The sequence below is a fragment of the Silene latifolia genome, chromosome Y, assembly GCF_048544455.1.
Source record: "Silene latifolia isolate original U9 population chromosome Y, ASM4854445v1, whole genome shotgun sequence".
In the NCBI taxonomy this organism is placed as follows: domain Eukaryota; kingdom Viridiplantae; phylum Streptophyta; class Magnoliopsida; order Caryophyllales; family Caryophyllaceae; genus Silene; species Silene latifolia.
The window spans coordinates 58,259,979-58,332,067 of NC_133538.1; positions in this window are offsets into that span (position 1 = coordinate 58,259,979).

Genomic DNA, 72,089 nt, shown 5'->3' on the forward strand with positions numbered 1-72,089 from the left:
ACTCAGCAATATGAATGGCCATCTCCTCAATAAGATGCCACCCTTGATCATCCTCTACATTCTTCGGGAATCTCCCTTTAGCTGCATTATCAAGGGTAGCCCTCTGGTCCGGATACAACCCATTGTAAAATTGGGTACACAAGAACCAGCGCTTGAAACCATGATGAGGCACAGAATAGAGGAGCCTCATGAACCTAGTCCAAGCTCCGTTCAAGTCTTCAGTAGGTAGTTGCTCAAATGCAGTAATCTGAGCTCTCAACGCATTAGTGCATTGTGGTGGAAAATATCGCCTGTAAAAGGCCAAGGCAAGGGAATTCCAGTCGGTTACACCGACTGCTTCCTTGTCTAAATCCCTCTACCATTCGCGGGCATCATCAGCTAAAGAGAAGGGAAAGAGAACTCCCTTCACTCTGTCTTGTGTCACCCCAGAAGCAAGACGAATCGTGGAGCAATACTCTGTAAACAGCTCTATGTGCTTACACGGATCCTCTCCAGTTACCCCCCCTGAAGAGATTTCTCTCGACCAGGTATATGTAAGATGGGTGGATTCCAAAGGTTCCCGAGTCAGTGGTGGGTAATAGGAAGCCGTTTGGAAGGGAATCCACCGTAGGCTCTGAATGGCTGGCTATTTTCGGCATCCTGGCAGATAGAACTTATAGAATGGAGCAGGTATGACAATGTTCTCTTCTAGAACAGATATCCTGCAAACTAATCAAAAACTTGCAAAACTATGAGATCAGTCTCAAGGAATAAATTCCTTGAGACGATAGACAAACTTAAATAAAGCCACAAAATTGCGCCACCTCCCTGACAACGGCGCCAAAATTTGACAGGCTAGTCTTATACCTATCAAAAATAACCAACTAGCTCTAACTAATATAGCTAGGGAAGTCGGGTCGATCTCCACAGGGAGATGGGAAAATTTCAGCTTTAACTAAGTCCATCACGATAACCAATTTGGGGGTTTGAATTTGTTTGTTCTAAACTAAAGAGATTAAAGAAGAGAAGAAAGGCAAGAGAATAAGGATTAAGCAAATAAGGAGAAAATAGCTAAGACAGTCGGTTCACCATGATCATTCAGTCAAGCAATCTAGGTCTCATGTCAATGTAATTATGGTCTATGGGGCAGTGAATATCTCCTACCGGTCTCAATTCGCCCTAAAGCACAAATAGCTTAGCTTCCGCCCTCACTACGATGCCCTAATGTTCGCTACGAGTCTCACCCTTTCCAACCTTTCGGTCCAGGTCAAGGTTTACTACGATTAAATGACTAATTGCGTCGACTCAATTAGACAGAAACAAATAAATGTAGTGATTAACAACATAAACTACGCAAGCATTAAACCTAATATATAGATTACAATTCCTTCATAATCATGGATCCCCTAAGTCTTAGCAAAGGAAATTAGCTACGCATCATCATCGGATCAACAACAAGTATACATAGACTAGATGAATTAAACATGATAATAATAAGAGAGAGGGATTTGAATAAAGCAATTGCAAATAAAGAAAAGGAAGAAATAATAACAATCAAAGTATTAAGATTAAGAAAAGAGAGTATAATACCGATTACAAGGTTCGATCTAAGGCAAGCGTAAGAAAGATTAAGAGAGAAGAAGAGAAGAGGAAAGCAACGTAGTCTGTAGTGTGATTAAGTAGTCGAAAATCATACTACTTAACCTAACAACAAAGCCTAATTACAAAGCCCATACGAAATAAGGCATGAAACACGGGCACATAACAAAACCTCTCGATCGAGTAGAATTAAACCACTCGATCGAGAAACTAAGCAGCAATTCCACTCGATCGAATGGAAAAACCGTTCGATCGAGGACTTCTTATAATGGCCTTCTCGATCGAGTATGAAAACAACTCGATCGAGTGAAACTCCAAGATATAAAACATTTGATCGTCTGAAAAGAGGTCGATCGAGCTATATTAGCGCATAAGGCACTTTGACACCTTCCGAAATCAGCTCACGCGTCTTCAAAGTGATGGATTCCGAGCTCCGATTCCTTATTCTCCATAAATGTATGCAAATGGGACGAGTTTAGTCTCGATTTATCTTCTTTCCAGTCCGTACCTGCAATATACGCGAGACAAACCAAAGTAGACTATTCGGGGGTATTTGTAGCTAGATGCCACGTAAAATAAAATAGAAATGCGTGTAAAAATGAGGTAAAAACCCTATATAAAATACACGCATCAGTGGGTCTTTCGCAATAAGCTTGATGATTCCGGTGAAATCATAAGGAATAAAGCTAGACTAGTGGTGCAAGGTTACAATCAACAAGAAGGAATCTATTATGCTGAAACCTATGCACCGGTAGGTAAGCTTGAAGCCATACAATTGTTAATAGATTTTGCAGCTCACAAAGGCATTAAGGTTTTCCAAATGGATGTCAAAACCACTTTATTAAATGTATATTTGGAAGAGGATGTCTTTGTAGAGCAACCTCCAGGCTTTTTAAACAATGACTTTCCTAAACATGTTTTCAAATTAGACAAAGCTCTGTATGGCTTAACACAATCACCTAGGTGTTGGTATGATAGATTGTCTAAATTTCTCATTGAAAATAGTTTTAGGAGAGGTTTTGTAGATAAAACATTGTTTTTGAAGCAAAAGTCGGACGAACTGTTAGTTGTACAATTATATGTTGATGACATTATATTTTGAGCAACCAATGAGGTACTCTAAGCTTACTTTTCGGAACTAATGAAATCGGAGTTCGAAATGAGTATTGATGGGTGAGCTAGGATTTTTTCTTGGGCTCCAAATTAAGCAATCCAAAGACGGAATCATGATCCATCAACAAAAGTACATTATAGAGATACATAAGAAGTTTGGTGATACGTGCATTTTATATAGTCTTTTTAAGTCTCCTTATGCACATATTTCTATGTGATTCTCGTGGTTCTATGCTACGAAATGCCCTGAATATTCTACTTTGTTTTGTTTTGCTTTATTTGCAGGAATGGACCTAAAAGTAGCGGAATCGAGCCTTTTATTGTCCGTTTTTCTTGCATTTAGAGGACGAGTGGATTTGTAGCGGAAACGCTGCTATCTTGGGACGTGTAAAGTCATTTCGAAAGCTAAATAAACAAGTCAAGGCTGAAACTAACGACTAACGTTGCTGGCTGAGTCAAAGTCGCTCGATCGAAGCCGTTATTGGTCGATCGAGCACTTTTGGAGAGGAGAAGACCTCGATCGAATGCTTTATATGTTCGATCGAAATGTGTTATTTAGGGTTTCCTCGATCGAGTTGTTTGTTTATTCGATCGAGAGGTTTTTGCTGGTTTTTGTTTGATCAAGCAATTCTAAATGGCTCGATTCAGTAGTTAGTATTGGACACGGGTTTTTAGCTTAATAACGTGTTTTAGGTCAAATAACAAATCCTTCTCCTATAAATAGAAGAGGGGTAATTACGTTTAGGGGTTCGACTTCTACCTCCGGTTACTGCTGCTACTTTCTTCTGTTCTTTTCCCGAATCTCTTTATCTGTAATTCTTCCCTTACTCTTTCTCTTTCTTTATTCTCTCTTTAATTACAATGCTTATTATTTCTCTATTCTTTCGCTCTTGTTCTACCACTATTATGTCTAGCAAATTTAATTGCTAGGATTTAGGTGATTCGATGAACTGTTGTTAGTTGCTAATTAGGTTTACAGATCTTCTGTTGTTATTATTTCTATGTTGTTTATCACTGAAATAAACTGTAACTAGCTACATGAATCGATGAATTTAGCTTAATTAATCTTGGTAAGCCTTAACCTAGACCGGAAGGTTGGAAGGGGTGAGACCCGCAGTGAACAATAGGATGCTCTAGTGAGGGCGGAAGCTAAGCTAATAGTATTTTAGGGCAAATTGAGACCGGAAGGAGATGTTCGTTACCCATTTGACTGATACACGCGACCGATCTGTGACCTTAGCTGCAATTAACTGACGTTCATTGATGACCCGACAATCCTAGTTCTCTCTTCCTTCTATTAATTCCTCTTATTCTTTTCTCTCTACCTTTAATCTCATTTAGTTTTGTTTATTCAACTCAAACCCCCATTCTGTGATCTCAGACGGACTAAATTGACAAGTAGATAGTGACCGCCTCCCTGTGGAGATCGACCCTACTTAGCGCTGACTTCTGCTAGTAGTACTTAGGTATTTATTTTTAGTACCTGACGACGGTATCAAATTTTGGCGCCGTTGCCGGGGAGGCAAATATTTTATCTGCTTGTTTTATTTTTGTCTGCCTTTAGCCTCAAGGGATTTATTCCTTTAGGACGTTCTCATCTTTTTTCTTAGTGTTGTTTTGATAGGTCCTACAGGTCCTACCTAGACAGTTCTAGGTAAAAGATCGTCAAAGGGAAGGCTTGAGTACATTTGATCTTCCACTTATGTTCCATCATATGGCACAACAGGTGGGTTACTGTGAGATATGTGGTGCTACTGGGCACAATGCCGCTAATTTCTTGGCGGGGAACGATGAGGTCTATGCGTTTAAGCAGCATAGACAAGCTAGTCGTCCCACTACAATTATACCGCCACATTCACCTTATCAACAAGGCTATCAAAAGCCTCCACTTGTTTGGCCACCACAAAAATAAGCTACTCCTCCTCCTGATACACAGAAAGAAGAGATTGCTGAAATGAAATCTTTGGTGAAGGCGCTTGCACAAATTATATGTCTGGGAATACGATAGTCTGAAATAGCTCAAATTACGCTCAAATTAATGAGCTTGAGTCTGAAATAGATTTAATAGCTCAGTTACCTGCTGAGACGAACTTTAGGAACGCAGAGAGTGGCCTTTCCCATGAAGGACCCGAGCTGCGTATCGATACTGATGATTTATATGTCTGGGAATACGAAAGTCTATCTAAAAATGAAGCTTCATACGAGGATTTCTTCAATGAAAAGCAACAAATGCTCGATCGCACTCATTATAGTGATCGATCGAGTGATATATCTGAGGAAGTGTTCGATCGAACAGAAAATACCACTGGATCAAACAGCGGTTATGAGGAAGTTATTGATCGAGCAGTTACATGTGTTCGATCGAGTAATTTTCAGGAGGAGAGTTCTCGATCGAGTTCTGTCATTGCTCGATCGAGTACTTTGGCCACGGAAATCAATGAGATGTCACTTTGGTCCGTTTTGGATGACGATATAGACGAAGACAATGGTTATGGTGAATCCCCCATTTTCAAAGATGAGCTGGACGCGCTAGAGGCTACGTTATATGGGATAGAACCCACAGAGGAGGGTAATGAGAAAGCAGCTGAGTCAATAATTGCTCCTAGCACGGAAGAGGTAATATACCCTTTTGTCAATGATTCCGACGTTGAGAGAAACCAACCTGAGGTAGTTAACGATAATTTTATTATTGTTAGTATTAACAGTACGCTATCTCATATGACTCCTATTTTTTCTTTTGATGCTCTACCCCCTCCCGGTTGGACCAATAATTTAACAAATTTTCACCATATTTGTCGTCAGAAATTCATTAAGCTAAAACGACACCTTAGTTTATTTTTAAGTGCTCCTGAGCTCCTTTATTTTGTGGACAAATTTGGGAGCTGTCATAGAAAATTTGTTAGGCTTAAACGATTGTACATGTTATTTTCCTATGTTAATATTATATTATGGTGCTACTTACAGTTTTGTGTAGTGCATGCACAGCTATTTGATCAGTTGATGCGTGCATTGAGCTGTTTTGACCAGGCTAAATTAGAGTGGCTGGATGAAGAGAAGATGGTCGAGCTGGGACCTGTCTGAAACTAGCGCTATCTGGGAGGCAACCTGGAGTTTTTATTTTTAGTTGCTTTTCAAACATTTTAGCTGTGTGTGTAATAATTGGTTTTTAAACCAGAAGACTGGGGCAGTTAAGCGTGTTTTGTTAGTTTCGCGGGCTTTTCTTGCGTCTTTACAGGAGTCTATTGTGGATGGCTCGATCGAGTACTTTATATACTCAATCGAACTATTTTGCTGCTGATTTCACTTGATCGAACATATATTCTTCTCGATCGAGTGCTTGCAAAGGTGGATCTTTCGATCGAGAGACCTACCTCCTCGATCGAACTGTGTAGATGCCCGGGTCACTCGATCGATCATTTTGTCATTTCGATAGAGAGATTTTGCTTGGATTCGCTTCCTGTGATGCTGTTATGCAGCTACTGGAGACCTCCCATGTTGCTGGCTGGTTTGGGGAGGTCCCTACTTCGCGTATTCTTGTGTGTTTTCCACATCTCCACTCTCTCCTTTTTAGTTTGCATTTCCTTTCCTTATTTTTACGTACAATGCCGGCATTGTACGGTTCGGTTTGGGGAGGTTATGCATCCATATTTGTGTCTGCATTTATGTCTTTACTGGATTCTTGTCATCACGTTTAATTTCTGTATGCATTGTTGTTTATTTTTATAAAATTAAAAAATCTCATAAATATTAGAAAAATTTCAAAAATTCAAATTTCACGTTTATTTTACCATGTAGGTTGAGTCGGAACGGTGGATTTCATTGATGAAATTGCACTATAATTTGTCCTTTTGCTTAAGCCTTGCATAAATTAATATCTTTAGCTTTGTCTTCTGCATATCTACGAGTTAATGTTTAAATTTAGCTGAACAAATAGACTTGACCTGAAATTTTGACAACCTACTTATAAATTCTAAGATTTAGAGCCTTATAAACTGGTGTCATATATGACCAGTTTCATGTAGGATTGTGAGTAGTTACTCTTTGCATAACATATTCATTAATTTGCACGTATATGAAATTCAATTGCTTATTGCCTGCATACATTCGGGTTAGTGGTTGGTGTCACATGCAGGGAGGTGCTTACATTTCCTTTTCTTCCATTTCACCCATAAACTCCACTTTTAGCCAAATTTCCTTTTTGGCCCTTAACTACATCCAGATTTAGCCTGCCTTGTCAAGATAGTTTAGTGTATGTTTTTGCGGTATATAATTTATCGTGTCAAGTTTGGTTTGTATTATATTGATTTGGAGTTGGTAGAAAGGAAAGAAGCAGGGTGAGATAAAAAAAAGAATTGAAAAATGAAAAAAACAAACAAAAAAAAGAAAAGCTTAAAAAAAAGAAAAAGAAACCGAGAAAAAAGAAGGATGAAAAAAACGGGAAAATGTTTGTTGACGGTTTCACTCATATGCATTATTTCTATCTATTGAGGAGTATGTTCAGTTCGGTATGGTGAGTTTGAATGCCAAATAAGGGCATTGTGCTTAATTTTGATGGATTAGAAATGGATATGTTCCATTTGGTTCTGTTCAGGTACTAGCTTGGCCCCCTATACCCTCACATTTCCAAAAAATGTATTGCCTTTTCTTACCCATTACCTCACTTTACCAAATTTTTGTTAGCCCTTGGCTGTGACGGACCTTGATTGGTTGGAATGTATGTGTGGTGATTAGAATTGTCTATCATTTTAGTTGTATGCATATTTATGTGGGTCGTAGTTTAGGCGAGCAACTATTTTCTTTCTCTCTTACATTCATATGCTTACCCTTTGCTTCATGAGAGAAGAGTGACCCGTGAGAGTCCAATTTTAAAGGTCTTGCAAGGTCGAAGGTTCAGCTTTATCATAAACATCCTACAACTCGTTCGCACTTGACTGTTTTGCTATAAGTGTTAGTTTGCTTGCATTAAATCGGTTTTAAGTGGGCATTTGTAGCTAGCTCTGAGCTTTCTTTTCCATTCCTTTAGTTTTCATTTACTTTACTCGAGGACGAGTAAAGGTTTGGTTTGGGGAGATTTAATACGTGCATTTTATATAGTCTTTTTAAGCCTCCTTATGCACGTATTTCTATGCGATTCTCGTGGTTCTATGCTACGAAATGACCCAATATTCTACTTTGGTTTGTTTTGCTTTATTTGCAGGAATGGACCTGAAAGTAGCGGAATCGAGCCTTTTATCGTCCATTTTATTTGCATTTTGAGGATGAGTGGATTTAGAGCGGAAACGCTGCTGTCTTGGGACGTGTAAAGTCATTTCGGAAGCTAAATAAAGAAGTCAAGTCTGAAACTAACGACTAACGTTGCTGGCTGAGTCAAAGTCACTCGATCGAAGCCCTTATTGGTCGATCGAGCACTTTTGGAGAGGAGAAGACCTCGATCGAATGCTTTATATGTTCGATCGAAATGTGTTATTTAGGGTTTCCTCAATCGAGTTGTTTGTTTATTCGTTCGAGAGGTTTTTGCTGGTTTTTGTTCGATCGAGCAATTCTAAATGGCTCGATCGAGTAGTTGGTATTGGACACGGGCTTTTTAGCTTAATAACGTGTTTTAGGTCAAATAACAAATCCTTCTCCTATAAATAGGAGAGGGGTAATTAGGTTTAGGGGTTCGACTTCTACCTCCGGTTACTGCTGCTACTTTGTTCTGTTCTTTTCCCAAATCTATTTATCTGTAAATCTTCTCTTACTCTTTCTCTTTTTTTATTCTCTATTTAATTACAATGCTTATTATTTCTCTATTCTTTTGCTCTTGTTCTACAACTATTATGTCTAGCTAATTTAATTGCTAGGGATTAGAGGATTCGATGAACTGTTGTTAGTGGCTAATTAGGTTTACAGATCTTCCGTTGTTATTATGTCTATGTTGTTTATCACTGCAATTAACTGTAACTAGCTACATGAATTGATGCATTTAGCTAAATTAATCTTGGTAAGCCTTAACCTAGACCAGAAGGTTGGAAGGGGTGACACCCGCAGTGAACACTAGGATTCTCTAGTGAGGGCGGAAGCTAAGCTAATAGTATTTTAGGGCGAACTGAGACCGGCAGGAGATGTTCGTTGCCCCTAGACTGATACACGCGACCGATCTGTGACCTTAGCTGTAATTAACTGACGTTCATTGATAACCTGACAATCCTAGTTCTCTCTCCCTTCTGTTAATTCCTCTTATTCTTTTCTCTCTACCTTTAATCTCATTTAGTTTAGTTTATTCAACTCAAACCCCCATTCTGGGACCTCAGACGGACTAAATTGACAAGTAGATAGTGACCGCCTCCCTGTGGAGATCGACCCTACTTACCGCTGACTTCTGTTAGTAGTACTTAGGTATTTATTTTTGGTACCTGACGATGGTATCATTTGGGATGACTAATGGGAACTCATTCTCCACACCTATGATATCTAAGTCCAAATTGGAGAAAGATGAAAACGGTAAGAGCATTAGTGATAAGGTGTATCGAGGTATATAATTGGATCGCTTCTCTATTTGACTGCAAGTCGTCCCAACATTCTTTTTAGCATTTGTTTATGTGCTAGATTCCAATCAAATACGAAAGAATCTCATTTAAAGCGGTTAAACATATTCTTCGATATTTGATTGGAACACAAGATCTTTATTTGTGGTACCCCTTACATTGGCCCTTTGATATTATAGGATATTCCGACGCGGACTATGCGGGGTGTAGTGTTGATTGAAAGAACACCTCCAGAATTACAACGTTCTTTCGTCCTTGCCTAATCTCATGGGGCTCAAAGAAACAAAACACGGTTGCTCTTTCAACGGCCGAAAGTGAGTCGTTAGTGCCGCATATTGTTGCTCACAACTTCTTTGGGTGAAGCAACAACTCCTTGATTTTGGTATTATTTTTGACTCCGTTCCAATCACGTGTGATAATACGAGTGCAATAAATATTTCCAGAAATCCAATTCAACATTCTAAGACTAAGCACATTGAAATACGTCATCATTTCATTTGAGACCATGTAGATAAAGGGCATGTTCAACTTATTGTTGTCAAAATCGAAGATCAAATAGCCGACATTTTTACTAAACCACTTGAAAGGAAACAATTTGAGAAACTTAGGCTAGATATAGGTTTAATTAATTGCTTATAATTCATGAATGTGAATATATTTATTCTCCTAAATGATTGACTAATTAGTGACATGTTAGTATGATATTGTTCATTCTCGTGCATGCATATCGTTTCATAACCATAAATCGATACCATATTTGTGAGTGGATAATTACTCGACCTCATATCTAAATCTATGTTTATTTTACAATCACCATACTAAAATTGGATTATTTTCACTTCATTAAATATGGGCCAACTACCCCCACTTCTTTCTGTTAATTGGACTACTCACTAATACCGTCCAAACTCATCACAAACCCAAACCCATTACCGTACCTCACCTACCAATCGTCTACCTCCCCTCTCTCACCTACCCATAAAGCCTCTTTTACCATTTTACTATGGTAAAAACATCGTTCAATACCAAACTCTCAGTCAAATCAGCCTCCATGTCTTCTCCAGCCTCACAACCAACCAAATCACCTAACCCCACTTCTTCCTTAACAGAAAACACCACTTAAATGACCGGTAAACGAAAGGGCTCCTACGCTTTTCCGATCAACCCAAACCCAGAAACATCATTGGAACCCAAAACCTTAGCCACCTTATCCCCCAACAAACCATTACCCAATGAATCTCCGATATCCTCAATGATCGGAAATAGAAAGAGCAAAGAAAAAAGCCATACCATCTTCCGGATCATCTTCGGGAACCGTAACCATCATTGATGGCGATAATAAGAAGGAGATCCCTTAGATCGCCCTCTTCAGTCTGAGGAAGAGGTGGATCAAGGAGATCCGGTGTATATTGTGCCGGAAAAGTCGAAACGAGGTGTAAAGAGAAAAGGGAAGGCAACCTCATCTCTCATGAACATTGAGGAAGAGGGAGATGGTGAGGAAGCCAATGTTGAACAAGAACCGTCGGAGCCTGAAAGTGGTGCCCCTGCATGTGAAAAATCGGGGTCACCAAAGAAAGTCGATAAGGGAAAAGGAAAGGTCACCTCCTCCCTTCCTATCAATACTGAGGAAGTGGATGGAGTGGGGCTTAAGAAGGCAATTTCGATGACTGCAAAATCCAAAAAGGGGAAATCAACAAGGGAACCACCCCTGAAGAAAGCCAAAATGTCGAATGTGTTGGGAAAGTGTAAAGCTATGTATCTCAGTCCAAATGACTCAGTCCCCCTCGTCTCAAAATTGTATGTGGTAACTCTTTGGCAACAAATCGAAGATTTAGATCTTCCTCCTTCGATTTACAAGAATTGTGAGCGGTTAATTATAAAGATGTGATTCACTCGTCACGGATTTATGAACAATTGTGGTATGAAAGACCTGCTTCTCGTAAAGTCCGGGAAATCGTGGTGACTCAAGGGTGGGAAAAACTGATGGAGCTCCGGGAACCGGTCTTTATAAGCGAGGTGGTTCAGTTGCATCTCTACGAGTCGATAAGTCCGAAACTTCCCTCACCGCCAAAGTAAATGGTAAGACTTTGTCTCTCACTCAAGGTGATTTTGATTCCGTCCTATAAATTCCCAATGAGGGATATGACAACTTACCCAAAGAGACTTGGCCTGCTCTTGAATATGCATCCTGATACGTGCATTATATATAGTCTTTTTAAGTCTCTTACGCACGTATTTCTATGCGATTCTCGTGGTTCTATGCTTCGAAATGCCCCGAATATTCTATTTTGGTTTGTTTTGCTTTATTTGCAGGAATGGACCTGAAAGTATTGGAATCAAGCCTTTTATCGTCCGTTTTGCTTGCATTTAGAGGATGAGTGGCCACCGCAACAACAAGCTCCTCTTCCTGATAAACAGAAAGAAGAGATTGCTGAATTGAAATCTTTGGTAAAGACACTTGCACTTCAATTGCATGAACGTGATAGATTTAATGATGCTCAAATCTATGACCTTGAGTCTCAAATAGCTCAGTTAGCTGCTGAGACGAACTTTAGGCACGCAGAGAGTGGTCTTTCCCATGAAGGACCCGAGTTGCCTATCGATACTGATGATTTATATGACTCGGAGTACGAAGATCTATCTGAAAATGAAGCATCATACGAAGATATCTGCGCTGAACAGCAACAAATACTCGATCGAATTAGTCAAAGTGTTCGATCGAGTGGATTATCTGAGGAAGTGATCGATTGAAAAGAAACTACATCTCGATCGAACAGATTATAATGAAGACCCCGATCGAGCAGTTACATGTGTTTGATCGGGTGATATTCAAGAAGAAAGCTCTCGATCGAGTTTTATCTTTACTCGATCGAACATATTGGCCACAGAGGGCATTGCTGTGTCACTTTTGTCCGTTTTGGATGACGAATTTGAAGAAGACAATGGTTATGGTGAATCTCCCCTTTTCAAAGCCGAGCTATATGCTTTAGAGGCTGCGATATATGGGATAGATGTTGCGTGTATTTTATATATGTATTTTGTACTTCATTTGCACGCACTTCTATGCATTTTGTGTAGTGTTTAGCTACAAATGTCCCCCGAAATGTCTACTTTGGTTTCTCTTGTATTATTTACAGGTATGAACCGGAAAGGACCATAATCAAGCCTAAAACACGTCCCTATGCATGCATTTTGGAGATGAGTTGAGTCGGAGCTTGTAAACTACTAATTGTGATGCACAAAGAAGTAAGATAGCTAGGCGAGCAAAGGAAGAACTTCAAATTACTAGTGCCTATTTTGAAGAGCCATATCTCGAGTTATACAACTTATTTTCAGGTCATTACAATTGATTATGAAAGCTTGTCCTCTTAGCTTTCCAACGCCACCGGAAACGCCCTGTTTGCCCAAGAAACAAAGAAATGGCAGCCGTTTGAAGTTCAGTGCGCGAAGCAGGAATTGCGCGCTGGAAAGTACACGATCGAGTACAATTGTGTTCGATCGACTCCTTTTTCTACTCGATCGAGTAGTGCCTATTTAATAAGTGTTCGATCGAGTACCTAAAGTACTCGATCGAGAGGTTTTAACTTGGATTTGCTCGATCGAGTGATATAAAAGTCCTCGATCAAGTATTTAGCTATTATACTCGGGATTTTTAATCCGTGTTTAGTTTATCTTTTGTTTATTTTTCACTTCCCTATAGAAGGAAGTCGTCATTAGGTTAATAAACATCACTTATCACATCTCATAGACTCTTAATCACTGTTTTTACTTTTAATAACTGTTGCTACCTTGTTCTTTTGCCGGATTCTAAACTTCTGTAACCTTTCTTCTATTTTTTATATTAATTCTCTTTTGCTTATTCCTTCATTATGTTTGTTCTTGCTTCTTCCTTTTCTTTTGCTTTATTCATTATTATGCTTAGCTAATTCTTCTGCTAGGATTTAGGGGATTCAATGAATTGATGTTAGTTGCTAATTAGGTTTGCAGATTTGTTACTTAAATCATGTCTTTGTTGTTACTCACTACATATAATTGTTCTTGTCTACTTGAGTCGACACAACTAGATAATTAATCTTGGTAAGCCATGACCAAGACCGGAAGGTTGGAAGGGGCGAGACCTGCAGTGAACATTAGGATGCTTTAGTGAGGGCGAAAGCTAAGCTAATAGTATTTTAGGGCGAATTGAGACCGGAAGGAGATATTCGTTGCCCCTTAGACCGATACAAGCGACCGATTTGTGACCTTTGCTGCAATTATCTGACATTCATTGATGACCCGACAATCCTAGTTCTCTCTCTTTATTGTTAATCCCTTTTTTTTATCGCTCAATTTCTCTTGTCTCCTCTCTTAGTTTAGAAATCGTATTCAAAACCCCGTTACTCTTAGACAAACTTAAAACAGATAAATCACATTTTTGCCTCCCTGTGGAGATCGACCCTACTTACCGCTAGCTTCTGTTAGTAGTACTTAGGTATTTATTTTTGGTACCTGACGACGGTATCAATAGAACCCATAAAGAAGGGGAATGAGAGCTGAGTCAGTGACTGTTCCTAGCACGGTAAAGGTAATATATTCTTTTATCAATGATTACGACGTTAAAAGTAACCAACATAAGGTAATTAATAATAACTTAATGATTATTGCTATGAATAATAGTAAATTACCTTATAAGACTTATGTTTTATATTTCAATACTCCACCCCCTCCCAGTTGGACAAATAAGCTTATAGAGTTTCACCATATTTGTTATCGGAAATTTGTTAGGCTGAGACGACACTTTAGTTTGCTTTCATATGCTCCTTTTCTATTTTGGTGCTACTTATGCTCTTGTGTAGCACATGCGCAGATTTACGATCTTCTGCTAAGAGCTTTGAGTTGCTTTGATCGCGACTAACTGGAGCAGCTGGATGAAGAAAAGAAAGTCAAGTTGGGACCTGTCTGAAACTAGCGCTGTCCGGGAGGCAACCTGGAGTTTAAGCTTTTTAGTTGTTTTTTGAACATTTCAGTTTTTGTCATGTCTTTAATAATTGGTCTTCTCAATCAAGTGATTTACTTCCTTTGATCGAACACTTTGGCAGACAATTTTACTTGATCGAGTACTTACTCCTCTCGATCGAGTACCATCGAGTAAATTTGGTTGATTTACTTCTAATGATGTTGTTCTGGGGCTATTTCGCGTACTCTTGTAAGTTTTCCGCATCTCCACTTTCTCCTTTTTAGTTTGCATTTCCTTTCCCTATTTTTGAGTACCATGAGGGCATTGTACGGTTTGGTTTGGGGAGGTTATGCATCCATATCTGTGTCTGCATGTTGTTTCTACTGCATTTATGTTATCACTTTTAATTTATGTTATCACGATAATTTCTATTTGCATTGTTGTTTATTTTCATAAAAATTAAAATCTCAAAAAAATTAAAAATTAAAAATTTGCAAAAAATTCACGTTTATTTTAGCATATAGGTTGAGTCGGAACGGTAGACTTCAATGATGAAATTGCACTATAATTTGTCCTTTTGCTTAAGCCTTGTACAAACTAATATCTTTTAGCATTGTCTTATTGCATAATCTACGAGTCAATGTTTAAATTTAACTGAACAAATAGACTTGACCAAAAATTTTGGCAACCTACTTATAATTTCTAAGGATTAGAGCCTTATATCTGGTGTCATATATGACCAGTTTCATGTAGGACTGTGAGTAGTTACTCCTTCCTTAACATGTTCATTATTTTTCACTTTTATGAAATTCAATTGCTTATTGTCTGCATACATTCGGGTTAGTGGTTGGTGTCACATGCAGAGAGGTGCATACATTTCCTTTTCTTCCATTTTTACCCATAAACTCCACATTTAGCCAAATTTGCGTTTTTGACCCTTAACTACATCCCAAATTTAGGTTGCCTTGTCAAGCTAGTAAGTGTATGTTTTGCAGTATATAATTTATCGTGCCAAGTTTGGTTTGTATTATATTGATTTGGAGTTGGTAGGAAATAAGGAAGGACGATGAAATATATGAAAAAAAATAATTGAAAAATGAAAAAAACGTGAATCAAAAGAAAAAAAAAAAAGGAAACCGAGAAAAGAAGAAAAATCAAAAGAAAAAAAAAAGAGTTTGTCTTGTTGACGGTCTTACTCTTATGCTTTATTCGATATCATTTGAGGAGTTGTTGTTTCTTGGTTGGTGAGTTTTGTGCCGAATTGAAGGGCACTTGTGTTTAATTTTGAGATGGTTGGGAATTGGATGTTGTTATATGGTATTGTTTAGGTGCTAGGTTGACGCTTTACCTCCACATTTTCCATACTTGTTTTGCCTTTTGTTACCCATAGCCTCACTTTCCCATTAATTTTGTAAGCCCTCGGCTGTGACAGACATTGATTGGTTGGAATGTATGTATGGTAGCTAGAATTGTCTATCATATTAACTGCAAGCATGATTATGTGGGTCGTAGTTTAGGTGAGCGACTATTTTTTTTTTCTCTTACACTCATATGCTTACCCTTTGCTTCATGAGAGAAGAGTGACCTGTGAGAGTCCGATTTCAAAGGTCTTGCAAGGTCGACAGTTCAGCTTTATTATAAACATCTCATAACTCGTTTGCATTTGATAGTTTTTGCTATAGGTGTTAGTTTGCTTGCGTTAAATCGGTTTAAGTGGGCATTTATAGCTAGCTCTGAGCTTTCTTTTCCGTTCCTTTAGTTTGCATTTAATTTACTCGAGGACGAGTAAAGGTTCGATTTCGGGAGATTTTATACATGGATTTTATATAGTCTTTTTAAGTCTCTTATGCACGTATTTCTATGCGATTCTCGTGGTTCTATGCTACGAAATGCCCCGAATATTCTACTTTGGTTTGTTTCGCTTTATTTGCAGTAATGGACCTGAAAGTAGCGGAATCAAGCCTTTTATCGTCCGTTTTGCTTGCATTTAGAGGATGAGTGGATTTGGAGCGCAAACGCTGCTGTCTTGGGACGTGTAAAGTCATTTAGGAAGCTAAATAAACAAGTCAATGCTGGAATCAACGAAAAAAGTAGCTGACTGAGTCAAAGTCACTCGATCGAAGGCTTTTATGATCAATCGAGTAGTTTTGGATAGCGGAAGACTTCGATCGAGTGAAATCCATGTTCGATCGAATTGCGCATAATTGGAGTTCCTCGACCGAGTAGGTATTCTACTCGATCGAAAGGTTTTGCTATGAATCTGTTCGATCGAGTAGTTCTAAATTGCTTGATTAAGTAATTCGCTAATGGGCTCGGTCTTCTTTAGTTTAGTTTCGTTTTCTAGGGTTAATAGATGTCTTTCCTATAAATAGGAAAGACGACATTAGGTTGGGGCATGACTGGAGATATCACTTTACCTTTATTTGCTGTTCGACGTTACTATTGCTCTTTTTCCCGGATATCTTAATCTGTAATTCTTCCTTTTACTCTTTCTCTTTCTTTTACTCTCTCCTTAATTTGTGATGTTTATTATTCCTCTATTCTTTCGCTTTTGTTCCATCACTATTATGTCTAGCTAATTTAATTGCTAGGATTTAGGGGATTCAATGAATAATTGTTAGTTGCTAATTAGGTTTACAGGTCTTCCGTTATTATCATGTCTTTGTTGTTAATCACAGCAATTAACTGTTATTAGCTGTTTGAATCAATGCATTTAGCTAATTTAATCGGTAAGCCTTGACCTAGACCGGAAGGTTGGAAGGGGCGAGACCTGCAGTGAACATTAGGACGCTTTAGTGAGGGCGGAAGCTAAGCAAATAGTATTTTAGGATGAATTGAGACTGGAAGGAGATATTCGTTGCCCCTTAGACTGATACAATTGATCGATCTTTGACCTTAGCTGCAATTATCTGACATTCATTGATGACCCGACAATCCTAGTTCTCTTCCTTTACTATTAATATCTCTTACTACTTTCTCACTTTGATCACCTTTAGATTTAGTTCAAACAACTCAAATCCCCAATTGTGACCATAGACAGATTAGGATTAATGAGTAGATAGTGACCGCCTCCCTGTGGAGATCGACCCTACTTACCGCTGACTTCTGTTAGTAGTACTTTGGTATTTATTTTTGGTACTGTAACGACGGTATAAAATTTTGGCGCCGTTGCCAGGGAGGCAACTATTTTATTTACTTGTTTAATTTTGTCCGTTTTTTACCTCAAGGGATTTATTCCTTGAGGCAGTTCTCATCTTTTTCCTTAGTGTTGTTTTGATAGGCCATACAGGTCCTACCTAGACAGTTCTAGGTAAAAGATCATCAAAGGGAAGGCTTGAGTACCTTTGATCTTCCACATATGTTCCATCCTATGGCGTAAAAGGTGGTTTACTGTTAGAGATGTGGTACTGCTGGGCGCAATGCCGTTTTTTGCTTGACAGAGAACGACGAAGTCTATTCGTTTAGGCGGCATAGGCAAGCCAGTCATTCCATTGCATATGTGCCGCCATATCCGTTCCAACAACGAGGCTATCTAAAGCCTCTATTCATCTGACTACCGCAACAACAAGCTCCTCCTCCTGATAAACAGAAAGAAGAGATTGCTGAACTGAAATCTTTGGTGAAGACACTTGCACTTCAATTGCAAGAACGTGATAGATTTAATGACGCTCAAATCTATGAACTTGAGTCTCAAATAGCTTAGTTAGCTACTGAGATGAACTTTAGGCACACAGAGAGTTGTCTTCCCCATTAAATACCCGAGTTTCTATCTGAAAACGAAGCATCATACGAGGATTTCTGCGCTGCACAGCAACAAATACTCGATCGAATTAGTCAAAGTGTTCGATCGAGTGGATTATCTGAGGAAGTGGTCGATCGAACAGAAACTACATCTCGATCGAACAACTATTATAAGGAAGACCTCGATCGAGCAGTTACATCTGTTTGATCGAGTGATATTCATAAGGAAAGCTCTCTATCGAGATCTATCTTTACTCGATCGAACATATTGGCCACGGAGGGCATTGCTATGTCACTTTGGTCCGTTTTCGATGACGAATTTGAAGAAGACAATGGTTATGATGAATCTCCCTTTTCAAAGACGAGCTGGATGCTTTAGAGGCTGCGATATACGGGATAGAACCCACAAAGGAGGGGGATGAGAAGGTAGCTGAGTCAGTGACTGTTCCTAGCACGGTAGAGGTAATATATTTTATCAATGATTCCGGCGTTAGGAGTAACCAACATGAGGTAATTAATAATAACTTAAAGATTATTGCAATGACTAATAGTAAATTACCTCATAAGACTTATGCTTTAAATTTCAATACTCCACCCCCTCCCAGTTGGACAAATAAGCTTATAGAGTTTCACCATATTTGTCATCGGAAATTTGTTAGGCTGAGACGACACTTTAGTTTGCTTTCATATGCTCATTTTCTATTTTGGTGCTACTTATGCTCTTGTATATCACATGCGCAGATTTATGATCTTCTGCTAAGAGCTTTGAGTTTCTTTGATCGCGACTAACTGGAGCAGCTGGATGAAGAAAAGAAGGTCGAGCTAGGACCTGTCTGAACCTAGCGCTGTCTGGGAGGCAACATTTCAATTTTTCTCGTGTGTTTAATAATTGGTCTTCTCGATCGAGTGCTTTACTTCGTTCGATCGAACACTTTGGCAGCCCATTGTACTCGATCGAGTACTAACTCCACTCGATCGAGTACCATCAGGAAGATTTGGTTGATGTACTTCTAATGACGCTGTTCTGGGGCAATTTCGCGTACTCTTGTAAGTTTTCCGCATCTCCACTTTCTCCTTTTTAGTTTGCATTTCCTTTCCCTATTTTTGAGTACAATGAGGGCATTGTACAGTTTGGTTTGGGGAGGTTATGCATCAATGCATATCTGTGACTGCATGTTGTTTCTACTGCATTTCTGTTATCACGTTTAATTTATGTTATCACGTTTAATTTCTGTATGCATTGTTGTTTATTTTCATAAAAATCAAAATCTCATAAAAATTAAAAATTTCAAAATTTCAAAAAATTCACGTTTATTTTAGCATATAGGTTGAGTCGGAATGGTAGATTTCAATGATGAAATTGCAGTATAATTTGTCCTTTTGCTTAAGCCTTTGTACAAACTAATATCTTTTAGCATTGTCTTATTGCATAATCTACGAGTTAATGTATAATTTGTCCTTTTGTTTAAATTTAGCTGAACATATGGTATTTTTTAGTTGCTAGCTTGACGCTTTACCTCCACATTTTCCATACTTGTTTTGCCTTTTGCTACACATAGCCTCACTTTCCCATAAATTTTGTACCTCCTCAGCTGTGACAGACATTGTTTGGTTAGAATGTATGTATGGTAGCTAGAATTGTCTATCATATTTGTGGGATTTAATTGTATGCATCCCTTTAAATTTAAGGATTATAACGAATAATAAAGTGATGATTACGAGTCATAAAACTAAATTGCATAAACAAAAGCATAAAGGATTAAGAAACAACCTTCGGTCCTAGCAAAATCGGCCTAAGAACAATATCGCAATGATATTCGCCTATTAGTTGCACCCAAGACGATATGAGAAATGCCCTTAATTTGTTTGCTAGAATCGATCCACCAAAAATTAACTGATTAATTAGGTTTTTTTGTGTTTTTTAGATGAGAGGCAAAGAAAATGAGTTAGAATGAATTAGGTTAGAAAAATCACCACCAATCCCTCTTAAACCGTGTATGAGGTAGATTAGGGCAGATTTTTTCTAATTATTCGGCCCAAATCCCGAAATAGCAAGGAGTATAATCTCCTTATTTTCGGTTATTCCAAAATGTAAAAATGTGTTAAATATAAATTGTCATCTAGTGAGGATCGAACCCATAAGCTCTTGGTTTGAGTACCCTCACTATTACCCCTATTACACATATATCTTTGTTGATCTTAAATATAACCGATTACATTTAATTACGAATTAACAGATTAATTCGTCCAAGCTAACATTACATACATTTAATTAAATATAACTTATTATAATCAGTTTACGAATTGACAGTTAATTCGTCTCAACTAATATTATTTAATCTTCATTAAATAATTGTCTCATCAACACATTGACTAACTGTTTAGTCATATAAGGCATCAATGTGATTATATTTCTATAACCACATCTCTCAAACACATCCTATAGGTGTGACCTTTAGGGACCAGTTGATTACCGCCATCTGTATGATAATAACGTCAAACTTTCTAGCAAGCCAACTGTTATTAGGTAATCGTTAATTAACTGATTAAAATACGAAATATACCCTCGTGAACCTGTAAGAGATCTACAAATGTTATCACACTAATTTTTGGAGGACACAAGCTCCAACAAACTCCCAGTTGTCCTCACAAGTGTATGTACGATAACCGATTCTCATATCCTAAAATTTCTCCCACTCAATGTAAAACAATTTGCAAAATCCGTATTCGCAAAGGTCGTATTTTACAAGCGATCATTATCAAGATTGGTTTTCCCGACTAGAGAGTAACTTAACTGATAAACGAATCATCATTCGATCATGGCCATACATTTCAGTTACAACTCCTCGAGTGGCCCTGAGAAATAACTATACCTGATAAGGGTTGGATATATATATTTTCCTCAATTCGAATCCTGCCGATGTAAGCGCAGTATGAAATGACCTAGAAAAAATCTACTTAGCCTCCAGTTACGGCAGACCGTGAGAAAGAAACCAAAGTCACCAAAAAACTGCCTTAATCTCAAGAGACAGTCGATAGTCAAAAGAATCGACTCTAGGAACACAATGGATGTCCTATCCACGACCTGGCACCGAATGTTTTTAAACATTTAGAACTCCATTACGTTGTCATAAAAATTTGTCCTACGAGGTATCATTATAATCTCGCATTTGTGATCGATCAGTCAACAGTTTGACTTATGGCTCGTTGAACCCACCATCAATCGACTGCACAATATAATAGCCAGAGTTATTAGCTCTTGTAGGCGATTACGGACCAAAACAAAATATAATGTAATTCATTCACTTTGTATGCGTTCAAAGTTGTCGATACAATCCACATGAAAAACAAAATATTATTATAAAACGATGAAGTTATAAATAGTATATGAAAAAGATAATGTATCAAATCCATAATCGACTACTACAACCCAGGAACACGTTTAATTCCCATGGAAATAACGTGCCCTACATGCTTATCATAATTCAAAGGTTTAGTGAGAGGATCCGCGATGTTATCATCCGTCGCAATCTTGTCTATCACAATCTCCTCTTGCTCCACGTAATCACGGATCAGGTGAGCTTTTCGATGTACATGTCTAGATTTGTTGCTAGACTTTGGCTTCTTAGCCTGGAAGATGGCACCTCTATTGTCACAATAGATGGTGATCGGGTCATTCAAACTAGGAACTACTGTAAGTCCTTGTAAGAATTGACGCATCCATATCGCTTCCTTTGCTGCTTCTGAAGCGGCATAGTACTCGGATTCAGTAGTAGAATCTGCTACAATACTCTATTTGGAACTCTTCCAGCTGACCGCAGCACCATTAAGAGTGAAGACGAACCCCGACTGAGATTTTGAATCATCTCGGTCCGTTTGGAAGCTAGCATCTGCGTAACCGATTGCGCATAGCTTAGTATCGCTTCCATAAGTCAATTCCCTATCCTTAGTCCTCCGTAGGTACTTGAGGATATTTTTAACAGCTATCCAGTGTGTTTCACCTGGATTCTTTTGGTACCGACTCGTCATACTCAATGCATATGCCACGTCTGGACGTGTGCATATCATGGCATACATGATTGATATTATTGCAGATACATAAGAAACACGACTCATGCGCTCAATCCCTTCAGGCGTCGTGGGTGACTCAGACATGCTCAACTGCATCCCAGACTTCATTGGAAGGTTCCCCTTCTTGGAGTTGGTCATGCTGAACTTATCAAGAATCTTATCCAAATAAGACTTCTGACTAAGTGATAACGTCGGTCGTGATCTATCTCGGTAGATACGGATTCCCAAAATGCGCTGTGCCTCACCCAGATCTTTCATCCGGAAATGGTTTTTCAACCATTCTTTAACCGAAGATAGGAGAGGAATGTCATTCCCAATCAGGAGTATGTCATCGACATACAATATCAAGAATACAATCTTTCTCCCACTCGACTTGATATATAAGCATGGTTCTTCGACCGATCGAGTGAAACCATACTCTTTTATCACCTGGTCGAAACGATGATTCCAACTCCGAGAAGCATTCTTAAGTCCATAAATGGAGCGCTTAAGCTTGCATACTTTCTTAGGATGTTCAGGATCTATGAAACCTTCGGGTTGCACCATGTACAACTCTTCCTCCAAATAACCGTTTATGAAGGCGGTTTTCACATCCATTTGCCAAATTTCATAATCATGAAAAGCGGCAAACGCTAAGATTATCCGAATGGAACGTAGCATGACTACAGGTGCAAAAATCTCATCATAATGCAATCCGTGCACTTGAGTGAAACCTTTTGCAACTAATCGTGCCTTATAGGTATCTGGTTGCGCGTCTACAGAGCGCTTTATTTTGTAAAGCCACTTGCACCGTAGAGGTTTTACCGTATTAGGTAAATCATCTAGATCCCATACGTCATTCTCATACATGGAGTCCATCTCGGATTGCATGTCTTCGAGCCATAGGTTTGAGTCGGAACAGGCCATAGCACCTTTATAGGTAGCGGGTTCATTACTCTCTAGGAGTAAAACGTCATTCTCCTCTACCATACCAATGTATCTGTCCGGAGGATGAGAGACTCTACCCGACCTCCTAGGTTCCTCAGGAATATTAACCGTATCATCAGTTGGAGGAACAACTTCCTCCATCCGTTCCTCGGTTGTTGGTTCTGGAATCTCCGACAGCTTGAAGGTTCTATTACTCGTCTTGTTCTCGAGAAATTCTTTCTCTAAGAACGCCGCACTAGCCGCAACAAAAACTCGGTGTTCGGTAGGCGAATAGAAGTAATGACCAAATGTTCCTTTTGGATAACCTATAAAGTATGTCTTGACCGATCGCGAGCCGAGCTTATCCTCGTGTCTCGATTTGACATAAGCCTCGCAGACCTAAACCCGAATAAAGGACAAGTTAGGGACCGTTCCCTTCCACATTTCATATGGAGTCTTGTCGACAGCTTTAGTCGGACTTCGGTTAAGTATAAGAGCAGCTGACAAAAAAGCAAAACCCCATAATGAATCAGGCACTACCGTGTGACTCATCATGGATCGAACCATATTAAGTAAGGTTCGATTTCCCCGTTCGGACACACCATTCAATTGAGGTGTCCTAGGTAGAGTTAACTGCAATACGATTCCACAGTCTTTCAGGTGTTGATCAAACTCATTTTGAAGGTATTCGCCACCCCGATCTGAATGGAGTGCTTTAAACTTTCTACCCAGTTGGTTCTGTACCCTGTTCTGGTATTCCTTGAATTTCTCAAAGGACTCACTTTTATGCTTCATTAAGTAGACATATCCGTATCTACTTAAATCGTCCGTGAAAGTGATAAAATATCTATAGCCATCTCTAGCGGTAGTTGACATAGGTCCACAAACATCAGTATGTATGAGTCCTAATAGGTCACTAGCGGGCATTCCAACACCTTTGAAGGAAATTCGAGTCATCTTGCCAATGAGACATGATTCACACAAGCCATATGTAGAAAAATCGAATGCGGGAATAGTCCCATTATCGACGAGTTTCTTCACGCGTTTCCCATTTATGTGTCCCATTCGACAATGCCATAGATAGGTTTGATCTTTGTCACCAACCTTTATTTTCTCATTATTCACGTGTAATACTTCCGTGGTTTGGTCTAAGATGTAAATTCCATTCATGGAAACTGCTTTGCCATAAATCATTTCTTTGAAAGAGAAAATACAGCTATTATCCTTTATTGAAAATGCAAAACCGTCTTTAGCAAGTACGGAAACTGAAATAATATTCTTAGACAAACTGGGTACATAGTAACAGTTATATAAAAATAACTCACAACCACTAGGGAGTTGGATTACGTATGTTCCCTTCGAGACAGCAGCAACTCGTGCTCCATTCCTGACTCGCAGGTCCACATCACCTTTTTCGAGAGGTATGTGTTCTTTAGGCCCTGCAAATGATTACACAGATGAGAACCACAACCAGTATCAAGTACCCAAGTTCCTAAACTTGCATGGTTAATCACAATGATATGAATATAAGATGACATACCAACAGGAACGACGCGGCCTGCTTTGATGTCCTCACGGTAGACGGGATAGTTCCTCCTCCAATGTCCAGTCTTGTGACAATGGTGGCACTGTATGTCACCGCCCTTGCTCTTTGCCTTGCCCTGTGAGCCACTAGTCTCACCAGGCGCAATCTTACCGTTTCCTGGCTTCTTAAACTTTGGCTTACCTACAGCTAGGTCGCCATGAGCCTTGTCCTTACCTTTACCCTTGTTCTAAATCATGAGAACATCCTACTTCATGCTCCCACTCAATTTCATAACCTTATCGGTCTGTACGAGAAGGGAGTGTAGCTCATGAGGACTCTTTTTCAAGTCAATCATGTAGTAGTTCACCCTGAAAAGGGCAAAACCATCATGAAGACAATGAAGCATTCGGTCAATGACAACGCTCTCACTGATTTTGCAATCAAGAGCCTCCAGCTTCTCGACATTCTCAATCATGTGAAAAATGTGTGGGCTAACCGGTTGGCCCTTCTAGAGTTTCGCATCAAAGAAGCGACAGGTATGCTCATAAGTAACGATTCTCGGTGCCTTTGAGAACTCGTTAGTGAGCGTGGTGAAAATCTTGTTTGCACCCTGAGCAATGAAGCGTCTTTGCAAATGGGTTTCCATTGCAAAGATGAGTACGTTCTTTATCGCACCCGCTTCCATAACGAAGTCACTATAAGCGAGTGACTCGTTTACTCCTGCATTGGGGCCTGGGTTGACCGGTATTGGCTCAGTTAAGTACTTGAGCTTACCGTCAGCAATGGCAGCATTTCGTAGTGCCGCCTCCCAGTCCGCAAAGTTGGACCCGTCGTTTTTCAAACGTGTGAACTGATTCATTTGGTCCATGAATATTTTCAGCCAGGACTCGCATCCAAGTGTGGCACTAGGCATTTGGATTGCGTTATTTTCAGCCATTTAGTTGTAACAGTATTATCAAAATATACATGTTCTACACTGCGAGAAGAAGAATAAAAATAATAAGCATGTGCATCATTTATATTTTTAAGTCTAATGAACTACTGTCATAACGCGAAGACTCAAAACATTTATACAATTGACCTCCCTCAAGAATTATATAAATGATCCCAAGACTCAATTATCTGCAAATTGATAAGCTAACCTTTTAGCTAATTCTACCATTAGAATTCTTGGTCGATAAATTTCTGCAAATACTATCTTTAGTCCATCATAATCACGAGAAACTCTTCGGACTATGATGTTGAGGTAAACTAAGTCAACACAACTACTTACCCAACGTAGAAGGGGTCATATTATGCCTACTGACGAAGAAGGGATTAGTAGTTGTTTGCCCTTATAAAGACTAGTCTCAATTTCCGTTTTAGAGGAAGATCCCATCAACTTTATTTTAATTCATTTTAAGTGAACTAATATCTAGCATGCGAGAATGAATAAACTAAGGTGATGGCTTAATAAGTCTGTGACATCTGTATGTCCATGAAAACTAACATACAACCTATATGAGTCAATTTTCATGCATTTTAGTAGTAGGTGGTTTGGTTTTAGGCGGAATATAATGCATAAACTATCATGTGAATGAAAAGTAATATGAATGAAAACAAAAAACAATAAAAGTCCTAGTGTGGCCTATCCTATCAAAATGAACATTAAATACAAGTTTGGAATCCATCCTTGGACCCGAGAAGCTTGTCTTGATGTTCCATCTTGATCTATGTAGCGGGAGTGAGCTCCAATCTCCATCTTCAGTATTCTTTTGAAAAATACAATAAATAAAATTTACACAATAAACCTATTTATTACATTCTAATTTCAAAACCCAAAAACTAAAAGAAAAAAGGAGATTCGAGATCTCATAATTACATAAAAAATTATGTTTCCTTCATTACGAAAACATAATTTGACTAAGGCCACACTAAGTATTACAAATTACAACCGATTGTAAAAAAATACGTAAATAAATTCATTCAATGATTCATTCAACAAAAATAAAATGCATCAACAAAAACAATTAATCATGCAAGACATAATTCTTTAATTATGTTGATTAATTTTATCCAAACCACCTATTTAAATCAAATTAAGTGATAATTCCTCAATTAATCACATTAATTTCAATCTTAATTCATATTAAACTTGTAATATGAATTTAATCCATCAATATTGTAAACTGCTTTAAAATAATTAGGTATCTTCAAATTGTGAACCGTTTCACAACAATTAATCATACATTGTAAAGGTAATGTATATTAATATTGGTCAAAACAAACAAAAACAAAATCCTTTTTTTTATAAGTCTCGGCTAAAACAAGGAAAAATAAAACAAGCCTTTTTTTTTCGGCAATAACAGCAACCACCAAAAAACAGCCCGTTTCATATATTGTACACGGTTTTATCTGTAAAAACCGAAACAAGGCAATTTTTTTTTTTTAAATCTGTCCTCTGTGAACAGCAATCATGTGAACAGTAACAGAAAAAAAAAATTTCTTTTCTCGGATGCTTTTCAAATTGGCATAAACAAAAACAGCCGTAAAAAAAACTTTAATCGGTTTTTCCTTTAGGAAAAACCTAAAGAGTAAAAAAACAGAATTTTTTTTTTAAAATAATACTGTTCATCCGTGAACAGTAACAAAAACAGAAGGAAAAAAAATCCACGGCTATAAAAATTATCAATTCGGCAAAACCGATTTCCACTTACATCTTGATTTAATAAATCGAAACATCTACAAATTATCATATTATTATCTTAACTGATTAAAAACAACAATATGAAAATAAAATGGAAATAAAACAACAATAAAAAAAACGCAACAATCGGCTCAAAATAAATCCAGCCGATTATATATATTTTTTTTTTCCGTAAACCCTAATGTTGTTTAACAAACAATTTTATGAAAATCATCAAAATTATAATTCGTGGCCTTGGCTCTGATACCACTTGTGGGATTTATCTGTATGCATCCCTTTAAATTTAAGGATTATAATGAATAATAAAGTAATGATTACGAGTCATAAAACTAAATTGCATAAACAAAAGCATAAAGGATTAAGAAACCACCTTCGGTCCTAGCAAAATCGGCCTAAGAACAATATCGCAATGATATTCGCCTATTAGTTGCACCCAAGACGATATGAGAAATGCCCTTAACTTGTTTGCTAGTATCGATCCACCAAAAATTAACTGATTAATTAGGTTTTTTTGTGTTTTTTAGATGAGAGGCAAAGAAAATGAGTTAGAATGAATTAGGTTAGAAAAATCACCACCAATCCCTCTTAAACCGTGTATAAGGTAGATTAGGGCAGATTTTTTTTCTAATTATTCGGCCCAAATCCTGAAATAGCAAGGAGTATAATCTCCTTATTTTCGGTTATTCCAAAATGTAAAAATTTGTTAAATATAAATTGTCATCTAGTGAGGATCGAACCCATAATCTCTTGGTTTGAGTACCCTCGCTATTACCACTATGACACATTCATCTTTGTTGATATTAAATATAACCGATTACATTTAATTACGAGTTAACAGATTAATTCGTCCAAGCTAACATTACGTACATTTAATTAAATATAACTTATTATATTCAATTTACAAATTGACAGTTAATTCGTCTCAACTAATATTATTTAATCTTCATTAAATAATTGTCTCATCAACACATTGACTAACTGTTTAGTCATATAAGGCATCAATGTGATTATATTTCTATAACCACATCTCTCAAACACATCCTATAGGTGTGACCTTTAGGGACCAGTTGATTACCGCCATCTGTATGATAATAACGTCAAACATTCTAGCAAGCCAACCGTTATTAGGTAATCGTTAATCAACTGATTAAAATACGAAGTATACCCTCGTGAACCTGTAAGAGATTTACAAATGTTATCACACTAATTTGTGGAGGACAGAAGCTCCAACAATATTAACTGCAATCATGATTATGTGGGTCGTAGTTTAGGTGAGCGACTATTTTTCTTTTTCTCTTGCACTCATATGCTTACCCTTTGCTTCATGAGAGAAGAGTGACCTATGAGAGTCGGATTTCAAAGGTCTTGCAGGGTTGACGGTTCAGCTTTATTATAAACATCTCATAACTCGTTTGCATTTGATAGTTGTTGCTATAGGTGTTAGTTTGCTTGCATTAAATCGGTTTAAGTGGGCATTTGTAGCTAGCCCTAAGCTTTCTTTTCCGTTCCTTTAGTTTACATTTAGTTTACTCGAGGACGAGTAAAGGTTCGGTTTGATAAGTGCATTTTATATAGTCTTTTTAAGTCTCTTATGCACGTATTTCTATGCGATTCTCGTGGTTCTATGCTACAAAATGCCCCGAATATTCTACTTTGGTTTGTTTTGATTTATTTGCAGGAATGGACCTGAAAGTAGCGAAATCAAGCCTGTTATCATCCGTTTTGCTTGCATTTAGAGGATGAGTGGATTTGGAGCGGAAATGCTGCTGTCTTGGGACGTGTAAAGTCATTTCGGAAGCTAAATAAACAAGTCAATGCTGGAATCAATGAAACAAGTAGCTGGCTGAGTCAAAGTCACTCGATCGAGAGCTTTTATGATCGATCGAGTAGTTTTGGATAGCAGAAGACTTCGATCGAGTGAAATCCATGTTCGATCGAATTGCGCATAATTGGAGTTCCTCGATCGAGTAGGTTTTCTACTCGATCAAGAGGTTTTGCTATGAATCTGTTCAATCGAGTAGTTCTAAATTGCTCAATCGAGTAATTCGCTAATGGGCTCGGGCTTCTTTAGTTTAATTTCGTTGTCTAGATTTAATAATTGTCTTTCCTTTAAATAGGAAAGACGACATTAGGTTTGGGCATGACTGAAGACATCACTTTTCCTTTATTTGTTGTTCGACGTTACTATTCCTCTTTTTCCCGGATCTCTTAATCCGTAATTCTTCCTTTTACTCTTTCTCTTTCTTTTACTCTCTCCTTAATTTGTGATGTTTATTATTCCTCTATTCTTTCGCTTTTGTTCCATCACTATTATGTCTAGCTAATTTCATTGCTAGGATTTAGGGGATTCAATGAATTATTGTTAGTTGCTAATTAGGTTTACAGATCTTCTGTTGTTATCATGTCTTTGTTGTTAATCGCTGGAATTAACTGTTATTAGCTGCTTGAATCGATGCATTTAGCTAATTTAATTGGTAAGCCTTGACCTAGATCGGAAGGTTGGAAGGGGTGAGACCTATAGTGAACATTAGGACTCTTTAGTGAGGGCGGAAGCTAAGCTAATAGCATTTTAGGGCGAATTGAGACCGGAAGGAGATATTCGTTGCCCCTTAGACTGATACAATTGATCGATCTGTGACCTTAGCTGCAATTATCTGACATTCATTGATGACCCGACAATCCTAGTTCTCTTCCTTTACTGTTAATCTCTCTTACTCTTTTCTCACTTTGATCACCTTTAGTTTTAGTTCAAACAACTTAAACCCCCAATTGTGACCATAGACAGATTAGGATTAATGAGTAGATAGTGACCGCCTCCCTGTGGAGATCGGCCCTACTTACCGCTGACTTCTTTTAGTAGTACTTAGGTATTTATTTTTGGTACTGTAACGACGGTATCACATCGCCTCTTACCGTCGCTAAAGTGGTCTATCCTAGGGCTGTCACTTATGGACCCGCGGCAATACCCAAATTCCTCCCCCACTTCGCCTAATTTTTAGCATACTTTGTCGAACCATTTATTCCTCGGGTGACCGCAACAAACTATCCATTGTCCAACAATACCTTATTTACCACCTAGCCACACAAAAAAAAGTTATCTTACCAGGTCTCATTTTTCGCCGCTTTGCTGCGATTTCGGCCAAACTCCGTGACCTAAATGACACAAGTATCATCCATTTGCCCTATTGTATGTGGGTTTCTATAGTTCTCAAGACTAAGAGTATTTTGCTTTTGACGAGTGTGGGGTGTCAAAACTGTTTTGATACTATGAGTGATGGTTAGTTTGGTAAGATGTTAATAAGGATACGGGTCCGGATATGGCAAACGTTCTTAAGGCTATCCAGGATTTGGGTGAATGGATGAAAGCAGACTCTGAGAAAAAGGAAGCCGCAATAGCTAAGCTTGAGCGGTCGGTTGATGGGCTAAGGGAAGAAGTGGATATCATCTCCACTCTCCTTCAAGCAAAGGATGATGATGCGGATGATGGTAATTCTGATTGTGAACAAGCCTCCTCATCTTAGTGCGTACCCGTCTTTATGGCCCAACCCTTTTGCCCTTTTCTTTTCACCCCTCGCCCTTCAATCTTATTTCAATTTGGTGGTGTAATTTTAAACTTGATTTAGCCTTGGTGAACATTTTTTGAACTATGTTTAAACCTAAGTTTGTGTTGACCTTGTTATCTTGTCAGGTCTATGCATATCTTTACATGTTTTCTAACGTGTGTTTTCTCTTGACCAACGATGGAATCTTTTCCCTTTTGATGATGTCAAGAGTGGGAAAAGGTCAAACTCATGTTCTAGTTTTTTAAGTAAATTGATTAACTCTTGCCTATGCCTAAATAACTTGATTAATCCTTACTTTGTGTTCTTTTAACTTTGTTTAGTCTATCTTGCTTTAGTTCTTTGCTTTATAAGGATAACTTACCCCTATCTATATTTTCTTATGATGATCCTTGACTAAATATGAAAGGGGGAATATGGGCTTTGATAGACATTTGTTTTTTCTGGGGGATTGTCATCATCAAAGGGGGAATTTGTTGGGTTCTCTTAATTGATGATGACATGCCCATTTAAGTTGTGCTTTCTTAGTTTTTCATTTCAGGATTAATCGATCAATTTGCAAGTCTTAATCAAGAATCTTCAATAATTTGCTACCCAATATTTAGAGTTGTTTATATTAACTAATGTAAAGATGAAAGAGTAGAATACTTGCAATGATAACAGTCAAGCCCACCGTTACTCTCGCTGGTAATAGTATGCTTGACTGTCACTTTTGGTCTGCCACACTTGAAGCAAGTCTTTCATTTTCGATATTTCATTTTTAATCAAAATGGGCTTTTATATATCACCTTTAAAAGAGGTTTTAAACTCGAAATATTGGAAGTCTTTGAAAAGATATTGTAATTTGCACTTCAAAAGTTTTCCTCTTTCGTGCTACAACTTTTCTTGGCTATTATGAAACAAAGTTTTGCTTTTTCCTTCTATGCTTAAGAGTTGTCCTCTTGTGAATGTTTTCTTCACATTGTTTCTGAAAAATACAAAGACCCTTTAAGGATAATTACAAGCCTTCTTTTCTCCTTTATGCTTCTTAGAAAGAAGCCCTTTTGGTGCAAATTTGGGAATGTCAATACTTTTTGTCACATGACCAAAAGTCTTGACTTAAAATCCTAGCTTGCTTCCTCTCGTTTTTCCTCTATAAAAGGAACACCTCCCTTTACTTTCAAAGCAAGACTTCTACCTAAGAGGTCAAAGTATTTTGCAAAATCAGTTTTAAGAACTCAAAGCTTTTCTCTTTGCAAAAATTTTCTAAGTCTTCAAGAATCACAGTCATCACCATTGTTGCTTCATAGTATTATATTCTCTCATTTGAGATCGTTCGTACGAATAAGTTGTCCTTCTCAATTCTTTCAAAGAATTAGTTTGAGAAAATTTGGTCTTGTAAACATTCTAGTTAGAGTGTCGAGTTCCTAGACGGGGTTGTCTTAGAATTCGTGTCGGAACTGGAGTAGGTTGTTGGTCCATTTATTGTATGTGTCTTAAGTAGCCGGAGTAGATCAATTCACTTATTAATAAAAGAAGATTGGACGTAGGCATTTAGAGTGTTGGCCGAACCAATTCAAAAACTGTTGTGTTGATCTCTCTTTGCTTTTAATTCTGCTGCAATTTACTTATTCGTTCTTCATTTACGGTTTTGCTATCAACAGTCATGAATATAGTTACTTCTGGTCTGTAGCTCTTACTTCACTAGCTAAGACAATTAAGCAACAACAAGACAACTATCGCTCCCAAACTTCATTAATCTCCTTTGGCTTTCGTGATACACATTTAATCATTCAATTTATTTGATGTATCCATTTGCTCTTCATATTGTTAATCAACTTACCTTTAAACAATAAAGATTAAGTTGAAATTTTAAAATAGTACCTAATTCACCCCCTCCCCCTCTTAGGTACTTAGAATCCTAAACTTTTCGCATTCCAATGGTTTAGCTATCTTTATATTAGCTAAATTAATTAAACTAATTTTTCAATTGGTTGTTTTTCAATTGTGGGCCAAGGTAAGAAACTAGCTTAATGAAGCTAGTTGCTTAAACTAAGCCATTTTAAATGGCCATCTACAATAGTGTAGCAACTAGCTTGTAATTTTTTAAAATTGCAAACAAGTCCCTAAGTTACATCATTGGACTTACTATTAAGAGGGTAAGACTTTATTTATAATATTTTATTTTGACGAAATTTGGTGTGTACTCACTAAATATAGTTGTTCAATAGTTAGTCCACCCGTTGATATATATGTACTTACTTTCGGTGCTTAGTTCTGGATGGTTATGAAATTATACCACTTGTCAGCACGCATTAACGTGATGATTGCATGAATACAAAGTGTCCATTCTAAAACAATTCCCATGTTTAAACATTAAGCTCCTTGTAAATTATATACTTTGTTTAGAGTAATGTGTACATTGTTTATTGTTTATAATCTTGTAAATTTTATCTAGTCTCATAATTCATTTGATCGTGTCATATAATTAACTTATCTTACGTTTAATGCTTGTGATAAACTGATTTCTTTTTACATATCAATCATATTGTCTAATAAGGTGTTTGGGTCAAAATTTACGTAATGACCTAACTGGGTGAGCCCACTTGGTAAGTGATTAAAGTAATGGGCCATGAAGGGGAATAAGAGAAGGGGAGCCCACGGTTGGAAGCAAGATTGCTGAAAGGTAAATGGGCCAGGAAGCGTGTGAAGAGAAGCAAGGCCCACTGGAAGGAAGCGTATGTGTTTAGGAAAGAGTTCAGGGACAAGTCAGGGAGATCAGGGAGAATGGAGGGAGATGGCGTGATATGGAAAGATTTATTATGGAAGTTATATTCTTTTCCATAAACGTGGTAGGATACACGTAGGGTTTTTACCCTATAAATAGCCAAGGAAGCCATTAAAGGAGGACATTCAAGATCTCACAGACAATACCTCATGCTAGAAAAACTTACATTACGTTTCGATTGTATTCATCCTCTCATTCAAAGCTAATGCAATATTTGGCAGGGTACCGTCCCTCCCGCGGTTGTTCCGACATCGGGTTTTCCGCGTCACTAAATCTTACGTATCAATTTATATTTCGTGCTTTATTTCCTTATTCAAATATCAAATACCAAACGATCAATCAAGCATACAACGAGTAAGACCACATTGACCTGATACAGTTAACTTGGTAAAAATCACCTAAACACTTTGGCGCCCACCGTGGGGCATTGTGCTCGTCAATCGTTGATAATCCAAATACGTAATGGATAAGCAAGTGTCAGAAGCCGTGTCAGGGAGCAGTCAACCGTCGTTGCCACCAAACTCTACTCAAAATCCGGCATCAATGGTGTCAACTCAGGCTCCTGGGCACACCTCAAGAATCACATCTACGGCAAAAACTTCTTTACCCCCCAAAACCCCTGTTGCCGCAGCCCAAGCTAGATCAGACAAAAATACAACGAGCTCAGGCCTCACCCCGCCACCCAGTCCAACAGAAATCCTGATCGCTTGGGTAGAGAACCTTCAGAAGGCCATGCAAAACATGAGAGAAGACCAGAGGAAAGCTGAAGCTGAAACAAGGAAAAGAGACAGAAAGCTCTGGGCACAGACAGACATTCTGAAGCAGCAATCTGTCACATCAGCAAGCAAGGCATGTGAAGGAAGAGCTCCAATAGTGGATCCAACACAAGGGGCATCAGACAGCAGGAATCCGCTTTGACAGATACCAACTGAACTAGTAACAAGGCTAGATCTAGCTACAGTATCATCAGATGAAAGGATAACTCAGCGAGGGTTAGGATACCTCACACCAGATAGCTGGCAGCCAGCCAGCCATGGGGAAGCATGGTCAGGTAACATCCCTGTTGATAATCTCATAGCAACCAATCAAACACCTGACATAGGGTCTACTGGCAGCCCGCAAGAGAACTGGCAGCCGGGAGCACTCGTGACTTCAACCCCATTAGCTGCCACGACACATCAGAGCCCTCAAGAGTTCGGACCATGAAGCAGTTCACTGAATCAGCATGTAGCTGATGTTGGAGTAGTGTCCTCCACAATAAGTGCGTTTACATAATAAATCTCGTAAAAGGAATATCAGGGATTTATTTATTTATTTGTCAGCTGGTCATCGTTAATCGGTAATGATTGGCTGACTAGAGTTTGACATTACTGTCGTGTGACGGTGGTGATCAGCTGATCCCTTTAGGTCACACCTATAGGATGACGCCCAAATAGAATAAATTAATTGTTTGTATGAGATACGAGATAATTAATTCCTTGTATTATTTGACTTTTAATTAGTCACGTAAATGTATTATTTGATGACGGGTTACGAACTCGGGACAAGGAGATTTGTTATTTAATTATGTGATATTTAAATAATAAATTTATTAGAATTTATTAATTAATTGTTAATTAATTAATTTTATACGATATGTGTATTTGTTTTGAGGTGGAATTAATTAGCTATTAAATTTTACAAGAGGTTGTAAAATTAGCTAAATGGGTTAATATTGACACATTGTATGTTGATAAAATGGTCTTATGATTACTTAATAGTTAAGTAGTCATTGGTAGTTAATTTATATTATTTAAGTGTTAAATAATCAAATTAATATTTAATTATGTCAGATAATTAAATATAAGACTTATAAACATTTGTGGGGCAAATGTTGAAAATCGAAATGGACCTGAAGGGAACCATTGGGACAGATTTTTATACACTACTAATACACTCATTGTGAGTGGAAAAGGTAGGCATTTCCCACTAGCATTTGTATGTGAATTGTATACATTTGCATGCCTATATATACCTAAGTCATTCCATCATTTCTTAGGTTGGAAATTTGAAGAAAAATTGGTTTTTGTGTGCTTGTTGTGGATGGTTCATATACACCATCAAAAGACCATATTTTTCTTCTTATTTTGTTCATCCTTTTACAATAAACACATATAAAAGTAAACTAATAATATTATCAAGGTAATAATATTAATTAGTACATCAAATATACATATAACAAAGTTACTACTACTATTAACTAGTTATTAATTTTAGTAGTATTTTGGGCTTATCTTGGGTGACACCTTAGGAGATTACCTATTTTGGTAATTTTGGTGCATTTGGAGGATCATCCACATTCATATAGCTCAAGAACTACAAAGGTAGGAGACCTTTGTAGTGCCCTTACTTGCCTTATACAATGTAAGGAACTTTTGTCTTAAGATGGTTTAATACCATCTTTTATACTTTTATTTGCATGCATGTAGATTTAGACCACTTTAAATTAATTTGTAATTTTAATATCATAAGATGAGTATTAATTTAGTCTAAATAACTAACAAGTGGTATCAGAGCATTGTTAAATACATGCATGTTGTTTTAAGACTATTTTAGTAATTTATGAGATAAATTAATAAAATTGATATTATGTTACTAAAATTAGTTTTATCACATAATATGGTCTTGCATGTAAATAATCTGGTCTTAAGATGATATGGGACGAAAATTTGATTTTTGTTAAATTTTTCCACTTTTTATAACTTAAAATGGCATAAAATTGAGTAAAAATGCATTAAAATTAATTAAGAGTTAATTAATTTTGGTTGCATGTTTATTTTATGCATGTTTATTTAGAAATAACCACTTGCATGTTATATTTATGAGATAAGTAGATACTTTAAATTAATGTGATTAATTTAGGTTGTTTATTAATTTTTATTTGATAAAAAATTGCAAAATAATGGTTATTTTGAAAATAAATATTGATTTAATTTTTTGGCTCAAAATTTTTGAATTTTTAGCTCCTGGAAAATGTTACAAAATGTATAAAATTTAATTTTAAAGTTGTTTCAATTTTTATGGTTTGATTTAGAATTAAATCGTAAAAATTGTCTGTTTATCAATTAAATTGTGAAATAGTTTTAAATAAATTTTAAAAACAAAAATTTTCACTTGCATGGCATTTTTTGGTGTAATACCAGAATGTTCATGGCTTTGAAATTTTTTTTCCATAAATTTTTAAATTAAATGGAATTTTTGTATGATAATTGTGAATTATTATATCATTGTTGTCATAATTGTGTTTTAATTCCCATATAAATTCAAGATAATTGTTGAGAATAATTATTTTGATATTAGACCAGATTAGTATGATGAGTAAGTCTTAAAATTGTTTTAAAAATTGATTATGTATTTTTATTGGTAAATATTCCGTCAAAGCAAGCTCAAATGATCGTTGTTGGTAAGTTAGACGATTTGGCATGTCATTTTTCCATAATGCATTTTATTATTCATTTGGATGAATGTTTTTTTTATCATTTTAATTATGTAATTTTTCCTAATATGGCCATAGGTAGAAGTTGGTATTTTCCGTAATGTAAGGGAATATCGACTTGTTTTGTAATTAATTGTGATTTCGTATTGCCTAATTTGTAATTAATTAATAGTTTTTATTTTAATTTTATTACAAATTGTATAATAGGGTATTGTTATGTAATTTAATAATTAGTAATTAGATGAAGCATCTATAGACGGAGTTTTCATGAAGACGGTGTTTTCGGAAAGGCGTCCGAAATCCTAAAGAAGGAGGCCAATTTATGAAGACTCAAGGGACCAAGAAGTTGGTTTCCGAAGTGTAATAATTTTAGTTAATTAGATTAACTAGGTGGCCATATTAGGACTTGTTTGTTTTAATTCATTTATGCATTCATGCCAAATCGTCACTACATGTTTTATTTTTGTTGTTATCGATTTAATTGTCTAGCATTCACCAATTTAGTTCACTTAAAAGTGATAGACAATTAAATTGATAAGATCTCTCACATTTGTTTAAAATTGAGATTAAGCCTTACCAAATAATAGCACCTATGAATCCCTTCTTCATTAGAGGTAGGGTCGGATCACCGAGGTACACTCTTTTTACGTTGGGTAAGTAGGGTAATAAAAGTTATTACGCGTGAAAATTGGTTGGACTCAACGGGATAAATATGGGTTGAATCGGTCCACCGTGCCCATATTTATTCTGGGGCTAAAAGATAGATTTTAAGAAAATCCGTCAACCAAGAGTTCTAGTAGTAGAATCAGTCAAACTTGTTGACTCACCAAATTTATATAAATGTGGGTTGAATCGGTCCACCATGCCCGTGTTTATCTAAAATTGGATCTTGGAATCATTTATATAATTCAGTGGGAGATCATTATATAAATGGGAACTTGTTAAATAGTTTCACAAGTTAAATATTTCTAGACGATGAATGTTAATCTTTCTTTTATTTCCTTTGTAGTAATCACGATGACTTCTACTAGTGAAACCGTCACCATAGCTAGAGATTCATGGCTACGTTCTTTTATGGACAAATATGTTTTAAAAGCCGACGGTAGTAATTTTAAAGATTGGGAGGAACAACTTCGATTAGCTGCCGCAGGTGATGGCAAATTACGCTACCTTGTCAATCCCTCTCCTCCTTCGCCTAGTACAAGGGCCACTGCCGATGTAAGGGAGGTTTTTTCAAATTATCAAAAGGAATCCGTCGCAATAAAAAAATGTTTTTTTTCAATGGATCCTGCTTTACAAAGGCAATGTGTCAAGTTTCGCGATGCACATGAAGTATTCTCGAGGCTTTCTACTATGTTTTCTCAAGCCCCGAAAATAATTCAATATGACACCTCAGTTCGTTTATTTGAGGCTAACCTCAAAAATGGTCAACCTGTAAGTTCACACGTACTTAAAATGATTGAGTATGAGGAAACTTTAGAGGGGTTGGGATGCAAGATCCCCGGCGAACTTGTGGTGGACCGAGTGCTCCACTCTCTCTCGCACGTCAAGGGATTTACCCAATTTACGGTAAATTACAATATGACGAACATGAAAAAGAGTTTACATGAGCTTCATTCTCTGCTTTTGCAAGCAGAGAAGGACATGGGATTGAGTGGGAGTACAAGGAAAGATGTGCTTGCGATAAATGTGAAGGGGAAGAAGCAGTTTAAGAGCAATGCAGGTAAGAAGCCCATTCAGGTAGAGGGCAAAGGTAAAGCAATTGCGAATTGCTCTACCAAGCCTAAACCTATAAAGGGTAATCCTCTTAAATATACTTGTAATTACTTTAATAACAAGGGACATTGGAGGCGTAATTGTACTAAGTACCTGGACGACGTAAAAGCTGGCATTGTGAAGCCAACATGTAATTTCTCAACCGAATCTTTTATGATAGACATAAATTATGCTTCAAATACAACTTGGGTATTAGATACTGGTTGTGGTTCTCATTTGTGCAATCATTTGCAGGGCCTAAAAAGCATAAGAAAGCTAAATAAGGGTGATGTCGATCTCCGAATGGGAAACGGGTTTAAAGTAGCCGCCGTCTCAGTAGGAACTTATGTAATTAGTTTAGCTTCAGGAATGCAGTTGCATCTTAATAATTGTTATTTTGTACCAACACTATCTAGAAATATAATATCTGTATCTGTGTTAGACACATAAGGGTTTTCCTTTGTAATTAAAGACAAGTGTTGTACTTTTTCCCTTAATGGGATTGTATATAGTCAAGCTATTTCAATCAATGGTATTTATATTCTAGATACTTGCAACGATGTCTATCATTTAGATAATAAAATACTCAAAACAGGTGATCCTGATCAATCTTATTTATGGCATTGTCGATTAGGACACATCAACGAGAAGCGCATTAAAAGACTAGTGTCGACTAGTGTAATTAAACCTTTTGATTTCGAATCATTTGGTACATGCGAATCTTGTCTTCTTGGCAAGATGATTCGTTCACCTTTTCTAGGAAAGGGATCTCGAGCTAGTGAGTTGTTGGGTTTAATACATACCGATGTATGCGGTCCAATGACAGTCACTGCTAGAGGTAATTATGACTATTTCATTACTTCTACCGATGACATGAGTAGATATGGGTATATCTACTTAATGAGGTATAAAAGTAAAGCTTTTGATAAGTTCAAAGAGTTTCAGAATGAAGTCGAAAACCAATTAAATAAGAAGATTAAAGCATTACGATCAGATCGTGGTGGGGAGTATTTAAGCAATGACTTTAAATATCACCTTATAAACTGCGGTATTGTATCTCAGTTAACTCCTCCTGGCACACCACAATTAAATGGCGTGGCTGAAAGGAGGAATCGAACTTTATTAGATATGGTTCCATCGATGATGAGTCAAACAGAGTTACCTAAGTCATTTTGGGGTTTTGCCATTTTATCTACTGTACAATCACTTAATAAAAGTCCCACTAAAGCAACTGACAAAACTCCATATGAGATATGGAAAAGGAAAGTCCCGATTCTGCGATACATGAAAGTATGGGGTTGTGATGCTTATGTCAAGAGCAAGTCTGACGATAAGCTTGCACCTCGTTCTGAAAAGTGTATTTTTGTAGGCTACCCTAAGGAAACTTGTGGATATTACTTCTACAATAAACGAGAACAAAGTGTTTGTGGCTCGTGAAGCTGTCTTTCTAGAAAAAAGAGTTTATTTCTAGAAGACAGAGTGGGAGAAAATTTAAACTTGACGAAGTTCAAGAGCCACAAACTGATATGACAATACAGGAAGATGTTCCTTCTACGTCTGAATCAGTTATTGTTCCTTCTGAACCTAGGAGGTCAGAAAGGGTTAGTCGCCAGCCTGATAGATACCTTGGTGTTATCGAGGAAGATGGTGACTATGAGGTTTTACTTTTAGAAAGTGATGAACCCAATACCTATAAAGCAGCTATTATGAGTTCTGACTCTAAGCTATGGCTCGAGGCCATGCAATCCGAAATGGATTCCATGTACGATAATCAGGTAAGGGACCTGGTTGACTTACCTAAAGATGTTCGACCTCTTCAATGTAAGTGGATATTCAAGATTAAAATCGGCATGGATGGACATAAAGATGTCTATAAAGCTACATTTGTTGCAAAATGTTTCACCCAGGTTCATGGTTTACACTATGATGAAAATTTTGCACCAGTTGCTATGCTTAGATATGTTCGGATAATGTTAGCGATTGCTGCATTTCATGATTATGAGATATGGCAAATGGATGTCAAAACCGCTTTCCTGAACGAGTTTCTAGAAGAGGAAGTGTTCATGACACAACCTGAGGGTTTTGTGGATCCTAAAAATCCTAACAAAGTATGCAAACTTAAGAGATCCATTTATGGTCTTAAGCAAGCGTCAAGGAGTTAGAATCATCGTTTTGATCATGTTATTAAACAGAATGGTTTTTATCGAAGTGTTGAGGAACCATGTTTATACATGAAGTTTAGTGGGAGTAAAGTTGTTTTCTTACTTCTTTATGTGGACGACATATTACTCATTGGGAATGATGTTGATATGCTTGCTTCTGTTAAGAAGTGGTTGGGAAATCACTTCCAAATGAAAGATTTGGGAGAAGCTCAACACATCTTGGGTATCCGGATCTATAGGGATAGATCCAAAAGAATATTAGCATCGAGTCAAGAAGCCTATATTGATAAGATTCTTGGCCGATTAAATATGAAAAACTCCAAGAGAGGTTTTCTACCTATGGGCAGTGGGATCACTTTGAGTAAGTCACAGTGCCCTACTGAGCCTAAGGATATTGAACGCATGAAATCGATTCCCTATGCTTCCGCTGTTGGATCGATCATGTATGCTATGATGTGTTCTCGTCCTGAAGTCTCGTATGCTTTGAGTATGACGAGTCGTTTTGAAAAACTCCGGTGAGAGTCACTGGATAGCCGTCAAGAATATTCTGAAGTACTTGAGAAGGACTAAAGATTCATTCTTAGTGTTTGGAGGAGAATCGAATTACGTGTAAGAGGTTATACGGATGCGAGTTTCCAAACCGATAGGGATGATTTGAAATCCCAGGCTGGTTTTGTCTTTTTGTTGAACGGAGGGACGGTTTGCTGGAGAAGTTTCAAAGAGTCTGTAACTATTGATTCTACAATGGAAGCTGAGTACATTGCAACCTCTGAAGCGGCAAAGGAAGCTGTTTGGATTAGGCAATTTTTAGAGGGACTGAAAGTAGTTCCGACCGCCGAGGATCCTATCACTTTGTATTGTGATAACAGTGGGGCTATTTTTCAAGCAAAAGAGCCCAAGTCTAGTAACAAATCTAGACATGTACTTAGGAAATTTCATGTAATTAGAGATTTAATAGAAAGGAAAGAAATTACAGTTTGTAAGGTTGGGGCAGCTAACAACATCGCTGATCCTTTAACCAAGCCATTGTCTCAATCTAAACATGATAGTCATGTAGTTTCGATGGGATTGAGACGAATGCCATAACTGTTGTAAATGATATGATATGTAATAATCAAAATATTGTATTTATTATTTCATATATGATAAGTTGCATTTATCGTTATATTCAGTTTTATGTCTGAATTTATATACTTTGTTTTTCCAAATAGGTTGTAAAGACAATGTCGAACCCTATTAAGTGAACTGGATTAACATTGTATTTTGTCCCTAGTTACTTAATGAGGTGACGTCTCGGAGTAACTAGATTGTAAGGCGATAGATGACAGGTTCGACTGTCATATGGTCATGGTGATAACTGGTCGATTACATAGACATATTGTGAGACAATTTGTCGGACAGTGACCGTTTATAGAGTCCTTTTGTTGCTAGGTCGTGGCGAGGATTTCTATTTATTCCTTCGAGTCAATTCTTTAGACTGGTGACTATTTGTCTGAGTTGGTACGGTTTTCCGGTGGCTTTGTTTTTGTTCTAGGTCGCACCGTAAAAGGAGGCCGATGAGCATTTACTTTGGGTCATTGTGATCTCAGATCGAATGAAGAAAATAGGTCAACAGGATTGTCCTTTTAAGTCATATTTTATCTCAAGGCCACTCGAGGAGAGATGATCGAATGCGTGGCCACGCTCGGATGCGATCTATAGTAGATTATCCGGTCAGACAGTCATTCTCCTGATCGAGGAAACCACTTTATGATATGATCACGTGCAAGAACGACCTCAAAGACATCTTGCATTAAGTGGGAGATATTTTTGGACAAGAGAATTGGTAACGCACACTTATGTCGGACAAGTGGGGGATTGTTGGAGTAGTGTCCTCCACAATAAGTGCGTTTACATAATAAATCTCGTAAAAGGAATATCAGGGATTTATTTATTTATTTGTCAGCTGGTCATCGTTAATCGGTAATGATTGGCTGACTAGAGTTTGACATTACTGTCGTGTGACGGCGGTGATCAGCTGATCCGTTTAGGTCACACCTATAGGATGACGCCCAAATAGAATAAATTAATTGTTTGTATGAGATACGAGATAATTAATTCCTTGTAATATTTGACTTTTAATTAGTCACGTAAATGTATTATTTGATGACGGGTTACGAACTCGGGACAAGGAGATTTGTTATTTAATTATGTGATATTTAAATAATAAATTTATTAGAATTTATTAATTAATTGTTAATTAATTAATTTTATACGATATGTGTATATGTTTTGAGGTTGAATTAATTAGCTATTAAATTTTACAAGAGGTTGTTAAATTAGCTAAATGGGTTAATATTGACACATTGTATGTTGATAAAATGGTCTTATGATTACTTAATAGTTAAGTAGTCATTGGTAGTTAATTTATATTGTTTAAGTATTAAATAATCAAATTAATATTTAATTATGTCAGATAATTAAATATAAGACTTATAAACATTTGTGGGGCAAATGTCGAAAATCGAAATGGACCCGAAGGCAACCTTTTGGACAGATTTTTATACACTACTAATACACTCATTGTGAGTGGAAAAGGTAGGCATTTCCCACTAACATTTGTATGTGAATTGTATACATTTGCATGCCTATATATACCTAAGTCATTCCATCATTTCTTAGGTTGGAAATTTGAAGAAAAATTGGTCTTTGTGTGCTTGTTGTGGATGGTTCATATACACTATCAAAAGACCATATTTTTCTTCTTACTTTGTTCATCCTTTTACAATAAACACATATAAAAGTAAACTAATAATATTATCAAGGTAATAATATTAATTAGTACATCAAATATACATATAACAAAGTTACTACTACTATTAACTAGTAATTAATTTTAGTAGTATTTTGGGCTTATCTTGGGTGCCACCTTAGGAGATTACCTATTTTGGTAATTTTGGTGTATTTGGAGGATCATTCACATTCATATAGCTCAAGAACTACAAAGGTAGGAGGCCTTTGTAGTGCCCTTACTTGCCTTATACAATGTAAGGAACTTTTGTCTTAAGATGGTTTAATACCAGCTTTTCTACTTTTATTTGCATGCATGTAGATTCAGACCACTTTAAATTAATTTGTAATTTTAATATCATAAGATGAGTATTAATTTGGTCTAAATAACTAACAGCTGATAGGCGAGCTCCAGGCTCAGGAAGCATAACTAACCAGCAATACTTGGAGTTGAGGGAGATGCTAAGCAGGGTCCCGGGATTGCCACCTCCACTTGAGAAGGCGGCACCTGACAGTTATGACGACTCGCCATTTGTGGATGCCATATCTATCACAACCAAGCCAAAGGGATTCACAAATCCAAATATGCCTCTCTTTGATGGCACGACAGATCCCTTTGATCATATGAGCCAGTACAAACAAAAGATGATGACAGTGACAGCTGTAGGGCAAGTCAAGGAGGCTTGCATGTGCAAGGGGTTTGGATCCACATTGACGGGGCCAGCACTTCGATGGTTTGTAAGCCTGCCCAATAGGTCGATCTCCACATTTACTGAATTGGTAAATGCATTCACCCAGCAATTTGCAAGCAGCCGGAAGCCACAAAAGCATGCAGGAGACCTATACCGAATCGTCCAGGGAACAGGAGAAAACATTGGGGAATACAACACCAGATTCAACAACGAGAAGGTGGCAGTTCGGGAGTGTGATGTTTCAATAGCTGTAGAAGCTTTCAGGAGAGGCCTCCACCATGACTCCAACCTGTACAAGCAGCTAACTATGCACCCTTGTCATAGCTTTGAAGCGGTGCAGGAAAAGGCAGATGCCGCAATCAGATTAGAGGAAGACATCCTAGCCAGAGCCAGCCTGCCTAATACACCAAGCGTATCCAGCACCTCAGCCGTAGAGAAATCAGCAAGAAATCAGTCTACTAGGAAGAGGGACGAAAGATACAGGCCATATGGAAGGGGAGTTAACAGGATCGAGGAGAATCAGCAACTCCTACTCTGGCAGAGTGCGGATTCACTACGGGCATCGGAGGAATCCTGAAAGCACTCAAGGAAATGGGAGATGAAGTAAGATGGCCCAAGCCACCAGTAGAAGGACAGGCATGGCGAAAAGATAGCAATAAGAAGTGTGAGTTCCATCGTGACATTGGGCATAACACTGAAGACTGCTACACGTTGCGAAGGGAGATCAAGCATCTGTGTGAGCAAGGAGAACTGAGCCACCTATTACCACGTGGGGGCAAGCAGTAGGATAAGGTAGGCTCCGCGAAGCCTGAAACTCCACCCACATGCACCAAGATAATAAACGTGATAACAGCCGGCTCAGATCTAAGCGGGTTGACATACTCAACAGCTAAAAGGCACGCCACTAAGACTAAGGGAGATAGGCCAGCAAATTCCTGCAGAATTTCTCACAATGATCTACCTGCTGTTGCCTTTGATGAAGGAGATATATGTGACGAACGGGAACATCACGATGCACTCATTATCACCCTGTCAATGGCTAATTATACAGTCAAGAAAGTCCTAGTAGATACAGGCAGCTCAGTCAAACTGATCATGTTAAAAACCATAGAAAACATAGGGTTCAGTGAGAAGGATTTGCAGAAGAAAACCATCTCGTTGGTAGGATTCAGTGGGGAAACAGCCAACTCGCTAGGCGAGATAGTAATCCCAACCTATGTGGGAGGGGTCAACAAACAGATCAGATATCTAGTCCTAGACAGACCCTCTACCTACAATGTCATCCTGGGAAGACCATAGCTGCAGCAGATGAAGGCAGTCCCCTCAACATACCATCAATGCATAAAATTCCCCACTTCATGGGGGGTAGAAGCAATACGAGAAGATCAGGAGGAAGCTAGAGCCTGCTATAAGAGAGCACTAAAGTGCACTGCCAGCCCTCCAGCATAACAATTACAGAAACTGTCTGTCCAGGATGAATACATTGAGCCCCCCAGCTGAGGAGCTAGATCAGATCAACCTGGACAAGCTGTACCCCAAGAGGACCATGCTAATTGGAGCTGGATGCACAGGAAACCTGAGGCAGCAACTAATCGAATTTTTGCAGACTAACATGGATTGCTTTACATGGTCACATGACGACATGATAGGAATAGACCCATCCATCATAACACATAAACTCAGTGTGGACCCGAAATGTAAACCCATCCAGCAGAGGCGAAGAAAGTTTGCAGCTGAAAGGAATAAGGTGATTAATTAGGAGGTAGAAAGCCTTCTGGCAGTAAAAAAGATAAGAGAAGTAAAATATCCAGAGTGGTCATCTAAAGTGGTGGTGGTACCTAAGAAGAATGGAAAATGGAGAGTATGCGTGGACTTCACTGATCTCAGTAAGGCATGCCCTAAAGATCCCCTCCCGCTACCTCATATTGTTGCAATGGTGGATGCGACAGCTGGACATGAAATGCTGACATTCCTGGACGCTTGGAGTGGTTATAATCAAATCAAGATGGATCCTGCAGATCAAGAGAAAACAGCGTTCCTGTCCGAAAGAGGAATATATTGTTATAACGTCATGCCATTCGGCCTGAATAATGCAGGTTCCACATATCAGAAAATGGTCAACCGCATGTTCGAAGAGCAAATAAAAAGAACTATGAAGGTATATATTGATGATATGGTGGTGAAATCATAGAAAGCTACAGATCACATGCGCCACCTGGCAGAAACATTCACCACCCTGAGGGAGTACGAGATGAAGCTAAATCCATCAAAATGCACCTTTGGGGTATCCTCGGGTAAATTCTTAGGTTACATTATAACCCAGAGGGGGATAGAAGCCAGCATCGAGCAGATCAAGGCTCTGTTGCAATTGGAGTCACCTTAAAAACCAAAGGACGTTTAGAGACTAGCTGGCAAGGTAGCAGCTTTAAGAAGATTCGTCTCAAGGTCCTTGGCAAAGTGCAGGCTATTCTACGACATACTAAGAAAGAGCCAGAAGTTTGAGTGGACTGCAGCCCACGAGCAAGCATTCAGGGAGCTGAAGCATTATCTCAGCAACCCACCGTAGCTGTCAAAACCGGAGCCAGAAGAACCACTGTTCCTCTACCTAGATGTCACCAAAGTAGCAGTGAGCGTTGTCTTAGTCAGAGAACAGGAGAAGGAACAGAGGCCAATCTATTATGTAAGCAAGTCACTGATGCCAGCAGAGACCAAGTACACATCTCTTGAAAAATTAGTAGTAGCTCTGGTAGTAGCATCTTATAAGCTACGCCCCTATTTTGAGTCTCACACCATACATAATGTGACCAACTACCCGCTAAAATCCGTCATGAGAAAACCTGAACTGTCAGGCAGAATGTCAAAATGGTTTGTACATCTTAGTGGGTATGATATCCAATATGGCCCCAGGACATCAATCAAATCACAAGCACTGGCAGACTTTGTTTCAGAGACAAAGGTCTGGCAGACGAGGAAATCTGGCTGACGAGGAAATCTTGATCCTAGAAGGGGGCACGGAGACAGAGGTCTGGCAGATGCACATCGACGGAGCCTCCAACCAGAGGGGAGCAGGTGTATTGTTAATCCTACGATCACCACATGGGGATCTGATAGCACAGGCAGTAAGATGTGAATTCAAGGCAGTTAATAATGAAAAATAATATGAGGCTTCGATACTAGAAATGGAGCTAGCTTTGGAGTTGGGAGTCCGGAACCTACACATATTTAGCGACTCTTTGTTAATAGTTAACCATATAAATGACGATTTCATAGCCAGAGACTCAAAAATGGTCCCATAATTGAAGATAGCAAAGGGGCTAAAACAGAAATTCAAAGCTTGCAAGCTCAAGCAGATTCCCAGAGATCAGAACGTAAAGGCGGATGCCTTAGAGACTCTGGGGGCAACATTCAAACCAACAGAACTATCCAGCATTCCCATCGCACACATGTTGGAGCCTTCTATCCAGAAGGCAGACGAAATAGACAGAGGAGAATTGGAGGATCAGCAAGATGAATTGGGAGTTCAGACAGCTACGGAAGCCGGGGAAGACTCCCAGCCAACTGACCAGCCACCTGATTAGCCAGCTACACAGGCAGATGACTGGGACTGGAGGACGCCCTACTTAAAATGGTTGCGTCATAACAAGCTGCCAGATGACAAGAAGGAAGTAAGAGGTTTCAAATTGAAAGCCTCCAAATTTATACTAATTAATGATCTGCACTTCAGGAAATCAGTGGCAGATCCCTACTTACGATGCCTGGACAAACAGGAGGCACGGACTGTGTCACATGCTCTCCACAGTGGTTAATGTGGGACCCATGCAGGGGGCAGGAGTATGTCAAACAAAGCTCTCAGAAAAGGTTACTTCTGGCCCACAATGAGGGCAGATGCAGCAAATTACACCCGTAAGTGTGATGCCTGCCAGCGGTTAGCACCAATGATCCATCAGCCAGCAGAGCCCCTACACCCCATCATTTCTCCCTGGCCATTCATGACATGGGGAATGGACATAGAAGTCCCTCTACCTAGAGCCACAGGGAACAGAATATGGATGCTGACGATGACAGATTACTTCTCCAAATGGATAGAAGTAGAAGCATTCATAGAAGTAAAAGACAAACAGGTCATCTCTCTCATAAAACGAAATATCATCTGCAGGTTTGGCATCCCATCAGAAATCATATGTGATAATGGCTCACAATTCATCTCCAACGATGCTGAGGGATACTGTGCCAGATGGAACATCACCCAGAAAAAATCAGCACCCAGGACTCCAAAGTCTAACGGGCAAGCTGAGTCCAGCAACAAAATTATCATTGACAATCTGGGAAGGAGGTTACAAGAGTTAGGAGGAAAGTGGGCAGATGAATTGCCACTAGTGTTATGATCAGACAGAACGACGCCAAAGATAGCAACAAGCCAAACACCCTTCAGCCTGGTGTTTGGTGCGGAAGCACTCATTCCATCATAAGTTCTAGTTCCCACTCTCAGGTATGGATGTATGACAAGGGAACTAAACAACGCCGAGATGGTCAGGAGCCTGGACACAGTAGACGAGCTGCGAGCAAGTGCAAAGATACGTCTAGCTGCCTACAAGCAATCAGTTGCCAGGAGTTACAACAAGAATGTGAAAGTCAGGCTCCTGGAGGTAGGAGACCTGGTTCTCCGTGAAGTGTTTCAGAACACCAAAAATCGAAAGGCAGGCAAATTCGCCTACAAATGGGAAGGACCATACCAGGTAGAAGGAGTTGTTGGCCATGGTGCTTACAGACTGATGACTATGAACGGTTAAATCATACAATGCCCATGGAACATACTTCACCTGAAGAGATATTACTTTTAATAATAAGCAGATTTTATCCTACAGAGTAATGTACTACGAAAAGCCAAATTATTTTAAAATAAAAAGAAAAAATCCGGTAGTAGGCATACTACCAATTTCGTGTCCTTTTCTGATACCTCTGTTTCTTTCAATTTTCAAATAACTATTGGAGTGGTGTGGTCTGACAGCTTCCCGGGACCACAATTTCTCTAGTACCCCATGAGATGGCGTCAGGTACTTTGCATCACCCTGATGGACTTTTCTGTTTTCAGGCTTCTCTAAGTGCGTCACTCTGAATCCTAATGTCTATGGTACGTTGAAAGTGTATCAAGCAGGACTGTCAACTGCCAACACGGGGTGACAAGGCACATAGCACTCCAACATGCCTAACCTACTTTCTCCACTAGGAGCACCCTCACCAGGCGGACTGTGGAACATACGAAAAGGAGCCTGGTTGGCAGTTGAAACGCTTACCTAGCTACCCCTGATACCACCCCCTGGACGTAGCTCGCACTAATCGCAATTAATAAGGGCCCCAGCATGCATGCACACATATATGGAACGTTGGGATCTCTGAGCTACCAGAATCCTGCAGCGTCCCATTGGTCCTCGAATGACGATAAACTTGCCTAATTTACACAACTGTTGGATCTAAAACATGATGAACACACCTTGCGTCATGAACAAGGTTAAGTAGTCAAAATTGCGGCATACGCCTAAATCAGTCATCAGACTGACACGGCAGCTAGCTGAGTCTAAATCAGCCTTTTCACGCTGATGCGACTTGTCTAAATCAGCCTCTGAGGTTGACACGGCCACCCCTCCCTATAATGTGGCACATGCCTAAATCAGTCAGCAGACTGACACGACAGCTAGCTGAGTCTGAGTCAGCCTCCTCAGGATGACGTGACTCGCCTAAATCAGCCAGCAGGCTGACACGACAACTACCTGAGCTAAGAAAATCAAAATTTAACACACAAGATGTAATTAGAACTTGCCAAACTAGGGCAAAGGGCATTCCAAAATGCCAAAAGTATGACCTCAATGTTTAATCGGCACCATGGCGAGCTACTAGGAAAAGTGTTTAAAAATATTACAAGTCTGCCACTAAAGGGCCAGACTACCAAAAGTTCATTGATTAAAAAACAAAGACTTCTTAATTTTCGGTCACATTAATGACCTCAACATCGGGCATCTCCTCTGCCTCCTCCTGCTGACCATCTATTTCAGGTACAGGACCAGCTTGCACACCCTTAGCTACCACAGCTTCCTGAGCTCTATCAGCAGCAGCATCCTGGGGCAACCCTGCGTCCTCAGCAGCAGCCTGCTCAGCCAGCATAGGAGAGTTCACTTCGCCAACTTTAAGCATCAGGATGCTCAGGTCAGGTTTAACTGGGTACAGGGTCTCCAACTGCTTTTCTTCTTCTTCAATAGCTTGCTGAATTGGAAGCTCCTCAAGGGCAGCGCGCATCCCTCTGATCTTTCCCTGCCAGGTAGCATAGGAAACGATATTTTTGGACAGGGTGATCATCTCACTGATCCTTTCCTCAGAATGCTTCAAGGACTCAGAGAATGTGTTGCAAACCTCCTGGGTACGATCTAGCTGATCAGCTCCCTCCTTCAGTTTCTTCTTTGTGCCAGCTAGATATGCCTTCAGCTCAGCCACCCGTCCCCTCAAATCAGCACGCTGCCTTTCCAGATCAGCAATGGACCCATTCAGCTCTCTTTTCTTGGCGCTAGTAGCACGAGTGGTGGTCTGCACTATATTGATCATCTTTCTGGTCTAGAGAGCAGACTAGAAGGTATGGGGGCAAGAAAAGTCGAAATTAGAAGGAATTGAAGATAAGATACTTAGATCAGGTGGAAGATGGAGAACACTTACCATGAAAGCGTTATGCACATCATTCGCAGCCATCTCCTCGGGCCCAAACTCCGAGAAGGCACCAACCAGGGAGGGGAATAGTACCTGGTCCATCTCAGGCCAGTATGGCACCTTATCAACATTGCCAAAGCCATCTGGGAAGTGAGAAATGATGCCACCAATGGCAGAAGCACGAGGGCTGGTAGGAGGAGTAGGAGGATGTCGAGACAGAGGCCTGACCTCTAATGGTTCAGACCTGGCAGAACTGGAATGGGTAGGAGGTGACTGGAAGGAGGCAGTAGGGGCACTGCTCTTAGAAGCAGAGGCCACATCGGGACTGGCAGCAGACCTTTTTCTTTTAGAACTCTAGAGGATAGCCTCCAAAGGGTCAACCTTTGAGCCTACGAGCAGTCATCACTTCAGGCGTCAGAAATAATTAGACAGTCAGCAAGATTGCATGCAAGTAAGGATGGCTTAGGCAGCTTAGCAGAAGACATGATGTGAGCTGATTGTAGGGGGTTGGAGGAGGAAGAAGGTGAGTATCCGGGAACTTCCTCTCACTCAGAGGAATGCAGAATAGTTTGTTACGAGTAGGAATTTGGGCACCAATGCGGGTCCGGTAGCAGGGACCTGCACGAAAACGACAAAGTAAGCCAATAAGCATTGTGATGAACAAGCCAGGTGTCAGGAAAGCTACTTACTTGAAGTAATAATCCATTTCTCGAAGATATAGACAGCAGGCGGATGGATAGAAGCCTGCCTCACGTAGAAGAAGTCCTCAAACAATTTCTCGTCCCTGAACTTTGACACATGCTTGAAGGGAGTCTCACCAGAACCCCGGAGCGAGAATTGGACTCTTACCAAGGACCTGATATCATACATGTGGGCCAGATCACCCAGGGAGATGGAGTTGCCAGTACTCTGGCAGGCAGCTAAAGAGTAGAGGAGAACCCTCCAAACAGTGGCAGAAATTTGTGCCATAGCAAAGTTGTTGGTAAAGATGTAGTCTTGGACACGTTTTGAAAAGGGGAAACAGAGGCCGTATCTAAATTGGTATAGATAGAGACAAACCCACCCTGGGCGGATGGCATCAGCCTTTTGAGCCGGTTCAGGGATGGCTATCTCAACCCCATCACCAAGGCCGAGCATACCCTTGGTTAGGGGAATATCGACGGGAGTCAGGGCAGAGTCACAGTCGTGGGGGTGAGTAAAAAGATTTCGCGAAGGAAATACGGGGACTGGATTCCGATCAGAAGGGGTGGAGGTCAAAGAGGAGTGTCGGGTTTTTCCAATGGTGGAAAAGAGAGAAAGAGAATTAAGGAAAGAAGAGAAGGGAGAAATACCTGGTGAAGTGGACGGCAACGATGATGCAGGGTAGCCGGCGAGGATAGAGAAAGGGGAGAGTGAGGATTTAGGAGAGGGAGAGTTTTATGGGGAAAATGGTTGTGTGATTAATGAAGTGAAGAAGGGAGTTGGGTTTATAAAGAAGGAGAGAGAGAGAGAGAGAGAGGCACGAGAAATGAGGTGGGCGGAAGTATAATCATGAGTGCATGGGGAGAAGTGTAAATGATGGCTTAGGGTTTTTAATTCAACTGCGTAAATTCCTTGTTCGACACCTTAAGACGTACCTCGCAAGGAATTGGGGGCAAACTGTTTGGGTCAAAATTTACGTAATGACCTAACTGGGTGAGCCCACTTAGTAAGTGATTAAAGTAATGGGTCATGAAGGGGAATAAGAGAAAGGGAGCCTACGGTTGGAAGCAAGATTGTTGAAAGGTAAATGGGCTAGGAAGCGTGTGAAGAGAAGTAAGACCCACTGGAAGGAAGCGTCCGTGTTTAGGAAAGAGTTCAGGGAGAAATCAGGGAGAATGGAGGGAGATGGCGTGATATGGAAAGAGTTATTATGGAAGTTATATTCTTTTCCATAAACGTGGTAGGATACACCTAGGGTTTTTACCCTATAAATAGCCAAGGAAGCCATCAAAGGAGGACATTTAAGATCTCACACACAATACCTCGTGCTAGAAAAACTTACATTACCTTTCGATTGTATTCATCCTCTCATTCAAAGCTAATGCAATATTTGGCAGGGTACCATCTCTCCCGCGGTTGTTCCCACATCGGGTTTTCCGCGTCACCAAATCTTACGTGTCAATTTATATTTCGTGGTTTATATCCTTATTCAAATATCAAATATCAAACGATCAATCAAGCATACAACGAGTAAGACCACATTGACCTGATACAGTTAACTTGGTAAAATCACCTAAACATAAGGTATAAGGTCTTCATTAGTATGAATATTTGCATCTAACTATTGCATTAGTTAGTAGGAGTATACCTCTGTAAGATAGGTGCAACTTTATTTCTTTATGGTAGTAATTAGACGTAAAGCACATAAACGTCACATTTATAATTCAGTCAGTTTCGGTGTTTAGCTTAAATTTAGATCTTTGCATGACGTCTTTTTTTTTTTTTTTTTTTTTTATGAGCAATCATTATTCCATTAAGTACGTAGATGCGGACTCTATCACAATTAGTCGTCTCCTATTATTTTTCTTATTTATTTAGTTATTTATTTCAATTCATTTTTTTTTTAAAAAAAACCCAAAAAAACACTTTTTTTTCTTTCTTAGACAAATTTTCAATTTTCCATTTTTTCTTTAACTGATATGTGGTCCATTGCAGAAATTTGTATGAGTCTTATTACACATCGAGTCATTCCATTAATTCCAGTACAACTCTCCCAGATTTCTACTTTTAAGTCATGTCAACCGGTCTAAAACACAAAGAGTAAGCACAAACATCTCAATAAAATTAAAAAAAATCACTCTTACAGTCAATCTTATAACTCTGTTGCTCGCATTACCGAATAACATGTAGTTTTTTTTCAAGTGTCTAACTAAAATAGGACCATCCAAGTCCTTTTTTAGTCAAATTAAAGAAAAAAGAGCATATGTCCTTTTTTTTAGTAATTTGTTCTACTTTTTACCCTTAACTAGTAGAATAGACTCGAAATACTTTAGGGCGTATCTCTTTAGTGTAGATCAATCCACCTCTTAGAATCAGCGTAAACGAGGGTGTGCATTTGACCACCTTTTCCGTCTCCTGTAGTGTGATAATTCCTTGATCACCGTGTCTCTAGATAGGTGACCTATAGGTTTGAAGACTCCATCATTCTACCCGATTCGTCAAATTTCTATGACTACCAAATGAGCACAACTCTCTATCTACCAGATTTGTCAATTTTCCATATTTCAAATGACTACTAGATTCGTTAATTTTCCACTTGACCACAAATTATTTTCTACCAAATTCGTCAGTTTCCCATATTCCATGTGACTACTAGATGAGCACAAACTCATATGATCCACCATTTTAGCAAATATTGTTATCCAATTCTCATTGATGCTAGAAAACTTTCTCAAAAATGTTCAAACCAGATTCAAAATGTATCTGTGTCCAAACATACCAAATAAGACACCGGGGCACGCTCTCAATGCTGTTAAAACAAGGGAGGTGACCACTAGTCCCTTAGAATGAACTTAAGATGTAAGTCCAAGTATCAATTAAGTAAACAAAAATTTCAGTCAAAGTTGCGATCAACTCAAGTGACAAAAGTCTCAAAAGGTCAAAGACAAAAAATTATGATCTCAAATAGATACAAATCCAGTTTCAAAAATTTACAAGGCAAAAAAAAAAATTCCAGTCAATTTGCAATCAAATTCCAGAGTAGTCATTTTTTTTTTTCATTTCTCAGACGAGTCAATCCACAATTACATTATCTCCATTCCTCTTGGGACAATCCTTTCATTTGCTTAGTTGAGTGAGAGAGGCACACAGATCTCAAGTGTCTTCTAACACCATAGAACCTTCTACTCCATTCCATTTTTCACTGTCATTTAGATTCTAAGACTTCGGGGGATGTACACTAAATTTATACGGTCACAAAAGTATTTTGTTTCTATAGTATTAATTTTGCTTCATTAGTAGAGTTTGTTACTTTAAAGAGGACAAAACTCATCAATATATAACTCAAATTCATAGGTCAAATAAAAATGATACAATCCTTCTCCACGCTGGAGAAATTGTTAGAAGTTACTTCTAGAGTAACAGTGTCCAGTCCTTGTACTTGGATCACATTTGGGTCAGGCCCCATATTTTTCAACATATTTTCAAAAAAAAAAAAGAAGAAGAATTTCTTTCGATACTCATGTTTTCGAAACCAATATTTGCATTCATCAGACATGCATTATATCTATGACATACATTTGCATCTTAGATGTCACATTATTCTGAGTTCACTACTTTGACCTTCGTCTTACTCAGACTTGTCCAAAGTGGGGGCTTCTCATAATCAAGACCCGCTCACCAGCGAAACTATTTTCAAATCCGATTTCGCTCACCCGCGAAGGTAAGTCACGCTGACCTGCGGAATGATTTTCTATTCTGCTCACCCGCAAAATTTAGATCCCGTTCACCTGCAGAATCATTTTAACAATCAAGTCTCATTCACCAGCGAGACTAAGTAATCTGATTCCGTTCACCTGCGGAATAATTTTAAAAAAATCCAACTTCGTTCACTTGCGAAGTTAAGCTGAAATCCAGCTTTGTTCACCTACAAAGCTAAGCAGATCCAGTTTCGTTCACATGCGAGACTAAGCATTTAGGTTCCGTCCACCTACGAAATCGTTTTAAAAATCCAATTTCGTTCACCTGTGAAGCTAAGCATATTTAGGTTCCGTTCACCTGCGGAATCATTTTAAAATCCAGCTTTGTTCACCTACAAAGCTAAGCAATCCAGCTTCGTTCACCTGCGACGCTAAGCAGTCTAGTACCGTTCACCTGCGGAATAATTCTAAAAAATCCAATTCCATTCACATGCGGAATAGTTTTAAAGAAATCCAGCTTTGTTCACCTGCAAAGCTAAGCAAATCTAGTTTCGGTCACCTGCAAAACTAAGCATTTATGTTCCGTTCACCTGTGGAATCATTTTAAAAATCCAACTTTGTTCACCTGCAAAGCTAAGCGATCGAGTTTTGTTCACATGCGAAACTAAGCAGGCTATTTCCGCTTACCTGCGGGATAATTAAAGAATTCCAGCTTCTTCAAATGTGAAGCTAAGCAAGTCGAAGAAAACAGAAACAAATGTTTGCTTCTCCGTATTCTAGCTACTCCAGACAGGTAATATAAGAGGCACAGGTATGTTTCTTATCCTTTATCTGTCCCGACCGGACTACTTTGACCTTCGTTGTACTCAGACTCTGTCAAAGTGGGGGCTTCAATAGACACCTCAAAGTTGTCTACTAGCCTTACGGGTACCCGATGATGAGGCTAAAATTTAATGACTAAATGAAAATTGACAATATTCTAATTAAAGGCACTTTACGCTTATTTCCCCAATAAATTACTCAAATGACACAAACCACCTTAACCCTTCCATTTCCTTTCATTTCACCTTGATAATTATATTTTTTATAAGCTAGATGTAATAGTCTTCAAATGGTGTATTGTCCACCTAAAACGGATCCGGGTTGTATTGTAGTGGCCATAAATATAATCGTTAAGTCACATTTATGTAATAATAATATAATAAATCGATCCAATAAATTAAGGCAACCTCCATGTTGAGCTCATCATATTCCTATGACTTAAGGCCCGTATTACATCCGTATAATTAATTGAATGAGACCGCATGAACTAGTGCGTGAAATGGTGTTAACATAATTCCTCTTTGACCAATGATTTAGACATGCAAAAAAAAAATGACAATTGGAAATTAGTTGGAAGTAGAATTTGTGTAAAATATAAAGTGCTCTCTCACTGCAAGGAGTAAAAGATCGATTTTTACAAGCTATATAAATTCTATCTTATACAAACATTGTGCGTGTGTCAAATTCCAACATGAAGGTAGTATAAATACTCTATGTCCGTGGCAATTGAGGAGAAACAGACAAGAGAACGGAGAGACATACCCATAAAATATACGTACGACACACCCAGATCTATACAATACCATACTTTCTATATTCCTAGACACCGTCTCAAATATATTACCTCAGTTTCAAACCATACTACATACTTTAAAGGGTAATTTGATAACTTATACCCAGTATAACTTCATTCTTCAAAACTGATACATAAGATAATTTTGTTTCAAAATTTATACCGAAAATCTCAAGTTTTTCCAAACTTAATACCAAATTTAAAAAAAAAATACATGAATTGACCATTTTACCCTTACAGATTAAACATTACCCTTTCCCCTCCTCACTAAACCATTAACCGACACAAATACCTCAATTATCACTACAAACCACCCCCTCCTCCACTGGTGCTTGCATTGCACCTCAAGTGCATCCCGCCGATGACCCATCCCTATGCAGCCCTCCACCCGTCGAACCCCATTCACCACCGACAAAAACAACGACCACCTTAGTAAAAATATTCCCCCGCAGCACTAATTTTTGGTTGCTTAACTCGCAAATGAATTGTCGAGGTATGGTGGTTTGATCCGATGAGCGACATAATAAAGCCGATGGTGCGAGCCTGCAAGAGACCATGGTGGTGTGGGTTGCATTTGGTCGTGCGCATTTCGGACGAGGATGCGTTATTGGGCGTCTTTTTTGCGGTTGCTTGATGGGTGAATTGAACAAGGGCGAGGAGAGCTGGTTTCACGAGCCTTGGTTGTGGTTGAACAGTGATTGCCGATGGTGTTGTGATGGTACGAATTGGTTAGCTGGTGGTCGAGTATGAGCATCAGGTTTCTGTGTTTGTTTTGGTGGGTAAGATGAAGGTGAAATTGAGTAAGAGAGATAATTGGTGGCGATGATTTACTAAGTCACCGGCGTCGGCGACGACTCCGGTGATGGTGTCGGTTGGAAGGAGGTGGTTTTTGGTGATGAGTAGGGTGTATTGGTGGGATATTGGTTTTAATGAATTATTAATGTTGTGGATGGTTTGGTAAGTGGGGGTAAAATGGTCAATTCATGTCTTTTTTTGAGATTTGATATTAAGTTTGGAAAAAAATGGAATTTTTGGTATAAGTTTTGAAACAACATTATCTTAGGTATAAATTTTGAAAAATGAAGTTATACGAGGTATAAGTTATCGAATTACCCTACTTTAAATCGTCCCAAGTAACATATAAGCGCATAAGAGTCGTTAACTTGTCATTGTACATAATTTGTATCGCTCTTGTTTTATTACCTTTTTTATTGTCAAATTTCTTCAAATATATAATATTACAAATAAATAGTAGAGGCCGTCAGTTTGATGGATGGTCCGGGTGCCTAACACCTTCCCTAATCGTACCTTTACCCCCGAATATGCAATCTTTGGTTCAGGCCGTAGTGACAGACCAATCCCCATATCAGGGATCAAAGGGGCATTTTCCGTTAAAATTTTTTTTGTATTTTTTTTTTATTTTGTAAAAGCTACTCGCGACTCCATACTACTATTTATTTAAAAAATTGAAATTTTTTACGGGATCCCACAAAAGGATATGTATTATTGTTATGTTAATTAGTCTATACTAGTTTATAGAAATATAAATCTAATCAGTCGTATTCTTATTTATTCTGATTTTATGTTAGTTTGGTATTCTTTTTCTTATTTATTCTTATTTATGTTAATATTCATTATTGTGTTGTTTGTAAAGGTATGACTATCGGAAGAATGTTACCGAGTCTGCAATATATCTCGAGATTAATGGATGACTTGTGTCGCCATTTTGAGTTAAAGTTACCGGTTTTAGTCAAATCTCGATGATATGGTTTTTTACCCCAATATTGAGAGATTGTTTTATTAATACCATTGTTGTCGTTATTTAATTTGTTTTTCAAATTTCAGGAGATGTTATGAAATTTGTAATTTGCGGAGTTGTAATTTTTCCACTATAATTTATAGTTTTAGGGAATGTAATTTGTAGTTTGTAGAGTGTAATATTTGGATGTACCTAATTTTTTTTTATATTCAGATCATTAGATAACAGTGAATTATATTAAATGTGATCTGGAAATTAATTATTTAGTTACTGAAATTAAATTTTAATTAAGGAAAGCAGAAATGAGAGTAATTAGGAAAGTAGAGGAGAGGGAGTAATTAAATAGGATGTGTGAGGCTTTGATGTGGGTCCTACTTTTGCCTTTTTTTTTAAAAAAAAAATATGGCTAGATGTGGTGACGTGGACGCAGGAAAATGGGTTAAATGTTTCTGTACTTACAAAGATAAGATAATATGAGATTACTTTGAGGTTTAGATTAGTTTATGTGGAGTGTTTTTATTATTCTGATTGTTTATTTTTATTTTTACGTGTGCTTATTTCCACGCGATGACCAAAACTAAGCTGATATATTGATGTATTATCTATTACTCAGCTCCCTGGCTGACATGTTTTCTCCCTTTTGGGCTACTCGTCATGGGGGCAGGTCCTTTCTATCTTCTGATTTTAATTTTAAGGTGATTTCCGCTGCTATTCAAAAAGATTTTATTTCAAGTCAAGTTTTATAAAAGGCTTTGTAATAGTTTATTTTATTTTATATTTCATTTTGTAATAAGAGACTTTGTATATTAATTATAATACTTCTGTATTTCGGCGAGTTTTATATGTAAAAAGTTAGTTTTTATTTAGCCGAAAATCATGGGTGTTACATTTACCCCTGGAAAATATTACATAATTTGTTAGTCGTTGATGCGTGTCATTTATATGATGTTTTACACCCTATTTTACACGCATTTCAGAGCTCATTTATGTAGTTTAAGGCTACTATTTGCCCCGTTTCGTCTACTTTCGCATTTTTATGTAATATTGCAGATTTATGCGGAAATGAGTAGATATTGAGCTAAATCCGTCTCCGAGTATCTTGCACTGCATTTGACGTGAAGTATTTACTCAAGGAACGAGCTTGGTGCGCATTCCGTGGCCCGAAAGACAAATCCACGAGAACTTAGAAGTCAAGTATCAGCTACTTCACCGATCGATCACGCCTTAGTCGATCGACCAGCCCACGACTTACGGAGCTACAGACACTCGCAGATCCAGTCGATCGATCGCCTTACATGGTCGATCGACCAAGCCGTAATTCAGACGCGAATTAAAAGATCGAGGAAAAGGAAGCCCATTGTACGTTAGGTTTTGGAATAAAGAGTTGCGTTATATTCCTATATAACGTAACTTGATATTAGGCAGAAAACATTCAGATTTTATTAGTTCTATCATCAGTAATTTAGGGTTTTACGTTTATCTGATCTTCAATACAATTTACTTTTTGCATTCGGTTCTGGATCCTTTCTCTGCAATTTCATTCAGTATTCCCTCTGTTCTTATTCAGTTTTATTGCTTATATATTTCGTTCATAGTATAGAAACAGCTAGTCAGTTTCCAAAGCCAATATTATCGCTTTATGTTATTTATTTGTTTAATCATTTCGAGCATGAATTCAGTAGATTTATTAGTCAATTTTATTGTTGTTATCATTCCTAGTATGAGTAGCTAATTTCATCGTGCTAGGATGTAGGGGAATTATAGTGTAGGCGGCATTAGAATTAGGTAACCCTAAATCGCGCCATGGTCGATCGACCGTCCAACCTAGTCGATCGACTGGCCTCGTGAGATTTTATTTTGTTTTAATTGTCATTAATGCTAAATTCGACAAATCGAATGCATGCGACTAGTTGAATGCTTAGTAATTGACTGACCCATTAGATCGAAAGATAGGGAAGTGATGTGTGCATTTTACATAGTCTTTATAGGCCATTTATGCACACATTTCTATGATATTTTAGTAGTAATTTGCTACGAATATGCCCCGAATAGTCTACTTTGGGTTCTCTCGACATATTTGCAGGTATGAGCCAGAAAGGAGTAAATCAAACCTAAAACATGTCCCTAGGCATGCATTTAGGAGATGAGTTGAATTGGAGCTTGGGAACTATTGATTTGAGATGCGCGCGGAAGTAAAGAAGCTAGGCGAGCAAAACAAGAACTCCAAATTACGAGTGCTTAATTCAAAGAGCCATATCTCGAGTTCTACAACTGATATTCAGGTGATTCAAATTGGAGATGAAAGCTTATCCTCTTAGCTTTCCAACGCCACAAAAATCGCTTGATTCGGATAAGTAACGAAGAAATGGCAGCCGTTTGAAGTTCAGTGCACGAAGCTGGAATTACGCGCTGAGAAGTCCTCGATCGAGAGGAATTGTTCTCGATCGAGAGGAATGCTAAGGAATGTCACTCAATCGAGAGCCTTAAGTGCTCGATCGAGCAACAATCTTTGACGGGCTTGGCCTGTTTTGTTATTTAGGTTTAGCAAGTCATTATTTTTTTATAAATAGGCTTGCACGCCAAACACATGACACACACACGACGGATCGAGCTCTTCTCCGCTTTCGACCCTTTCTTATTCTGGATCTTGAAACTCTATTCTATTCTTAATTCATTTCGGTATTTTCTTCCCCTTCTTTTATGCTTTATTCTTTAATTATGCACTGCTAATTCTCTTGCTAAGACAATAGGGGATCCATGATTTTGTTAGATTAGTAATTAATTTATTTTGACAATGCTCGTATGATTTATGTTGTTGTCGCTACATTTAATTGCTATAGTTTAATTAAGTCGACGCAATTAGATTATAAACCTTAGTAAACCTCGTCCTAGATCGAAAGATTGGATAGGGTGAGACTCGTAGCGATACATTAGGGCACGGTAGTGAGGGCGAAAGCTAAGCTATTTGTGTTTTAGGGCAAATTAAGGACCGAAAGGTGACATTCGTTACCCCTTAGATCTATTGACTTGACCTTAGACCTAGATTGCTAAACTAATTAATCGCGGTGAACCGACTGTCTTAGCTATCCCTCTACCCTTGCTTTTCTCCTATTCTCTCAATCTCGTAGTTTAATAAATCAATACTCAAACCCCCGTTTTGTGACTTAATAAACGAACCCTTAAAACAGATATCTTGCCTCCCTGCGGATCGACCCTTATTACTACCCTTTAGTAATTTGGTTTATAAATTTCATCTTTGATACTAAAACGACGGTATCAAATTTTGGCGCCGTTGCCGGGGAGGCAATTGCCCTATTTGTTTGTTTTTGTTTCGTTTATTTCCCCTTCGTCTCAGAGAATTTTATTTCCTGAGACAGTTCTTATTCCTTCTCTAGTGTTGTTTGATAGGTCTTACAGGTCCTATTGGCGATGCTTCAGGAGGTATTTTGTGAGAGATGTGGTGTCGTGGGACACGATGCGATTTGTCGCTTGCTTGCGAGATCTTGGCGATGTTTATTCTTATCGACAGTATAAACAAAGTCATTTTGCCTCGCTCCCACCGCGCAGTTATACGCCACATCCGTACTATCAAAGTGGCTTCCAAGAGCCCTCCTATCCTTTTTCGCCGCAGCAACCAACCCCCGCTCCCCCTGTCAACAATGAAGAGTTCGATGAGTTAAAATTGCTATTAGCGACACTCACTCTTCAAGTGGAACAAACGAGGAACGCCTCAATTGAGAGTCTTACGCACCAGGTCGCTCAAGTAACAATCGAGCCAGACTTTGATGTGTACGACTCAGACTCCGAGGACGATTACTTCATTGCGATATTTGACAAGGGAATCCCAGCAGAAAAATTGGTCAATCCAGCTCCTCAAAGCTCTCGATCGACTGCTGGTGGGGAGAAGTTGTTCGATCGACCTGCTACCACTGATCGATCGAGCAGATTAGGTGAAGAAGAGTCTCGATCGAGTGCTGCAACCTCTCAATCGACCACAGTAGATGCGGACATCAATGGTTATTCATCCGATTCTGTCCCAATTGACGATGTGAAGGCTAACGAAGGTCATACCGCTCCAATAGAAGGTACTATAATTCCTTTTATTGACCTTAGTACAACTAGTTTCAGTCCTTCCGTTGATTCATATGCTGTTTTTGAATTGACGCCTCCGCCCCAACTCGGGAGCAATTTGGAGGAAAATCGTTTTATTTCTTCGTATGCAGGTCTAACAAGCTGGGACCCGGGAAGGGAATCGAAAGATTCTATCCCGCCTAGGAAGAAAGCACGACAATGGGTAGATAAAGTCGTGATGGAGGCTGTGATAAGCCATTGTCTCGATACTGCTGTGATATGGAGGACGATTGTGAAGCTCCTAATGGCTGAAATAACTGCTTTCAGTCAAAAGCCTCGAGGAGGAGCGAATTATTTCATTAGTTGTTAAGCCGGGTTTGCAACCTCGTGCACTTTGGAATAAATTTTACACTTAAAACCATACTTGCTTTTTAAACATTTTTAGACATTTAGTTGGGTAGACTTTGTTTCTCACGCAAAACAATTATTTGGTATTTGGAATGCATTTTTGAGTTTTGCAGATAGCTAACGAAGTTTTGATCAAGTAGTTTACTACTCGATTGAGGGGAAATTGGAAGGACAAAGTCTCGATCGAGAGCCGTATCCGGTCGATCGAGGAAAAGGATGCATATATTCGACTTCTCTTATTCTTTTCGACTTATTTTCCTCCTTTATTACTTCCCAATTTCGTGCACCCCCTCTCCCTTAATTTTCTATCTGTTTATATTAGCCTAGAAAATACTAAATCGGACTACGGACCCTGCTGTTGCCGTAGCCACCTCTTCTGCTGTGCTTTTGTCTCGTGCGCGCTTACTGAGTAGTACGCTGGCTACTCGTCCCCTTAGTTTGATGCTGGTTTGGGGAAGCCGTCCTGTGAGTACCGCCTTCCCTTGCTTTTCCATCTCATTTACTGTATTTTAGGAACATGTATTAGGTTTGCGTACCCCATCTCCCTTTTTGCTGCTGTTGGTTAGCTGTGAAGACAATGACGACATTGTCTGTTTTGGTTTGGGGAGGGTATATGCATCCTTTTGAGTCTGCATTTGCATTCGTTTTGCATTCATATTTCTTGCATTTCCGTATGCATTGCACTTAATTTCGAAAAATTATTAAACCCATAAAAACTTAAAAATTTCACAATAATTCAAAAAAAATCACGTTTAATTTTGCATTTAGGTTGTGTCGGAATGTAACATTTCTATGCTAGAATTGTTTTCACTTAAGCCTTGCAAATTTCTCACGACTTTTAGTAATTTTCAAAGCAATTTCTCGAATTTCGTTTCTAAATATGTTGAACAATTAGACTTGACTTGAAATTTTGGCAAACTACAATAACTTTCTGAGGTTTAGAGCTTTATAAACTGGTGACATCTATGACCAGTTTCATATAGGAATTGAGAGTAGTACTCCTTGCATATCATGTATCATCAATTTGCACATTTATGAAATTCAATTGCTTATTGCCTACATACATTCGGGTTAGTGGTTGGTGTCACATGCAGGGAGATGCTTACATTACTTTTTCTTTCATTTTTACCCATATAACTCTACATTTAGCCAAATTTGCCTTTTGTCCCTTAACTACATCGAAATTTAGCCTGCCCTGTCAAGCTAGTTTAGATTGTTTTGTGGTATATTATTTATTGTGCCAAGTTTGGTCTTATATCTAAAGTTGTGGGAGTTGGTAATTTATGAAGGAAAGGAGGAAAAAATCAAAAAATCAAAAGAAGAAAAAAAAATCGAAAAAGAAAAGAAAAAAAAAGAAGAAAAGAAAAAAAACAAAGAAAGATGTTTCACTCCTATGCTTTATTATAATCATATGAGGAGTATTTTCAGTGAGTTTTGTGCCAAATGAAGAGCACTTCTGCTTAATTTTGATGGATAAGAGATGGATATGTTCCATTTGGTTCTGTTAGGGTGCTAGCTTGATCACCTATACCTTCACATTTCCGAAAAATGTTTTGCCTATTCTTACCCATTGCCTCACTTTACTATAATTTTGTAAGCTCTCGGCTGTGACGGACCTCGTTTGGTTGGAATGTATGTGTACGGAGCTAGAATTGTCTATCATATTAGTTGCATGCATGTTTATGTGGGCCGTAGTTTAGGTGAGCGTCTATTTTTCTTTCTCTCTTACATATAATGCTTACCTTGTGCTTAATTGAGAGAGAGTGACCCGGGAGAGTCCAATTTTGAAAGTCTTGCAAGGTCAAAAGTTCAACTATTTATGAGATATGTATAAATTCGTTTGCTTTGTTATTGCGCTATTAGTAGTTGACTCTTTTGCATTAAATCGGTTTGAGTAAACGGTTTCAGCTTGTCCTAGTTTTTGCTCCTTTCCATATAGCTCATTAGTTAGTTGCATTTAGCTTGCTTGAGGACAAGCAAAGGTTTGGTTTGGGGAAGTTTGATGTGTGCATTTTACATAGTCTTTATAGGCCATTTATGCACACATTTCTATGATATTTTAGTAGTAATTTGCTACGAATATGCCCCGAATAGTCTACTTTGGGTTCTCTTGTCATATTTGCAGGTATGAGCCATAAAGGAGTAAATCAAGCCTAAAACATGTCCCTAGGCATGCATTTAGGAGATGAGTTGAATTGGAGCTTGGGAACTATTGATTTGAGATGCGCGCGGAAGTAAAGAAGCTAGGCGAGCAAAACAAGAACTCCAAATTACGAGTGCTTAATTCAAAGAGCCATATCTCGAGTTCTACAACTGATATTCAGGTGATTCGAATTGGAGATGAAAGCTTATCCTCTTAGCTTTCCAACTCCACAAAAATCGCTTGATTCGGATAAGTAACGAAGAAATGGCAGCCGTTTGAAGTTCAGTGCGCGAAGTAGGAATTACGCGCTGAGAAGTCCTCGATCGAGAGGAATTGTTCTCGGTCGAGAGGAATGCTAAGGAATGTCACTCGATCGAGAGCCTTAAGTGCTCGATCGAGCAACAATCTTTGACGGGCTTGGCCTGTTTTGTTATTTAGGTTTAGCAAGTCATTATTTTGTTATAAATAGGCTTGCACGCCAAACACATGACACACACGGACGGGACTGGAGCTCTTCTCCAGTTTCGACCCTTTCTTATTCTGGATCTTGAAACTCTATTCTATTCTTAATTCATTTCTGTATTTTCTTCCCCATCTTTTATGCTTTATTCTTTAATTATGCACTGCTAATTCTCTTGCTAAGACAATAGGGGATCCATGATTTTGTTAGATTAGTAATCAATTTAATTTGACAATGCTCGTATGATTTATGTTGTTGTCGCTACATTTAATTGCTATAGTTTAATTAGGTCGACGCAATTAGATTATAAACCTTAGTAAACCTCGTCCTAGATCGAAAGATTGGATAGGGTGAGACTCGTAGCGATACATTAGGGCACGGTAGTGAGGGCGAAAGCTAAGCTATTTGTGTTTTAGGGCGAATTAAGGACCGAAAGGTGACGTTCGTTACCCCTTAGATCTATTGGCTTGACCTTAGACTTAGATTGCTAAACTAATTAATCGCGGTGAACCGACTGTCTTAGTTATCCCTCTACCCTTGCTTTTCTCCTATTCTCTCAATCTCGTAGTTTAATAAATCAATACTCAAACCCCCGTTTTGTGACTTAATAAACGAACCCTTAAAACAGATATCTTGCCTCCCTACGGATCGACCCTTATTACTACCCTTTAGTAATTTGGTTTATAAATGTCATCTTTGATACTAAAACGACGGTATCAGGAAGGTTATTAGACTACCAATTAAAATGACTAAACTATGCTGAGATCGAAAGATAGGTATCGTTTAGATTTTTAGTCGCTTTCAGCACGAGAGTCAGTATTAGTGATATTAGGGACCCGTAGCGAGATCGAAAGATGCTACTTGTTAAGAGTGGACCGAGAGGACCTCTTGTTTTCCCGCCTCATGTGTTTGATTTAGACCTACTTAGTATGCTGCCGCCGAAACTATAGTAAACCGACCATCCTAGTACCCTTCTTTATATTTGATTTAATACATTTCTTTAGTTTACTTTTACTTTTATTACCTTAGCTATAGACCAAATCAATCAAACCCCCATACATTGTTACCTTAGGACTAAATTTAGACAATTATTAATTACATTCGCCTCCCTGTGGTTCCACCATGTTACCACTAGCTTTTGTTAGTTTTAATAGGTATTATAAATACTATTTTTGGTACTCACAACGACGGAAATCAAAGTTTGGCGCCGTTGCCGGGGAGGCAATTGTTCTAATTTCTAGTTGTTTTATTTTAGTCAGTTTCTTAGTTTAAGGGACATTCGTTCCTTAAACTATTCTCATATTCTTTTTGTAGTTTCTTCTTATGCGCAGGTCACAGGGTGGTGAATTAGTACCTTTCAATCCTGAGATTGAGAAGACCTTGAGTGAGTTGAGACGATCATCTAGGATATTGCCGACAGAGGAAGAGCTGAGTACTCTGTCTAGTTACTACGAGAACGAGCTATACGAGGAGGATCCACCTTCATCACCCATTTATACTTCTTCAGCTGAGACAGTCACATCTCCAGAATTTCCAGTCATGGCCGAAGAAGCGAGTATAGCCAGTCACTCAGAGCCGACAGCTACAAATCTATATAAGGGTTCGAATTACCGGGAGCTGATAAGAAATTCGAACTGAAGCCTTCTTATATCAACTTGGTTGAGAGAAACCAATTCGGGGGTGCTGCAAATGAAAATGCAGCCAAGCATATGGAGATATTTATCGATTATTGCTGCTCTATACCCCCGCCGACCGGTGTGACCCAGGACCAGATAAAGGAGACTATGTTTATATTCTCACTCCGCGATGCTGCAAGGGAGTGGTACAGAGACCTGGACTGAGCTGCTAATGGGATCACCGACTGGAATTCTTTGGCCTTGGCATTCTACGAGAAGTACTTTTCTGCCTCGAAGACGAATGCTATTAGAGCTTAAATCACGAGCTTTAAACAGGGTCTTGATGAGAACTTTCATGAGGCATGGGTCCGTTTCAAGAAGCTGGTGCGAACCATTCCGAATCATAGGTTTGAGATGTGGAGCCTATGCAATCAGTTCTACAATGGGCTCTATGACGATCAAAGGGCTATCGTGGACGCGACAGCAAATGGCAAATTCCAGGAGAACACGGGGGAGACTAAGGGGTGGAAGATCATTGATGACTTGGCCACCCACAAAGCCGAGTATGGGAATTCCAGGGGAAATCAAAGGAGAGCTGCTGAATCTCCTTCGGTAGCTGCATTAGAAGCTCTCACGGCGAGATTTGACAAGTACGAGTTGGGAGGAGCTTCAAAAGGAGGGATTTACCATGTAAATGTTGTTTCATACGGTCCTTTCGTCTGTAAAAGATGTGGAGCTGAGGGACATGTTTCAGATAATTGTCCTAGTCCCTTTGAGTCTTGTGCTGCCTTTTAACATTATAGGCAGACAAACACATACTATGAGCCGAATGTCCACCCAAACTTGAGGTGGAGTAGCCAAAATGCCTTGAATCCGACTCAACCTCCACAACAGCAGCAGCAGAACTATGTGCCCCCTCATAAGCAACAACAGTTCCAAAAGTCTCCGTATGTCCCACAGCAGCAGCAACAAACCCAAGGTTCTGATTTCAATGAGTTGAAGAATTTGTTGCTGAAGGAATCCCAGGCTAGAGAGGCCGGGATGAAGATGTTGGAGAGCCAAATTGCCCAGTTGGCTAGCAAGAATACAACTCGAGCTTTAGGACATTTACCAACTCAAACTAATCAAAAGGAGACCCTTAATGCCATTACCTTGAGGAGTGGATCTACCCTTTATGGGCCCATTATGGTTGAGGACGTCACTAAAAGGATGAGGCGGAACCAAGTAAGGAGAAGGCTATGACGAACAAAAACAAGAAAAAGACGATTAGCAGGTATGTCAGTCGATCGACTGACATACCCAGTCGATTGACTAGTCCGCGACAACCGTAAGCTCATCGTTCAGAGGTCAGTCGATCGACTGACCAACCTGGTCGATCGACTGACAGTGCTGCTGATAGTGATTCTTTTCGTCCTCCAATGCCTAATAACTTGAGGGACCACTTGTTTGGGTACGACCGCCCGAAAATATTGAGACATGACCGATCGCGATGGGTCCTGCTGCAGTTCAATACGACCCTTTGTCGATTAATGGTTCACATTTGAGACGGTCTGAAGAAGGGTCAAGCTACAACAAGCAAAAGGTTGTGGACTTCCAGCCTAAGTCCACCGATGCCGGCATAAGAGATTTAGAGGAGAGGGCTAAGTTGCTACTTTCAGCCCCCTATCTGGAGAGATTAGTGCCGACGAAGGAACAGGTATCATTTAATAAATTTGAAAATGTTATCCGTAGCTTAAATGTACAAGTTCCTTTTCTCGAGTTAGTTAATCAAGTGCTTGCTTATATGAAATTCATGAAACAACTTTTATCTAAAAAGAAGTCACTTGAAACTGTGCACACTGTCGCACTCACTGAGGAGTCATGCTCTTATTTGACCCATACTGCACCCCTTAGGCTAGAAGACTCGGGTAGTTTTTCAGTCCCATGTAATATTGTCACCTTTCCTATTGAGAAAGCCTTATGTGACCTAGGAGCCATCATTAGTGTGATGCCCTTGAGTCTTGCTAGGAAGCTCAAATTGACTAGGTTTGCAGTAACCAACATGACAAGATCTGAGATGGTGATCGCTCTGCGGTCCAGCCTATAAGAGTCTTAGAGGACATTCCCGTGCAAATAGGGAAGTTTTTCTTCCCTGTTGACTTCGTTGTGCTCGATATGCCCGAAGATGCCCACATCCCTATCATTTTGGGTAGACCATTCCTGCACACTGCTGGTGCAGTTATTGATGTTGGTTCGGGAACTTTGACCTTTAAGGTAGGAAAGCATTCCATTGTCTTTGCCCATACAGCTAGGAAGAAAGACCCCATGTGGCCTGTCACTTGCAATACGGTTTCTGAAAAGAAATCTTATTTTATACTTTCTGATATACCTGTCTCTATTCCTGCTCCTGTTGTGAAACCTTCGCCCCAGATTGGGAGCAAAGTGGAGGAAGATTCTACTGTTTTACATATTGCAGGAGCTGGTTTGGGCAAGGAAGAGATGCATGTTGCTCCAGCTGTGAAGGAGCCAGTCGTTCAAAGAGGTGGTCTAGGATTCCTTAGCTATGACACTGATGAGGAGCCAAATGATGAGCCAGTCAAGGCAACGGAGTCTGATTTGGATTCCGACGAGTCCGAAGAGGTCATTGAATGGGAAGATGTCCGACATGTTGACCCTTTGAGCTTGGCGGATGTTGGAATTGGGAAGAGTGTCGCTGAGAAAATGAGCACCATTGAGGCTACCTCTTGTAGCCAGAAGCCGGCCAAGTGGGCCATCCCGTGCCCATTCTTGATCAATTACTAGTTGATCGAATGCTTTACAAACTAAACATTTTATTGCTTTTTAAGACTATTTACCGTTTTTCGTGTGCGCGAGACTTCGCATTTTAAGTTTATTTGGGATTTTTAAACACTTTAGACTATTGCTTTGGGTTTTGCGCAATTTTGGGTGCGTTATTATGTGCATTTGCAGGTTTTTAGACCATATTAGCTCAAGTTCTCGAGCTAATTAAAGAAATCGTAAGTTACAAGAGATTTCCGGTCGATCGACCGCCTACCATGGTCGATCGATCGAAAGCGACTTCCAGGAGCTTCTGTTCCTATTCACTCTCGATCGATCGATCTGCTATGGTCGATCGACCGTTGTCGCTTCATTGCACTGTTTTACCCTTTCCCTGCTTGTGTTTGGTCGTTCTGCGGAATCGATGGAGTCTTTCCTCCTCTTTATTTTCCAACATAATTCTGTTTTCTTCAATTACTTCATCTTATGCACATAATTACCGTTTCCACATTGCTTTCTTGGTTTTACGCGTGGTATATGTTGTCTTTTCAGGTACTTATGGTAGCACTTCTAGCTACTGAAACCTCCTAGCTCACGCTGGTATGGGGAGGTTTCCTTTTGCTGCGCTTAAAGTCTTGTGAGTTCCTGTCCTTCACTTCATGTCCTTTATTTACATTTTCTCGGAAATTCCCGTTTTCCTTTTCTTCATTACATGATTTTGCACAATGGGGACATTGTGCGATTTGGTCTGGGGAAGGTTTTTGCGACGCACTTCATTTGCTTGCATTCATGTTTACATTTTGTCTTGCATTGTTATTTCATTACTCTTATATATACAGAAAATCAAAAAAATTGAAAATTTCAAAAATTCAAAATGCACGTTTATTTTAGCATATAGGTCGAGTCGGAACGATAGTATTTCAATGATGACATTGCATTTTCAGCTATTTTATGCCTAAGCCTTGCTAATTGACATGTTATTAGTAGAATCATTTGCATAGTCTACGAGTTTTCGTTAAATTCTTGTTGGACTTGAGACTTGACTTAGATTTTTGGAAAACTACATCATTTTCTGAGGTTTAGAGCCTATAACTGGTGACATCTATGACCAATTCATCTAGGATTGTGAGTAGTTACTCCTTATGAGACATGTTACATTAATTTGCATAAATATGAACTTAATCTACTTAATACCTATATGCATTCGGGTTCGTGGTTTGTTGAGACATGTGGAAGAGGTCATCCCATTTTCTTATTTTACCCATAAGCTTCACACTGCCAAAAATAGCCTTTTTGTCCCATTAACTACATCCTATATTTAGCCTACCCTTCTCAAGCTAGTAGTTTAGTTTTAGGATTGTTACTTCGTTTTTGGTAGCTATGCTCATTTTGAGGTGTCGTTGGAAAAATGAAAAATGGAAAGAAAGAAACAAAAGAAAAAAAAAAGAGAAAAAAATGATTCGAAAAAGAAAGAAAAAAGAGTTTGTACTGTTTAAGCCGGTCGATCGACTGCTCTACATGGTCGATCGACCGAAGCCCGGGAAAGAAAAGAAATCAATTCGCATGATTCAAGTCTTTATTAGACGACAATTTTTCCTCCCATGTTTCATTTAGCTCTTATGGGGAGTTGATTTATTACGGAGATTGTGGGTTTTGTGCTTGCTACAGCACCGTATTGATTGAATTTTGAGCAAGAAGAAGGATGTTGTCATATGGTTTTGTTTCGGTACTAGCTTGATCACCTGTACCCCCACATTCCCATAAATGTTCTGCCTTTTCTTACCCATACCTCACATACCCATATTTATCTCGGCATGTGTCATGGTCATTTGTTCGGTTGGAATGCATATGTACGGTTGTAGAGATTACTTTCATATTATATTGCAGGCATGTTCTTATAGGTCGTAGTTAGGTGAGTGTCACTG